We start from the raw sequence: 72,089 nt of genomic DNA, 5'->3' as shown, positions 1-72,089 counted from the left end.
CAATTTTATGCCTGGAGAGGTTACCCCTGAGCAGTTAAGCGAGTACTTCTTACTATTACGAGGACTTTATTGTCTTTAATCCATCCCTATTATCTCACCCAATTGCTTTCTCTTCGTCATCATGCTGCTCCAAATGGTCATTTACATCTGGCACGGTCGCACATAAAATGATACATACGTACACATACTTGCATCTCAATTATGTTTTATTCACCGAGTATTTTCTTTCAGAAAGAAAAGCACATTTGTGAAGATACAAATTTGTAAGAAATCGAATTGGTCACAAAATAGTATTCAAACCTTTACGTAGAACTTCTAATTTCTTCCGCAACCTTCTTAAAATTCTGAATAGTCTTATTCCAAGATTCAAAGTAGTAATCAATTTCATACGGGAGGCCATGTTTCTCCGCCAACGCTTTCACCCTGTCTTGCACCATGTGTAATCGAAATTCTGGCATCGTTGGAAACAAGTGATGTTCGATGTGAAGATTTAAATATCCTGTCCACCAATCCACGATCAAACTAGGATGAATATTGGCCGTATGCGTTAACGCGTACTCCACCCAATGCGTCGGTTCTCCCGTGACTGGACGATGTGAATGTGCCAGAGCAAAATTTCCAATAATGTAGGTCGATCTCATCCAAAATATGAAGATCAAACTGGGCAGGTCGGGTATCATGATGTAATTAAGGCCCCAATGTATTGCTGTTACAGCAAAGCCGAAATAGTCCCTTTGCTTAATCATGAACATGGGACAACTGTTTATCACCCATATCAGGTTGCACATTGCACAGTGAAAAGTCAAGTAGAGCCAACTCTGATTACATAAAAAATATATGGAATTAAATCCCAAATTAAGAAATAACATATATTTTTGTAATACCTGGTTCAAAACAAAGAAAGAGTTTGCTTGCTTGGGGTCCTTTGCGATTTTAGAATTATAGAGAAGAAATGGCAACGTTTCCAAGTCTTGGTCGTGCTCGAGACGCTGCGGCATTGCGTGATGCTTCGTATGCGTTCGAGTCCACCACCAGCCAGATAAACCCCAAAAACTTCCTGAAATTCATTTCGAAAGGTCAAAACTGACCAAAAAATGAAATTGTGTACACTAATTTATTTACGTACCCCACAGCAAATTACGAATCGTCCTGTCCACATTGGGCTTTCCAGTCAGGGATTGGTGTCCACCTTCATGCATCGTATATCCGGCTCGACCGGAGCCAAGGGCGTTGAAAATACAGCCAAGAATCTTCAGAAAAATGTTTGATGAGAAGATCAATTGGTAGGATAAATACCAGAATAAAATCGGCTCAAAAATTCCCCATGCGATTCTCCAATAACATGGCTTGAATAATCCTTCCTTTTCAGCATCGAGAAATAGTTGGGCAAAATCTTTGGTGAGGGCACGATTCTTTGTTTGTATTGCTACCTCGTGGTCCGTCATGCTTACATTTTCTGCGTATTTACATATCAGAATTTAAATAATGCTATGAAATAGTCAAGTATGAAATTATTACTAATTTCATTGGCAGGTCTTCTCTTAAATGACTTCAGCATCAGCGCAATCTTTTTCATGGAGCGATTGTGAAACTGTTGAATTGCATGGGTGGCGTCTTCCCCTTTTTCGGTGTAGTAGAGAATCACACTCCCACCGGGATGCTTTCGGATAAAGTCGGTCACATCGTAGTAATAATTTTGGTAAAGGATTTCCAACTTTTTTGGTTGGCGTGAAATTGACAAGTTATTAGACTCACATATTTCGTTACCAGCCATAAAAACTTGATTAGGAGACATTGTCGATTCAAATGCTGTCACTGTTGGTCTAGATGTAAAATAACCTGTTCCCGTGCCTTTAAATACTAACAGACTTCGTCGTACCGCATTGTAAACAAATCACACGGTCATATTATCTCGGATTTTTTGGATTTCTAGGATTTCATTCGACGTACGAGATGATTAGCACCATAGCTCCGAGGATGGGTTGCATATTTAATAACATTCGATCTGATCTGTTATCTTATTATGTAAACATAATTAGGTTTGTTTACCTCAAAAGTATCGTTCGATTTATAATCGGATGTTGTTCTTAGAATTGTGATATGCGTACACTAGTCATTAGTATCAGTTATTTTTTCAATTGAGTCAAAAATTATCATATCAACGTAGTTACAATGTCGTGTGTAATTATGTAACTTGTTCACGCATGTATATACGTATGTATGTTGGATGGCATGATAAATGGCATGTGTAGAAGTATTATGTATTAGTAGGATAAATAAATCTAATCTGTGTAAGTACTTGTCGAACAATCGGTCATAATAAATAATTGAAATCATTTATTGATTGACAAGATCATCATCAATGTGTTACAGTATTTATACGATATTAATACATACATATGTGCACAGCTAATTTAGCTTAAAATCATAAGAGCTTGACCCAAGGGTTTTCAATCACTTAGAAAGCAATTAGGAAAAAAACTAAAATTTTGATCGGTGAAACAATAGTTTATATCTTAACTTCTGCATATTATTTTATCCTGTTTTGGAGATGCTAATATGTATCAGTGACATGAGAGCATTTAGTAACCTGCTGTAATTCCTGAAGCATGGTTGAAGTGGGTTGAATATTTATGTTGGTGGAGAAAGTGAGAACAATTGTGAGACAAGAAGTAAGTCATATACCGGCACTACAATGCCTGTGAATTGTACGTATCTACATACTTAAATACATACATGAAACATATGTACATATACGCATGTGTACATGTGCATTTGTGTAGTAATGATGTAAGCAATACCGATCAGAGATATGATCTCAAAAACGTTCACACTCCACTGACTTCCAAATTCTTTAAAAGCTTATGCGACTTCAAGGCAAATTAAAAAAGTAGGAAAACTATTAGAGTTATTTTAGAAACGATATTGGAGACGAGAGGAATTGTTCAAACCGGCAAAAGCACACTTGTTCTTATTGATGTAAATGACTTTATGCAAATTACGGAAATCAGGATACTTTACGATGATTGATTTTGATCAAATCGGATGTGACCCTTTCACCAGTGTGGTTTTTAAGAATTGTCACAGTGTTTCAAAAAGGATTAGATGGATTTTTAAACCGAACCGGGTGTATGCAATAGATCGGCGATTTAGATTCTTTTATTTAGACGGCTGGTCACACCAGAGAGTCGACGACAGGGTGACAAACGTTATGGAGATTGCGTATTTACTCTAACGAGTGGTGTTAAGACTGTTCGGCCGGTTAATATGTACATGCATGTTGCATTGTCTGTCATTGGCGTGAATTTTTATCCGGTGGAGTGATTTTTTGATGGATTAATGTTTGTCTTTCCCACAGGCGACTTGCTGTTCAACAGAGAAGACAGCATTTTCGTATTTGAATGCGGAGTAAGTATTAAATATTTGCATTTGACGACGAATCAAAAATCCACTGTCACCGAAATTTTTACCTTTCAAATATTTACCAGGGGGTATGAGCAGATTTATCTTCGTTTTCTACGTATATTTATATACATATTGGTAAAAATTAGTTTCCTAGATATTTCAATGAACTTGTTTAGTCCATTAGTAATCATTTACAAATTACGTCAAAAACTCGGATATTATCTTTATTTTTTTTTTTACAAAATTAGGTATTTAATTGAAGTCCAATTGATAATTTGAAAGGCTGAATCACGTCCAGTAAATTAAGCTGACTTACTTTCATGCCCACTTTAATAAATTGTTACCGGGTTACTGCATAAGTAAAATTATTGCTTTTATGTTAAGAAAAACAGTTTAATTTCTAAAGTCGTCTCTTTTATTTCAATTATAAAGGGAAAGTTTGTCGTAGCATATTTATGACGATTTTTTATCGTCATATAAAAAAGAAGTGGAATGTGTTCTTTATACTTAAAAGCGAACTCGGAAGAGCTTTAGATTATTTATGCTATTAAAACCTACCGATAAAAGAAACAGTACTCATCTCAATAAATCAATAAATACGTTCTTGCCTAAATTTACAACAGAGCAACAGTTAAAGAGCAGACTTTTCCATGACCTTAAACCACTGAATCGATGCCTTGTTTTGTTCAGTGTCTGTTTTCATTAGATAAGATTGAGACTTTTTGAGACCCGGAGAGAAGAACAAGGTCAATATTGTGGACATGTGGAAATACGACGTAGTTGTACGTAAAATGTGAGATGAATATGTGTACATACATGCATATACTTATGGGTAAGTCATATACCTATATGTAATGTGACTTCTGTCGAGTTAGTTACACTCGATTGTGTCGAACAAAGTAAGTAAATAAGTTGTAAAATACGGAGACGCTGCACATCAAGAATCCCTCCAACCATGTCTCGCCACGTTTTAAAACCCAAACGCAATCGCTTTCAACATTGTTTTCCAAAAATATGTATAACACAATCAACGTACATAGTACATAAATGCGTTTATCTGTTGCACTCAATATTAACTTGTGTACATATGTATGTACATATGCGTTTACACATATGTGTGCACATGTTAATATAAATAAGTACATATGTAGGTACTACATACGTCATTACCTTTGCATCAAGTTCGAAACTCTACCTCAAAATAGATACCTACGTATAAACATTTATGCAGGTAAGGATGCACCGTTAAATATATATGCAAATCGAGCATAATTATTTTTGTACATAACGTTTATGAATTTTTTTACGAAGTCTAAAATAGAATTACAGAAAATGAAAATTTATTTTACTATCGTTGTCTCATTTTATATGAGTTTACAGATTAGTATATAACACGAAACAAGACGGTTGCGCCCAGTTTTCCCTGCTACTTGACCAGTTTGAATGCTGTTATTCACAACCCCTATTCCTTCCTCCTGATGAAACAAACAGAACATTGGTTCTTGGAATGACTTGAATTTAGTAAAAATAAAACATCTAGCAATTTTTTATTTGATGTGAATCTATAATTTTGTCATTTTTGCGCAATAAACTGATGAGAAACATGAGAATGTTTGTTTAATGAAAGTTAAAAATATTGACGATGATGAAATGCAGCACTGACCATTTCCGAAATATTTCACCATTCCACATGCGCACCCGTTACGTAATGTTCCCACTTGATGAGAGTGGCCGAAACCTGTTCGATTAAGGAACAAAGAAGCGTAAAGCCCTCCGATATTCCAGTAGTCGAAAAAGGGTTTTGGCATTGTTTCGCACCCCAGAAACCCATTAACGAAAATCCAACCAAAGTCCAGCCAGGTATGACACACTCGTATTTATTTAGTCGTAGTGTTACACACACAAACCTCGCTCCCCAGCAGCAGCAGCAAATGATTACTTATGTAACAGGTCGGGTTGTCAAAGTCGTCGTCGTCGCATTTGTCCACCCAACTTGTGCCCTGTTCAAACAAACGGCATGATATCTCCGCATCTCAAATTAGAATCACAATCGGTCAGCTTTTTTAACTTTCGGTTTAATACATTTCTGATATTTTTATTAAATTCCTTGACAAAAGGTTTGGATGAAGTCATAAAAGTGAGATTTTTTAACAGATCTCGAGAGGATTAAAAAGTTTCCCACGTTTAAGTGCATTTAGCGCTTTTAGAAGAAAGGAGAAGCCCTTTTTAGAAGAAATGATATAAAAATTGGCAATTGAGACTGACTTTTATTGAATCGTAAATTTCAAAATGTACTTGTGACGGTAATTAATTGTGGTGATTTAGAGTCAATATAAGACATTAAATACCAGTATGTCTCAAATGTTGGCCGTTTCTCACAATACGATGAGAAATTTTAGTTACCAAATAGAGAGAAGTAATCTTAATCAGACAGCATAATATCCACGATCGAATAACAAGTACAAATTTCAAGTTAGCAGACAACTATGATAAAAATGCTAAGCCAATGCCACTCCATAGCTTTTCAATTCATAGGAAATGCGTCAGTTTTATGTAACTCAGACCTTTCTCAATAGTATTTTGTGTTAGCTCACCTCAAGTTAAATATACATCCTGTATAAATAATCAGAGGTATTTAAATACCTACCTCAATATATTTTGCATTTAGGTACACATATTGCAATGGTTCATAACAAGTTACAACACTTATCCAGTGTGTTATACAGAATAAATGTATGGATGCTATTTATAGTGCTAAAACGTAAAGTTTATAAAAGTTTCAAATTTCCACTCTGACGTTTTATGAAGACATACAGGTATCGGGTTGTAGTTTTTTATAAGATAATTAAAAATGCTTCCAGACAAGATGGCTGATTTCAATAACAAAATGCGACATGGGAATTTTCACCTACGGATTTATAAATAGACAATTGATATTCCAGACTTATTCATTTTGCATAGTATGAAACTGGACGTCATTGATCCCCTTCATGAAAACACTAAATAGTGGGCAAAGTCACAGGTACATACGTAATTCGCAAAGCAAAGACATGGGCATAAATGCATATGCACATGTATGTACATACGTCTGCTGTTATCATGTATGTGGCATCAATCATCATACAAAATTCCAATCGACTTAGTTTACACAGAGTTTGACCAAAATTATCATTAAACATGAGTAAAAATAGCGTCATGCAACTACTTATCATTACTCAACACCTACAAATCTCCAAAAACAATTAAAGCAAACACAGTGACAAATGCCTTATGCAAATAAACTCTCTGCCTGGCTCCATGCAGTCTACTCGCCATTCCGCACACAATTTTGGCCACGAATCAAAAACATCGCATATTTATTTTTTATGCCCTTCTCATTTGTTGCTCTTGTTTAAACATTATTTGCCAAAGGTGTAGCTTCCGCAGTATTCATTCCACTTTAACGGGTCATTAAATTTGTTATCGCAAAAAGTATGATGCAATCCAAACGCGAATCGGATTGCTTTTAAATTATGCAAAAAAGAGTGACCTAATTAAAACTGTTGGAGTGATGACAGATTGGAAAACGTTGACTTTTTTGTGCGATTCAGTTTAATATCTAAACTTGACTCAAATGCTGTTATCTCACACACTCGTCTTTGCAATCACTCTATTTATGGCTTGTTTTTGTTTATACTTATCAATTGATGAGTTAAAGCTTGACCTAAATTCAATAAAAAAACTAAAAGTATGCAATCTTTCAAATGCGATATGAGTCACGTATTTGCAAATCTGGACATAAAATTAATTTCATGTATTAATTTCATTTATTCATTATAAATATTTATTTAAATATATACAATTCTTGAAAGACATGTTGGATATCAATAATCACTAATCAAAGTGTTATCAAAATTATTATAATGTACAAATTTTTACAGATTTGATTGTATCAAGTATTGCTAGCTTTATAAATATATGTTTAAATAGATGTTCTGCAAGTTTTTGATCGAGGCAAGAGAAAATTTTGAGAAATGTAATTATTTCAAAATTACACTGGTGAAAGGGAAATTTGAGATCTCGTTTCAAATCACGTTGAGCTTTGATGAACGTTTTTGTTTAATAAAAACATTTTGTTTTTGAAATATGCATAAATATAATAACTGACTTTGCAAATTGAACTAACATAAACAAGCGAATGGCACAAATAAAACTAAAACTAGTATTGACATCACATGCAACAAAAACCACTAGGAAAAGGTCGATCGTATAAACTGAATAAATATTTAAATTTGAAATATTAACAAATGAAAATGATGCATTAAGGGCAATTTCGCTTCACGAAGGCCAAACTGAGTCCCAAGAGGGTCAAGGGAATGGTGATTTTTAATGCAAATTCCAGTTTTATGTTGATTTGTGGGGTCGAGAGGAGGGGTGGCTGTCGGCTTCCTCCTCCGGCGGCATGACGGGTGCGACGAGGACGGGTCGAATCCTTTAAAGAGACATTAAAGTTGGGTGGTTAGTTAGTAAGTGACTTTTGTTGCGAAAAGGGTTCAAATATATTTTTTTTAGATTTGGTCGTAAAATTGCATCGTAAAACGTTTGCCAAAAAGAAAAGGTTTGCGGATTGGTAATAAAATTTGGGTCATTTTCATAATGGAAAGTAAACTTACTTGTGATCTGTCATTCTCGAATTGGTCCGCAATCTCCCTCAGATCTTGTCCGATGCGTCTGTAGGCAACGTCGATGCCCATTTTGACATCGAGTGAAAGTCCGGAGGGATCAGAGTCAATGTCGGCCGGGGGGAGGAGCGACGGCAATTGTGGGAGTGGTGGTGACCGCGGATGGCGTTGTCGCCCTTGTCGTCGTGGGGCTTGGGCGGGGGCGTTAAGAAGCTCATGATTTTCAGGTTGGGCGACGACCCGTTGGACTCGTTGTGCAGCTTGAACGTGGCAGCAGACGAGGTCGGGAAGTGGTTGGGATTGCTGTGAGGTGGAGGTTGTCTTGTTACCTGTGGAAAATAATGACGCGTTAGTTTTTGTTGAGATGCAACGTATTTTTAAGTCAATAACTCTAAGAAAACGTCGAGACAAAGTAAAGACAATGAGAAACTTAATCGTTGCATGTCATCACATGCATGTACACTGTTCTTTTTCCTAAGAAACCAACGTGAGTATCTACCTACCCGGACAAACCAATTCTATAGAAATTTACTTCTAAGCTTACTCAATCAAGGTGGGGTAAAAGTAATCTCACTTTCCCCAACTACCCTCATCCTAAATACTCCGTATAGAAAACAAGACCTCTTAGAAATCTCAACTTACCTCCATTTCTCCTTCTCCTGGTAGCTCTCGTCCTACTGCTCCCACTTGTCCCGCAGTAAACTCCGACCAGCTCTTTGGCCAACTGTCCCAAAAAACTTGTCGTCCCACTTTCACAACTTTCTCCATCTTGGACTTCCCCATCTTCCCCCAAAACTTGGTCCTCTTCTTCCTCCTCGTTATAAAATGGGATCGCCATTAGTGCCAAAAGTCGCGATATTTTGCTATTCAACTTAAAATGGAGTTGTATCTCTTTGCCTGGGTTATGCATTGGTACAAGTCAACTATATTTATATATCAATGCGCCACGTTGTTGCGTCACCTTTATCTCTCTGACTGAAATATCGCTATCCTCACAATCTCAACTCCAGGCACGAACTGAACAAGTGGCCGTGGTCGGAGTGGGTTTTATCGGGAGAGACGAGTCGCCTTTGTTGGTTGCGTATGTATCTACATACGTACGTATTGACAATCTACTGTAAAAGTACAGACCGAGAGGGAAGGGGACACAAAACACCCAACCAACCAAACCAACTCGGTGGCACAACATGCACACAAATAAACTGGATAGCCACTCCAACAACCAAACCTAACCAAACCAGGAATAAGGAAGCTCAGAGTTGCACATCATTTTAAAACACGGCATACGTTTTCATTTGAACTCACTTCTACTTGTGCAGCTTCTGGCCGTACAAAATGCCCCCTAACACGAAATGAGATGTCATGCAGTTAGGTCTTCTTCTTCTCTCTGGCTGGACTTGATTTTGTGCATTAAGCAAAAGTGTTACAAGTGAGAAGAGGTGCGATGATCCTCCCTCCACGGTTCAGTTGTTGTTCGTCGGATGCATAATAATGCTCGATGCGTAGACAAAACAGGTAATCGTGGAGGTGACTCATAATAAATGCAACCGTATTTTTGACCCTTCCACTCTTCAACTTTCCCTCAATTTCCATATCACAATCAATCAACCGGATCAAAGATATTATCGCCACCGCTAAAACACCAACGCCAGGCTGGTCCAACCTGACGCTTTAACCAAACCACTGACAAATGTCACTCCTTCCCCCACAAGGCAGCCCCGTGCCATATGGCGTCAGTGAATTTTCGCGGATTTCAAAAATATGGAACGTGCCACGCGTGGGGTGAAACATTAAAAGCCGGCTATTCATCCAGATGCGCAATTTTAATGAGTTGATAGCTTGACCCCCTCAGTCGCCGATTTGAATAGTAATGAAATCGATGCATCCATTTGATCGGGGAGGTGTCATCGTTTTATAGCGTGTCTTCCCAAGTGTGTCTCGTAATGGGAGAAGTGTGTAAATTAAGAGTGTCGCTATTACGTGACGATTTAGAACTGTGTGTCAATAAGTACTTTAAGGAAATTATGAATTTTCTCCGCCACTTATTTTCCTCCTAGATTAATATTCACATCTCAAATTTACTTTAATCCATTAACCAAATAAACTTAAAATCTCGAATGCAAACAGATTCTGTATTATATTCATAATCTCGCTCGTCGTCTTAACGGACACACATCTCCATCCCCTCCACCACTTGCCCCCTTCTTCTCCTTTCTACATCCACCATAAAAATCCACCACCACCACGTGGTTAAAAAAACCTGTAACTTTCTTCCCCCGATATCGATCTCTCTTCCCTGTCTCATTCTCTAAACAAATGTAAATTTCCATCAACTTCAGCACATCCAGCCGAGCGGATGAATATGAATATGATTTTCATCCTTCCGTAATAGATTTTACCTTTGTCCGACTAACAACAATGTCCTCACTGCTAAATACTTACAACTCCATCAAGAAGCAATATTCCCACCAACGGTTGCCCACTTTTATGCAAATCTCGCTAAATCCACCTCATTAAACACAACCTAATAAATAACAAATTAATAAACCCTTTTCCCCACAAACCATCCCAATTTTACATAACAAACAAGTAAATAATCGCCCAAAATTTAAATCGCAATTTAAACCATGCTGAGAACCCGATTGGGAAAAGGGGTCAGTATTATTACTGACATCACATTTGCATTTATGTATCTCTACAAATAAAAAATACGGAATAATAAAAACTCCTCATCATCTCAGCTACTGGTCTTACTTACTTACCGATTATTAAGCTGGGCAACAACCTCATCTCATCTCAACTCTCGCCATGTCATCCCCGTCTCAATTTATAATCTCTCTCTCTCTCCACACACAAAACCCATTAAACCCAGGCGCAGCTAGGCAGGAGGACAAAAAAACTCAGCCAAGGCCAACCAACAAGACAACTTAAACCAGATTTCATCTCGTAAAAAGCTACTAAAAAACTGTGTAAACTTTTACTCTAACCGTCCACCCCTGAACGAATGGAGTGGTCCGTGTGGTTGGTGGCTGTAATTGCTTTTATGCACAGGCGATGCGAGGGTGGATGTGGACGACAGGTTTTTGTGGTGCTGCCGAGATTATGATGATCGTTCCTTGAACTTGTCCAGGCCCAGCAACAGACCTGATGATGGTTACGGTGCATGCAGCGTACTGTTTTATTTATCGTGCCCCTCTTTTTTGTCTGTAATGTGTAATATGATGTCGGACAAAGTTATAATGAGCACGCACTCCCCAAAAATTATACAAGCAGCAGAAGACTCACAGAAGTTGAGACGATGACGACCATCAAGCAGTCAGTAGACCTCATTTACATTCGACACGTGAAGAACAATCCCACAAAAAAATTGTGCCTTTTGTGAGCTGACCTTTAACTTGTGGGAGGATAAAGAATAAGTCAAGCGAGAAGAAGAGAACACTGAGCATGAAGTGATCCCTTGATTTATATGCACATTTTCTTTTTTTTCATGACACGTTTCCTTATACGAGTTCTAATTATAACGTGAGTAAGACAAGGAAACCTTTTTAATCCTTTGGGTAAACGAGACTCGGTAAAATGGGGCTAATTTTGTGTGGATATAGATATGCAGTTTTTGGCTATAAATAGATAGTGCGTCGCATATGTAAGACTAATATTTTCCTTATTTTTTACAACAGGTTCCTCTATCTTAAACATACAAATTTTCAGATGGAAGGCAATAAACCCCGTTTTTCTGCAAAGATGCACAAATCTTAATTTGCATAATGTCCATCATCTCTATTTCTGCATCACCACATCCAGTGGGGGTTATATCCGACATTTCCTGGCAGATGTGTCGGTGGGGGTATTGGAGTGGAATTGTTATAAAGTAGCGACAATCGTCACTTGGTGGGGTTGACTTTGACAGATGGGTATGACTTTTTCCGTAATGCGGTGATTTTTTGTTGCGATTTCTCTAATAAATTGATTCCATTGATTTCCTCGGATTAATTTGATTTGATTTGATTGATTTCTTCTGGGAAGAGAATAGAATGGTTTTTTCCTCTCCAAATCAAGACAAGGCGCAGCAGGTGCTCGAAAAAAGTGGTGGCTTCTACTGCTCGCAAGTGTTTTATTTCTTTTATGGTGTGGTGTATGTGTACGCACCTCTCTTAAAAGAGGAGAAGAATAAGAGACGACGATTTCGAGGGAAGGGTTGTATTTGAGAAATTGGAGACTTTTTTTCTCTGTTTATTCTTTCAGTTCAGGCAACGTTTCACGAAAGATGAATACGTTGCCTGGATTTTTTTCCTACTTTTTTATGTTTTTTATGAACTTGAAGAGTGCACTGTTTTAAAGATTTGGTAGTGTTGCTACCCGAGGATGAATAAGAGCATTGTCATGTCGACGGTTCTTTACTTACTTGTTGGGCTGCACCTGTGTAATAAAAATGATCTGGACCTGTTGAAGCTGTCCGATGATAAACCACTTTTCTTTCTCGGCTGCGACGACGCTCATGTCCCTTTTTATTTATGTCATGTTTCGTAATGACGGCAATGACAATGGATTACGCAATTTTATATGTATGTATGTGCATGTGACCAGTAAAAGCTTGTTCATTTTTAATGGGTGCAATTTTTGAATTCGCGCAATTATTTCTGCACATTTTTGTTACTGTGACGAATTTGTAGTTTGCAAAATTTAAAATTTGCACTATGTACATATGTAAGCGTTGTGTATACGCATCATGTTCCAGGATTAGGAACACAATGCGATCCGACGAGTCACCCTTTTGACGTTTAGAAAGCATTATTATTCAGCACCCTTCCTTCAAATAAAAGTTAAAACGTCAAATTAATCCACCTCAACAAACCCATCTGTTGCGTAAACTGGCAGGAAATGTAGAACGAATTCTAATCTATCCCAAAATAGAATGTGATATACTTTATGATTAAATTCTGCTAAATAACTGGTAAATGCACTCAAAATATTTAAAACTATATGTAGCAAATATATGTGTCATAAAACAGGTTAAAAGCGAGTAAGTAAACTGCATAGTTAAAAATTGGGATAAATGCAATACATATTCGTACTTAATATACCATCTGGCACGAGAGGACAGAAGATTTAATCGCATAATCAGATGCAGTTGATATACATAGAAATATATTTCATTTCACCGTGGCATGCAATTTGATTACTTCATGACTTTCCCTTTTTGGCTGTAATACGTAATACCTCTAAAAAAACTACTCGAAATCGTAAAAAGTCCCTAAATTCAATTTACGCAACACTTAAATACTTTGTACACAAAATTCACTCCTTCAAAAATCTGCACTATGCTAATAAATCTTTTGCAAATATTCCCACCGCTAAATCTCACTGTATTTACAAAAGCATTTACAAACCAAAATATTACTACCACCAGAATTACGCAATCATTACCACCACTAACTAACCCCCATTCATGAACAGACCGGTTTCTCGGTCTAAAAATGACAAACATAACAAATAAAGGTGAATGAGAAACTTTGTCCAGTTGTGTCCAACAATTTTTATTGATTAACTTCGCTTACAAAATATCATATTTCCTAACAAACTGCATTTCGCAACCGTTAAACTTTGTATGTATCAAATTTCACAACATTGCCAATTTAATCATTTGCCAACAAACTAATTCGCAATGCTAATAAAATTCTGTCATAAAATGAAATAGTTGTGAAATCAAGGATCGCAATCGCATCTCCCTGGGAACGGATGAGTCGTTAACAAAACACAACTGTTAAACGACCTCCTATTAATTTTGCTATTCAGTACCCACGAAAAAGTAGACAAGGACAAAGTGAGATTTCGAAGCTCTGAAACAAAATCAATTTCCTTTTCCTGCGCAATTCGACCCTCTCGGATTTTGTCTGATTTTTTTATTCGTAAAAAACCGTGTCGTCGATTTATTTTGGATAATGGAATTGACAGCTGTAATGAGGGGTGACTTTTTGGTGGTCGTTTTGTTCCATGAAAAATTGTCTTATTGTCGAGATTGAAAAATTGTACTAAATAAATTATTAAAACGGAATTCATCTCCTTGGCAACCAAACTGCCCATCAAAGCAAAATATCGCTTCACACCGTCAAACAATATCTCCATTAGCGACGCACCAGTATTTTCGAAAACTTTTACAACTCGATTCTTGTTGTTGCCATGATGACAAGGAAGACAAGGGTTTCTCCTCTCTTTGCTAAACAATGAACGGTTTTGGGACGGCTCAATTTTTCAGGGATCCCGACACACAGAAGAAAATCTTGCCATCACAATATTGACACTTTTATGGTTACCCTGGAAAATAATAAGTTTTTGAAAATAAGCAAGTCTCCAGGTTCTTATTTTCTGTAAAGATTTCTTGTAAATTCATGATTATTTCGCGTGTGTGGTTTATGAGGGGGTTGTAAAATCTGAGATATTTCTCCTGACTAGAGAAATCAGTTGTTCTCAGAAATAATCATGGTTGACCGGAAAGATTCTGAAAGAATTTGTTTCAAAATCCAAAAACTGTTTGAAAATTCAATCCACTGAAAGTTCAAGATTGAAAAATCTGAAATCCAGTCAAGACGATGATTCGCTAACAAATTGCATCATTAGAAATTTACCATTTCTCTCTTCACTGGGTTTGAATAATGGTAAAAATATTCCCAGAAATTTTACAACTGTTTCACTAATAGAATTCATTTCATTTCACGAGCCGGGAGCAATAAGCGAGTCAATTCATTCGAATGAAGTCATGCAGACAACGAAGCTAACCCCATATTACATTATTATGCAAATCTTGACGATGTGATAAGATACTTGACGAACGAGATGTACTCATCTAGATCAGTTCAGCAAACAAACAAGAAGGGGAGAAAGAAAGAAAGTGGTCGGATCGGAGGAGATGAATACATTTTCATATTAATAAAAGTAGCAAAATGAGACTGACAGATAACAACCTGGATGGATCTGAATCTGGATTTGGAGAAGGGCAGAGGCAGACCTCAAGTGGATGATGATGAGTGACGGATGCAATTCAGACCTCATCCAAGCAAATGGTATTAAACTGATGCCCTCAAAATGGTACGTACGTATACAAGCAGCGAGTGGGGTATAATGATCATCTCGAATGTGCCTTATTGTGTAATTACATTCATCGCTGGTTTATAATGAGATGAGCATGAAGGCAGAAATCTGAATTGTTCAAGTGGCTAGCTTTGGGGGTCTCGTCTTATCTCCTCTCATATTAAATATGGCAAGCGTATGTATGTATTTATGTATGTTCCTCCTCCTTAAGGCAGTTGCATTTAGTAATTGGTAAGATTTGAGTTTCAGAAATCATGCAGATTTGTCCTGATCCTATTATTCTTTTTATTGAGAAAAGCCCTGATTCTGTGGAAAGATCATTGACTTTATGTTATAGAACATCGTATTCTTCAGTAGACAATAATTTCAGTGAGTGCATCGAATTACATTTTCGAAACAAAGTTAAGAAAGTGAAAGGTTAATTGAATTACGAAATCTACTTACTTAAAAGGGTTGCAATAGCGTATAAAATATCGACCTTTTTTGTACCTACCTCCCTATTGCGTGGGTTACTTTCAGTATATTTTATACTTTCAACCATACTTCATGCTTCTTACATGCAAAATCTTTTATTGAAAATTAATTTACTTTCGTTCAAAGTCAAGTTCCTATTAAATATTATGTACAGACCGGAAACTAAATAGATTACAATTTAAAATCAAATTTCCAAAATTCTTATCATGCTCCAAAATCTATTTACACATCATAAAGATGTCCAATCAAATTAGGCAGGTACATACATACATTTTACACAAACTTACGTATCCCTTCCCCAAATTCAATTTGATCTCTTTGACTTTTTAATGCAACTATTACACAACTAACTGCGCAATAAATAAATTCATGCCTCAATTCAAACAAAATCAAGATATCCCTAATAACACAATCTGGTCCAACTTTACATCCAAATGATCCCCATTAAAACCCTATGCCTACAATTGCACTTAATTATCTCCTTTCCAACCTGAAACCATCTTCTTTCTTGGAAAAGAGCCCAACATACGCAAAAGTTAATATCCTTAATCTACAAGTTTTTGCCCTCTACTTTATTACACTCAATCAGAGGTACAATCAACTCAATTGATGCACACGTTAGGAGCCAACTAAAGAAAAGTCCAATTTTTTGTCCCCTCTCTTCACGTGTTGCATACAAAGCAGGTTACTTTTTACTTCCTACACAATGGAGGCTGCTGTCTCTGGCTGAACTACAACGTGTATACTTGCCACAGTTTGAACTTTGTTCGAAATTATCATTATGTAAAACAAGCTCAGGGTAAACCACAGCACAAACTGGACAAGTTCAAGGAACCATTACTTTCATTAAATAATAATAAACACCTGTCCACATCCATCTCCTCCCTCGCACTGCGTCGTCATGACGCAACACAATTACACGGACGCCTTCACTCTCCCTCAAAAAGAGGGGTGGACGGTGAGAGTAAAAGTTTACAGAGCTTACGTACTTTTTATGGCTCAACAAATCTGGCCAAGTTTATAAACTCTGTGCATGTGCATGTGCATATGCGTATCTGCATATGTACATACGTGTTGGTCTCTGGTTTGTCTAATATGTAAATGAAATCGGACTTTACTTTTGTAACCACTACTTGCTCTCCTCGTCAGATTAGTCGAAAAGATGAGAGGTTATTGCCCACTCGAATCACATCATGCACGGCTCAGCAGTCCCTTAAGAAACGATGACATATATAAAACTTGGATGCAAATTGTAAAGAAATTGACCCCTTTTTTCCAATCCTATTCTCAGCATGGTTTTTTAAATCGTTATTTACTCCGAGATTTAAATTTTTAACAGATTAAACACTCTCTTTCTCGTTCTCGTTCTCATGTGAAACAAAATTGGACAATTGGTGCCCATTTCTTATTTAAATTAAGATTTAATTTACTGGCTTGGAAGAATATTAATTTGTTGGCTAAGTCGTGTTTAATGAGGTGCAATGTGGCTGATTTACATACATATTATGTCTCACGACGATATTGATGGGTCTTGTCTCCAGGTTGGTGAGTGAGTAAGCTCATATGTATTTATCTTGATTGTAAGCACCTAACGGCATGGTAACTAACACGTCCTTCTAACGGAGAATATGTACTTATGAAATGAAAAAGATTTATATTTCTGTTCGAGAGTGAGTGAGTCACAAACACAAAACTTTGGCCTGGTTGGGTTAAGGTTGACCTCGAAATGAAAATGAGGAACGAACGACGACGCAGCGTCAGGACAGGAGCGACTATAATAGTCCCTGAAAAAGGTTCTTTGTCATCCCTTTAAATCAGACTTGCTCAGTTACACTGACAATTTACATTTGTTTAGAGAAGAAGAAAGTGGTGGAGAGGAAATGAGCACAAAAGACCATTTTTTTCTTACTTCTCCTGCTTCGAGTAGTACACGGTGGACCTGACAACAAGTGGGCATCACTTATTTGAGCAAGCAAGCTCGATTTTTACGTTGGATTTGTTTTGTTTGAATTTCAGATTTGGACTGACGTTGACTTAAAGTGGTGGATTTACTTCTTTACACACTTTTCCCATTACGTGTCACATGGCTAAAAACACGCCATAAAACGATGACACCTCCTCCTCTCCATATTTCTATTTCTATAGTGTCATCACCCCAAATTGACTTGTATACATTTTATTATTCAAATCACTCCTTAAGCTTGACGGGGGTCACCCGCAAGTGTTCCAAACACTTCAAAGTTTCGCATCTGTTTTAATTCGTGGTGTTTTTTTCACTCTTTATTTAATGCACCCTCCCCCTCCTCCTGGCACGATTATTTATTTGGAGGAGGATGATGATATGACCAATATCCGCAAAATTTTGGGCATCACATCACCCACGCCATATGGCGGTTTTTGTAGCGTCATTATTTTTAACCCGTCTGCAAAGTATTTTGGGTTTTAGTGCTGCATGGTGATGCTGCTGGTGATGATTATAATCTGTGATGTGGTTGATTGATTGTGACATGGGAATTAGGGAAGGCTGAAGAGTTTAATTTAAGCATCATCATTCAATCCAATGATGATAAGGCGTTATCGACTCTGATGGGATGATTAGTTAGCTGCCGACTTTTCTAGTTGGGCATAAATTGCATTAGTCATCAAGTAGTCGACTTGGGTGATAAGTCATCTCTTACATTTACGCACTTATGCGAATACGTTTATCGATCTTTACCTTATAATATCACCATAAAAAGTCATAGCACATCACATCACATAAAACAATATCAAGTCCAGTGTGGACTCGTCAGCCGTAAGTAAAAGCCTTCCAATAAATAGGTACCCACTGACTCAGGTAGCATCGTCGGTCGAGCACAATCGTGTGATGAGAAAAACGTATGCCTGCTAACCCGACGAGTGTAGTGAATAACAGTGTTATTATGCTTCCTTATTCCTGCTTGGGATTGGTTTTAGTAGGTGATGGGGTGACTCCGGTTTATTTATGTGTACGTGGATTGTGTATGTTGTTATGAGTCCGATTCTCCCTTCCTGCCTGTACTGAATCCACGAAAGCCACAATCCCCTCTCGTCTCCCGATAAAACTCACTCCGACCACGGCCACTTGTTCAGTCTGTGCCTGGAGTTGACGGCGAGAAGTAGTCTGAAAACGGAGTAGAAATCGCTCAATTGTACCCCCGAACTCATCAATGCATAAAAAACAGAAAGAGATTCAAGTCTTTTTTAAGTTGAATAGTAAAATATCGCGACTTTTGGCACTAATGGCGATCCCATTTTATAACGAGGAGGAAGAAGAGGACCAAGTTTTGGGGGAAGATGGAGAAGTCCAAGATGGAGAAAGTTGTGAAAGTGGGACGACAAGTTTTTTGGGACAGTTGGCCAAAGAGCTGGTCGGAGTTTACTGCGGGACAAGTGGGAGCAGTAGGACGAGAGCTACCAGGAGAAGGAGAAATGGAGGTAAGTTGAGATTTCTAAGAGGTCTTGTTTTCTACATTATGATGAGGGTAGTTGGGGAAGGTGAGACTGCTTTCACCCAAGTAGAGTGAGTCAGCTTATTTAGAGATAAATTTTAAGAACAATATGGCCAATTAGATGACCATATTTATTACTGGAAACGCAAACAGACTAATCTGTGACTTATTAGAGTTCTCATTTTTTTACGCATTTGTTTTCCATCCCAGCCCAGACTTTCAGTTTTAGTGATGACTTCATTACTCTAAAACGTTTTCTTCACTATACATGTACCTCAATCTTTACCAACCTGTCATTATTTTCCACAGGTAACAAGACAACCTCCACCTCACAGCAATCCCAACCACTTCCCGACCTCGTCTGCTGCCACGTTCAAGCTGCACAACGAGTCCAACGGGTCGTCGCCCAACCTGAAAATCATGAGCTTCTTAACGCCCCCGCCCAAGCCCCACGACGACAAGGGCGACAACGCCATCCGCGGTCACCACCACTCCCACAACTGCCATCGCTCCTCCCCCCGGCCGACATTGACTCTGATCCCTCCGGACTTTCACTCGATGTCAAAATGGGCATCGACGTTGCCTACAGACGCATCGGACAGGGTCTGAGGGAGATTGCAGACCAATTCGAGAACGACAGATCACAAGTAAGTTTATCTTTCCATTACTAAAATGACCCAAATTTTATTACCAATCCGCAAACCTTTTCTTTTTGCAAACATTTTACGATGCAATTTTACGACCAAATCTAAAAAATATATTTGAACCCTTTTTCGCAACAAAAGTCACTTACTAACTAACCACCCAACTTTTTTGTCTCTTTAAAGGATTCGACCCGTCCTCGTCGCACCCGTCATGCCGCCGGAGGAGGAAGCCGACAGCCACCCCTCCTCTCGACCCCACAAATCAACATAAAACTGGAATTTGCATTAAAAATCACCATTCCCTTGACCCTCTTGGGACTCAGTTTGGCCTTCGTGAAGCGAAATTGCCCTTAATGCATCATTTTCATTTGTTAATATTTCAAATTTAAATATTTATTCAGTTTATACGATCGACCTTTTCCTAGTGGTTTTTGTTGCATGTGATGTCAATACTAGTTTTAGTTTTATTGTGCCATTTACATACATACACAATTATAATTTACATACATAATTTTATTTTAGCTCAATTTGCAAAGTCAGTTATTTGTGTGTATTTCAAACAAAAGTTGTTTTTTTACAACGCTCATCAAAGCTCAAAGTGATTTTGAAACGAGATCTCAAATTTTTCCTTTCGATTTTCTCCCTTCAAAATTTGGCGATCAACTGATCCATTGCGAATATCTATTTATACACTGTCTCTCATAGTATATTTAAAATAGCAATATTTATATACCTACAATCAAACTTTGTAAATTTTGTACATTTTTACTAGCTTAACAACAATATTTTCCAACCCAAATGTCTTTCAAACATTATTGTACATAAAATATAACTTATACGAAATAAAGCTAATATTGATATTGATTGAAATATTTTATCTCTTTTATGACTGGTTATTAAGTATGCAGATATGCAAATACGCTCCCTGACTCATTACGCAACCACCAGATTACGATGCACAATTCGGGTCACACCTCCGCATACGTCAAGTCGTGTAAACAAAAATAATTTCCATAAATAGAGTGATTTGTAGTGATGAATATCATGAAATGAGACGTGTGTGTGAGATAACATCATTTGAGTCAAGTTTATTAAAGTAAATCGCACAAAAACCTCAACGTTTTCCAATCTGTCGTCACTCCACCATTTACCATTTTTAAATTAGGTCACGACTTTTTTGCATAATCTGAAAGCAATCCGATTTCCATTTGGATCATATTTTTTGCGATAATAAATTTACGGCCCATAAAAGTCCCATGAATACTGCGGAAGCTACACGTTTAGCAAATAATGTTTAAACAAAAATAACAAATGAGCAGGCAATAAAAAATATGCAATGTTTTTGATTCGTGGCCAAAAGTGTGTGCAGAACGGCGAGGAGACTGCATGGAGCCAGGAGAGGATTTATTTGCATACGGCATTTGTCACTGTTTGTTTGCTTGAATTGTTTTGAGATTTGCAGGTGTTGGGTTATGCGAAGTTGCATACGGGACGTTTTTTGATTGCGATTCGGGTTTTGTGGTTCTTGGCAAGTAAGCCGATTGGAATTTGCATAATGATGATGAGTCCGTACAATATACGTGTTCTTATGGCGAATGACGTTTTATTTATCACGGGGTTTGATTTATAATGTGTAGTTGCTTATGTATGTTGCAAATTAACTGTCATAATTAAGGTGGTGTCAGATTACCTGAGTTCAAGGAAAATAAATAATCCATGTCTCGCCATTTCTTGGAAGTCTCGATCCTGTCTGGACAAACAGTTTTAATTGTCATGTTATCAAATGAAGATTGTGGTCATGCGACTGTCTGTCTTGATTAAACGTCGGAGGTGAAATTTGAAACTTTTATTGGGACGTTAGTGTTATTATTACTATTTATATAACTCTCAATGTCATACTTATTCTGCTGGACGAATGCTTAACAAATTGAAAAACTCTTCAAAACTTTGACCTACTCATTTACATAATTACTCAAAAATTGTATCTTATGCAAGATTAAGTAGAAATCTGTGCATGTACACCAGATGCTTACGTATTACTCATGTGTTGTAATCAAGAATGATAATATTTAACAAGGTCTGAGTTTTTAATTAATTTGTCTCAATTTCCCCTGGATAGTCGCCAATCAGTCTGTGCTGCATGTTAAGTACGCAGGCTGTCTTATCTAATCATAACACTATAGTCGTATCGGAGTTCAATAAGACACTTGAAATTTGTATCTGTAATTTGATAACATACATTATTCTGTCTGATTTACGTACATAAATGATTTATATCATCTATTTAATACATGTTGAGTCTACGAATATCATCACACATTAATACGAATATATGTATTAATGTGTAATATTCGCGAATCAATGCCAAGCCATTCATCTTAAATTTCTCCCTCTCCAAATATTACATTTGAGACCAAAATTACATAAAAGCCTTAAAAGTTGCAGTAAATATTTCCCGACACCACAATTAATTACCGTCACAAGTACATTTTGAAATTTACGATTCAATAAAAGTCAGTCTCAATTGCCAATTTTTATATCATTTCTTCTAAAAAGGGCTTCTCCTTTCTTCTAAAAGCGCTAAATGCACTTAAACGTGGGAAACTTTTTAATCCTCTCGAGATCTGTTAAAAAATCTCACTTTTATGACTTCATCCAAACCTTTTGTCAAGGAATTTAATAAAAATATCAGAAATGTATTAAACCGAAAGTTAAAAAAGCTGACCGATTGTGATTCTAATTTGAGATGCGGAGATATCATGCCGTTTGTTTGAACAGGGCACAAGTTGGGTGGACAAATGCGACGACGACGACTTTGACAACCCGACCTGTTACATAAGTAATCATTTGCTGCTGCTGCTGGGGAGCGAGGTTTGTGTGTGTAACACTACGACTAAATAAATACGAGTGTGTCATACCTGGCTGGACTTTGGTTGGATTTTCGTTAATGGGTTTCTGGGGTGCGAAACAATGCCAAAACCCTTTTTCGACTACTGGAATATCGGAGGGCTTTACGCTTCTTTGTTCCTTAATCGAACAGGTTTCGGCCACTCTCATCAAGTGGGAACATTACGTAACGGGTGCGCATGTGGAATGGTGAAATATTTCGGAAATGGTCAGTGCTGCATTTCATCATCGTCAATATTTTTAACTTTCATTAAACAAACATTCTCATGTTTCTCATCAGTTTATTGCGCAAAAATGACAAAATTATAGATACGTACCATTCATACTAAACCAAATTTATTTCAGGAACTAAACTTCTGTTTGCATCATCAGAACTGAATAAATTATGCAAAAAACTAAATTTGAACTGGTCACGTAGTAAGTAAAACTTCGAGGAGTTGTTTACTAATATATTTAAAATGGGTTTTTGTTCTATTATTATTCAGTAAATTCACCTAAAAATGAGACATTGATGTAAAATATTCAATTTTATTTTATTTTCCTTAACGTAAACACAGAAACGTTACGTTCAATAGTACGTTTGTGTGTAAAACTGCATCTCCAACATATGTAAATACATATGTACCAGTTAAATGTTTTCATCTATTTTTGGGTAAAGTTTCGGGTTTGAAGCAAAGGCAATGAGCATGCATACGTATGCATATTTATGCATGTATATGTATATATGTATGCACATATGTATGTATTTGCATATGCATGCTACTGTTGAGTGCAACAAAAGGCACACAAAAGTTTGGTTGTGTTATATTTTTTTGGGAAACAATGTTGAAAGCGATTGTACATACTATGTTTTTAACGTGGTGAAACATGAGTTGGAGGGATTCTTGATGTGCAGCGTCTCCTTATTTTACAACTTATTTACTTACTTTGTTCGACACAATCGAATTTAACTAACTCGACAGAAGGCACATTATAAACTTACACGAATACACTTGACGTACAACTACGTCGTATTTCCACATGTCCACAATATTGACCTTGTTCTTCTCTCCGTCTCTCAAAAAAGTCTCAATCTTATCTAATGTCAACAAAACGAGGAAAAAACAAGGCATAAATTAGGCAATGGTTGAAAATGAAATGGACGTCGGTTTTTCAAACCTTGCTTGCTTGTAAACCTCATTTCGGTGAGGAACATTTTTATTATCTATATACTAACAGTGTAAATATGTATTTTAAATTATCCAAAAGTTTGCAGGAATCAACCTTCTCATAAAACGCCGCAAAATTTAGAAACCATGTTATGAATAAAGAAGTAAACACTTTTGAGATTTTAGGTTACACACTTCGGGTAAAGAAGAGCATTTCTTCAGATTATACATCAAAATGTCATCAGTCACACATGCATCGAATCTGATCAAAGCCAGCTAATTCCAGGATTCGGTTCGGTTTAGGTTGGGAATGATGAATGATTTCCGATCGCATCATATGTCAAACGAGCTTGTATTTTTTAGTGATTGATGTACTTGTGCATATCCTGGGTTTTATTTTTTTTTTAGATAACCACAACTTTTCGTGACACGGAATCAATGATACCATGTCATTTCGATGGCATTATTCACGAGTGTAAATTTGTGAACGATTGTTGCACAATTATTACCACTCAGTTGAAGTGACTATCGAAAATGAAGATCCAATTACGCACATAGAATAATGGTTGGTTGAATGCATACATAATGAAGGTGTGTGTAGCACTGTCACGTGTTCTAGATTTACTTTATTCTCCTTGCATGTTGTCATTTCGCATTTTTTCTCACTTTCACCCCACAAAGATCAACATTTAACACGCTTCAATCACAACTATTCGTTTACATGCAATGATTGCACAAGCCTTGAGACAGACAGGGTGTTCATGTGTCCTCAAAATTGACTAGTTCTTCTATGTGTGATTAATTTGATATTGATAGGATGAAACATAGAAAGGAAGATCAAAATTCACAACTATGCAATAAAAAGTGATGCAAATTTTTGAAAACAAGGTCATCTTAATTTCAAATGCATGTTAAAAACATTAGTTAAAAAATACTTATGTACCCCCGTTCAAACGTCTTGCAATCAATCGTCCAAAAATTTATTTTCCCATCAAGACAGAAGATTAACGACAGTAAACTTGATGCCTAAACTTTGATCTTTTCTAGCGTAAAAGTGATATTATTTTTATTACTAATTTATAGCTACATATGTCTACTCTATTTAATAAAATACCAAAGCTTAGTTCTTATTGGTTTTTGGTAGTCGACATGGTCAAGTTTTATGTCATCGTGTCTGCAGGAATTTTACTATTCTCACCTATGTATGATTTCACTAAAGAAGACACATTTCTCTTTTTTTACCACGTTCACTTGCGCCTCATGGTCAAGGTATCTATGTACTCAAAGCTCCTGCTGCTCATCCTTATCTGTGCCCAATTACAGTTAGACTTTTGCACTTCTTTATGCACGTCACCCTCCTCATCTGCACAATCATTACCCAAATCTCTTCACAATCTCCGGAACCATAAAATGAAATGACAACTCGGTGACGATCACTTGACATCCGAAAACGTGTACCATCCCCCCTTTTGTAAAAGATGCATCTACATAAATACGTAGAACCTTACACGTATACCACCGACCTTAACCTTCCCTCATTTCCCTTCTACTGCCTTTCTTTTTATCTCCAAGCATAAAACCGATCCAACGTTAACGAGTAGAATTAAAGAAGTAAGACTGGACCGAGTCGCCTCGCTTTGTTGGCTTTGTTGGCTCGCCGTCTTTATTGCGCCACAGTCATTAATGTCCATCTGATTTCAGTCTGTGAATGAAATTTATACAGACTTTAACATTTCACTACCGTGCAGGCATCCATACATATTTTTTTCTTTATGCTGTGGTCGCATAAGAATTATATTATTTCATTGAGACGAATCATAAAATTCTGTATGGCGAGAAGTACTATTCACTCATTGAATTATATATAATTGTGGCTTTCCAGAATTGCTAATCGCCACTAAACGAGGACACCATGTAAGTATGTAAATACCTGCAAATACACTTTTAAAATTAATAGGACAGTATTTAAGCTACTGAAACATGTATAGAAATTTGTGACCCGTTATGCCTGATACAAAATTGTTATCTCGAAATCAAACTGACTGACATTGATATTCTATTTGAACTTTTGATTGTCTTCTTGAATTTCGACAACAAGAAAACGTTGTGTTGTAGGGAACTGTTCCAAATCTAGAGAAAGATCAGTGCATTTTGCTTTTTCCTACTGAACAAGGAGTTCTTTGTTACTGCGTACTTAACCCTGAACAGGGTCCCAAAATGGTTTACGACTCTCTTGTTAAATGTCACAATGGTGGTCAGTCAGTACACTCTCTATTTTCGTGGCGAATGAATTTATACTCCTGGTAATAAACAGGTCTGCAATAAAAATAATGCCGCTAATTGAGGCTTTGGCGACCGAATTTTAAAAACATGTCACTTCCAGAGCCCCAAAGTCTTGATGAAAGGGCAAGAAAAGGAAAGATCATCCGTCGCTCTAAATCCATGAGTAAGAGATTTCGTATTTCAGCAGAAATGGACACAAAATATTGAAAACCGCTTGCAGTGAATTCGGTGAAAATTCTAGGAATTGTTTAATTTTATTGCATCCCGAGTTGAACCTGTGGTCGATTTTTTTCTTCTACGTTAAATGACGCGTGCATAATTCACCGTTTTTTTACAAGAGTAAAAAACTGCTCAATAACCGAAATAACTCATATGTTCCCACTTTTTCGATTTTTTAGACAGAAGTCAAGTCTCCACATCTGGTCGATTTGTACTTTTGGTTTGCACACACTTGGCTCGATTGAAGTCAAGAGTATGACATTTGCGTTTTTGTGGTCACTAATTCTCGTAATTATATTGTTAATCCGTCCATTACCACTTGACACTGCTCGCTCTAGTAGAGAACAAATTTTGGGTGGAAAACCTTTCTACGTATGTACATAATTCATTAAATAAAATGCATCCCCCAGTGAAGATCGCATCTCAATACCGCTAGTTACGTAAATTATGTGATTGACAGCGCAATCTCACTCCAGCATAAAACTTACAATAAATTGCACAATATTTTTCTAATCTAGGTCCATACGTACGTGTCAACCCTTGTTGTTGCACAACTTCCTCTGTCTTGTCATTGTCAAATATATGTCACTTGATTAAATGCAGAAAACTAATTAAGCCATGTGGTTTTTCATGCTAGTTGATCTGAATATGAATCATCACTTACGTGGACCTTCATTTGAGGCAAGTTTATGTGCATACATACACCAATGAGTGAATCAAACATGTCTTACTGTGTCTCCAGTTACGTATGTAATTTCGATTTCTTTTAAGGTTCTATGTATTTAATTTTATGCCTGATTTAAGTAATTTTGTACATATGCTAATTCAGAGATTTAAATTCCACCATGAAAATTTAGTCCTTACTCTGTGTCCGTCCTCCCATTTAATTTAAAGCGATGCTTAAACTATCTCCTGTTGAAGATGAAAGGCTCATGTGGGATTATTGACGAAGTGTAATTAATGTAAAGCGACGGTACGTATGGTATTCTATTTTCGAGCACGAATTAGACATTCGTCTGGATTCTGTGGATCAATGCTTGCCCAGTATTTAGTGATTATTTGGTTGACCAGAGAAGACAGTTTTCACTTCAAAGAGTTGCTTTCAATGTCCAGTTCGATTCGAGTGAATTATCAATGTCCACAATGTTGAACCCTTCTCAGGTCAATCAGATAACACAAATATTTACAAAGCATACTGGACACAAGTCTATTTGCTCTCGGTTCTTCAAGGCTTGTATTTTAATATTTAGCCGAAATATTCCACTGGTCAAAATGAATTCTCAATTTATGTAAATAAACCCAAACCGGTATGAACACAATGTAGTGAAATGATTCTCCAAACTTTGTGTTGTCCAACTAATATTTCTATCTTTAAAAAGTAGTCAAGAAAAATTATATTATTATATGAATTTCAACACTTGGTTTTTTACATGTATTTATTCTGTAACAATTGCTTCTTGGAGTTGAATATGTTCATTACTTGTTTCTCCTCTCGGTACAATTTAAAAAAGAACATTAAAGTCAAGTATTTGCTATTTGTTTATTCTTTATCCATCAAAAACTTACATCTTCACTCGACTGGTCACCACCCAACAAAATAAAGTACTAATTTATTGACTTTCCAAAATGTAATGTGTATTTATTACCAGTAGAAAACTAACCATGTAAAATTGCTCAATGTATCAGCGGACTACTTAAAACAAGCTACCTATTTAGTAAAAAAGTACAATCATGCTGGATTCACAAACAACAATGGCATAATAATGTACAACTTTTACTGACATTTCCCTACGTCGTAATTTGATCGTTCGATTTGTTACTGCACAATCTGCTTACAATTACTTGCCATTCTTTCTCGGTCTGGTTGACGAGTATCTAATGAGCTGGACATTAGTGTTGTCTCACGTTCTATTTTATCTCCCCCACCACGAAATCTGTAAAATTTCTAAAATTCCAGGAAAAACATTTACATGACAAAAATCCAAACAAGTCACTAAAAGAATTTACTCGCTTTCCTAATCTCAATTATGCAATATACATCTATAGATTTGTCAATGTCAACTATTTAAATTTGCAATATAACTCGATCCTCCGGTTTCAATATCATTTTTGTAGTTTGTGTATATCAGAACGGTGACCAACAAAATTCATCAAAATAAGATTATTTATTACTTGAGACAAATCCATGCTTGATTTCATGTTATAATTATTTGAAGTTGAATGTTAGTTATTAAATATCCCTCATTTCATCCGCACCTTCGTATTCATCCTTCCTACCCCATTATCACGATCAATTAAACAGCCTGCAAAATAATACCTTTGACATGAAAATTCGTATCGAAACCCACTCAACGTTTCGCCTTCCTGTTGTTGTACGTGCATCCTCTTCTCGAAAATAATGCAACAATTGATGCCCTCCTCCGCATCCAGGTGTTCATACTTAATGACGCAAAACAACATGATCCACCTTAACGCTTAGCTTTGTTGCATGCATGACTAATACAAACTACCCTTTTCATCCCTAAAATCACAACTATTGATCCTCGAAAAGAGTAGTGGGTGGAATAATAAGGGTCCTTCTTCCAGCCTTTTGTTGAACCAAAATTTTATTGTAGGGGCTGCACTATCACCCCAACCAGAACCCTTGTATTTACGTTCAAACAACAAAAATAAAAAAAGGTCGTCACGAAACGAAACCTGTCTTCGCAGCTTCGTTTCGTCAGGTGAAGTTTAAATCTGTGCAGGTAAACAAGGGATGCAGACACACAAAGCAGAAGAGGAGGCTGCGTATACAAGATCGAGACAGACTTTAAGACGCCCGTGTAGACAAAGGATAAATCGTATCGTCGTCTCGTCCTTAATGTTCGGGCACCTTTTTTTTCTTTTACACCGAGTTTTCAACAAGTGTACGTTTCTTTGTTGTAATGGGAACACGAGAAAGTCAGGACTCGACTTGTTGTTTCGTCCGTGTAAAGTTTTGTTACCATGCAACCGAGAAGGTGTCTTGATTGCTTTTCAACCAATTTTTGAGTGTCGTTGTAAATAAGACGAAATACGTTTAAGCACAATTTCCTTTGTTTATGTATGTATGTGGATGCATATTATTGAAATGACCGTTACGGTAAGGATTTGTACTATAACGATATTGACATTAGAAGTATGTAATTATCGAAATTGTGCATTTATATCTTCAGATATGGTATAATTGGAGAATATAATTAATATTAAAGCTTGAACATTTACTGCACATTATCCATAAGGAAAACATCCATCAGTGATGATGAAATTAGTATCTATGGACCACTTTCGTCTGGTCGATGCACTAAAGCAACTGAGGTTTTCTCATTTGTTATGAGACGAGTGAATTCAACATCTCAAGTTTAAGGAACTGGATTGATCTCCAGCCAGAATTACAAATTAAAAACTTGCTCAATCTTAGTAAATACATGCATATGTTACATAATCTTCATATAGTACACACTATTTATATGTAACATGGACCCTTAACTCTCAATTTCAGGGGGTGGACGGTTAGAGTAAAAGTGTGTACACAGTTCCTTTTTATAGGCTTAAATCTGGTTTCGGATTATCAAGTGTGTCCCACTCCTTCCTTGACCTTGGGTTAGGTTTCCTCGAATAGAAAAAAACAGGAGGGATTTGGTTTTGTGTGTGAAGAGATTACACAATTTACAAGAGTCCAGCTGATACCGATGTTCAAGTACTTAATCATTAAACCTCTTTCCACTCCCTTGAAAAATAAGAACGGTAGCCAAACACAAAAGTAATGAAGTTTGTAACATACTCAAATTGTGATTTAAATCAGCATTTAAATTTTAGGGGCTATTTGTTACAATTGTTAATGAATTTCGTTATGTATTTATGCAGGAAGGACTTCAATTTGTGAAATGTTAATGGGTTAAATGAGTTGCACCGTGGGACTAGGTAATAGATAATTTGCATAATAAAACAGTTGTCCAGACTATAGATAGTTGCTACAAGATTCAGAATAAAAAGATTTCTACACTCGGGCGAGAAAGGTCTATGTGCATAAGTCGTAGCTGACCTCTAATTGAAAAACGACTTTGACAACGTCTACAAGAAATCCAGCCCACGAACAAGCGTCCCTTTAATGCGTTCACACTTGGTTACACTGATTTATTGATGGTAGCATGTGAGCAAGGAAACTGTTGTGTTAGGGCAGTTAGGGCAATAAAAGGTTTTTAAGATTGTGTTACTTTACTTGCTACAAGGTTGCAACAAGTGGTTGCATCTTACACATGTACATGATGCATCAAGTGAGAGTTGAAATGGGGGATTATGTATGTCTCGTTATTTTTTAGATTTGACATGTGGAACTTAAATTCGAAGATTCAATTTCATAGGCCAAGTTATTTACACAAAACACATGTAGATACATACGTATGTGTGCACACAGGCAAACTTTTTAAATTTTGTGATTTAAAATTTTCGAAATTATTTCGAATGATCGTCTTCACAAAATGGCTACTCTCAAATTAAACTAGCATGCCAGGACGTATTCGCAATATGCATAGAGTTTGTGAAACATGCAAAGCCTAAAATTGGCACTGTGCAATTTATTTAAGTGAACTGACAGGCTAGTTTAATTTGAGAGTGTGCACTATTGAGCTATGTATTGATAATGAGGGAGTTACCGTGGACAGATTCCCTATCAAACTTTCTGCATCCATTCTTTCTCTGTAAACAGACGTAAGTATTTAGGACTTCTCTCCAGGGTTTATTCACGTATTCCACTGTATTATTAAAATTGCCCAAACTTTTTATGGTGCACAAGACCAGTGTTTTGCGAACTTTTTACGACTGTAGTTTATGATAAACTGCAACCCTTTTCCAACAAAAGTCAGTGGCAATTTTTATCCTCCAGAATTCATCTTAGTCACTGACGGTGAGGAGGCTCAACCATTCGAGATTAGAATTTACATTAAAAATCAACATTGACTTGTCCCTCATGGGATGCTTTTGGCTCTTATAAGATGAAATTACCCTTAATGGATCGCTTTCCTGTTTATGTATATTTCAAACTTATTTATCTCTTCCGTTATTAAAATAACCCATAACTTTTTTCATGAAACATTTTACGACGACCTTTTATGATATCAAAATATAACCCTTTTCGCAACAAGAGTCACTGCAAATTTTTATACCGACAGAATTCAGCCCGACACCATGCAAGAAACTCTTTGAAATCACATAAAATTGCATTTTGCAATAAAAAAATAGTATCCCACTGGCACTCTTGGGACTCGGTCAGGCGAACTTATGTATAAAATATCGAATTTAAGAGATCATTTTCAAATGATTTATGTATTTAATGCGGATCAAGTTGTGCAATTTTTTTATCTGCACGTGGCTGTGTGACCATGTTTGACTTAATATGCATAAATAGCCCATTTATTTAGTTAAACTCAATTACAAATAGCTCAGATAAGGATTTTACGATTTTTTATGAATCTCACTATTCCAATTTAATTTCAGTAATTCACGTCCACATTAACGTAACAAAATTCGCACACGACGTTTAAAAGCCATTTCGTATACCACATCAATTTCGTGACTCAAACTCTACCCACAGGATTAATTATTTGCAAGCAATCGAGGTCAAACCTCATCAGCCGATGTAAAGATAAACAGTCAGCCCGAGCGTACACATATTGATTGAAAAGATGAGTGTCTTCTTGCTGTAAGATAACATCATTTGAGTCAAGTTTACAAAATTTAATACTAGCAAAAAACCTAATGCTTTTCACTCCATCGTCACTTCGACTTTGTTAAGTAATCAGGTCGCGATTTTTTTCTGGCATAAAAGCAGTGGGATTTCAATTTGCATATTTTTTGTCTTGCTCAACGGAATCCCTAACGAGTCATAAAAGTTCTTAAGCCATGAATAGTCCGGAAGCAACACAACTCGAAATGATTAAAATGTAAAGATGGGAATGCAACTATTGTCAAAGTATTTGATTCCTGGCCAAAAGTTTGCATACAAAAATTTAGGGTGAAGAAAGACCAGTCTATGAAATACACATACATTTGTATGCAAAAGTTGTTTGTTGTAGGCTATTTGCACGTCTATTTACAGTGCTTGTACTTCTTTGGTTTTGTAATGACGGAACTTTACAGTGATCAGGATCACATGTTTATGAAGTGCTAACTAATGGGAGTGAATTTTTGCAAACATTGCAAAAATTTTAGCACAATTTAGCAATCGGTACGGTTCTATGGTATGGTTCGATTATTCATTGATTCACGGACAATGATTTCGCTACATAAACAAGCATACAAAATTTAATTATGAATCACATAACCGACTATTTTATGTATTTAGCAACTAAACTTTATCCAACTTCTTCCAATAGAATTTAGGCATTACTTGTTTCCAACACTTTTTAATTCACATTTGGACATTATAAAATTTTATCACAATTTTAATTATCCTTTAAAAAAATTTCAAAATTTACGATCCCGCAATAAATGTCAATTTCAATTGCTAAATTTTATATCATTTCATCTAAAAAGAACTCTTTTGTTACTAACTTTCTAAACGCTGTGACGTGAGAAACTTGATTAAACCTCTCGAGATCGGTGAAAAAACGCTATTTTATGACTCCATTCGAACCTTTTGTTGCAGAAATTAATAAAAAGAACGAAACCGCCCGTTTTAAAAAACTGATCAATTGTACTTCAAATTTAAGAGATGAGACTTTAGATAATACACTTTTTGAATAGAGGACAAGTTGTGTGAAAAATGAAACCTGCAACTTTTTGCCTGTTAAGTAATCCAGGTTTGTACTTTACACCTGGGACGACCTCTGGATTCGTTAATGGGTTTCGATGCAGGAAGGAGAAAACCCTTTGATGACGGAAAAAGGGTACGTTTCCCTTTTGTCCACTAATCGAACAGGTTTCCACTTTTGGATCATGTGGGGATATTTCCTAGCATGACAAGTGATTCAATATTTCAATACATAACATAACACCGAGTGTCATATTTAGTAATCGAACGTATTAATTTTTACAAAGAACCCGTCTCACATTTCCCAAATACAACAATCACCCCCTACAAGATTCTTCAGTAAAAATTCCATAATGGGCAATTCAACAAAACCTAAAACTACATCAAAGCAAACTCTCTCATAAAAAATAAACCAGACAAAGTTGGAAACCGTATCGATTCCCATTTTATTATCATTTCGCGCAAAAAATGCATAAGAACATCGATACAAAACAACAAGCTCGCAATTTCCGGCAGTTTATAAAATATCGGGTGCAAAAAACCTTGCAAAAATGTAAAAGGGTGTAAAACTCTGACTTTAAATCTACATACATACTTATTTTTGGGTAAAGTTTGAACTCTTTTTTTGTCAAGTTTTATTTAGCAGAGAGACGATGAACTTTGTCGAGTCGATGGTAAGTTATGGGTTGCATGTGTGTTTTGTATTTTAGAGAATAATGTTGAAAGTGATTGTGTTCTAAATGTGGACTGTGCAAGGAAATAAATACCGAGAATCAGTGGCTGGAGGCATAATTGATGTGCATTGTCTCTTGGTTTAACAACTTGGTCGACTCACATTACACACACTTGTCTGTCTCACTTTGCCATGTCTGCACTTACTTTCTTGAGCTTCTCGAGACAAAAAATCCGAGAAGGCAGCAAAACATGATATTCTGTCGTATTTTCTAAGGTCAGCTTGTGTATTTATACTCTGGATAAGCCGCCTGATGAAATACGATGTCCTATTAAACTCGACTTTTTATTCCGTTTCTTTTGAATATGCAAATAAATTTCTTTTTAAAATCTGCAAAATTCACCATGTCGTAAAAAATGAGACATAACTTTGATAAAAGTTTATCATTAATGTATCATTAAAGTCTTTTTTATAAAATATATATGTATTTACGCTCCAGTGAACCTTTGCTTGCCAAAAAGAAGCACAAAAGAAGTTTACAACCTGTCCAGGATAGGAACGAGTAAAAAATGAGATGCATATTTATAAAAAGAAAGCAGTTTATGAGCTTGTGAATTCTGCTCTCTTCCACATTGAGGTAAATATTGCACATGAAAATGCAGTATTAAATTCTACATATAAACCTGCTAAATAAGTAAATCGTAAATCTCTACAGAACTTTTTGGGTAGAATATTCTCCTATTATCCAGCGCTGATTGGAACTTTAGTTTTCATCAAGTAAGAGACAAATTTCTTAATTCCAAGTGATTTAGAGTGACGTTGGTAGTAAATCTTGTCTTTCTCCCTGAGATTAACAATTTGCAAGAAAAGTACTTAATCTTACTCGACATCTTGATAAAAGGGAGGTGGGGTCTCTCAAGACGCTCTGCCGGATTTTCTGCCTTACACCAGATATTTAGCATTACCTCCAACAATTCCTATGCAACAATACATTCCTATTGTTTAATGAAATAAAAAACCGAAACTATTTCCATTCAAAACTTTGCCTACTACGATAGTTCTTTATAAATTTGTGAATCATAAACCGAAACAATGAGCCAATTCATTCACGCAGGCCTTGGTAACAACGTAAAACCGTTTTAATTCTGTAAACTAATAAAATTTTACATAATTTTATAACTATTTCTAAGGAGAATTAGCTTACAAATTTTTGTAGCCTTATTCTGGTCAAGGGCGCCTTTTTATGTTGTACAAATTTTACAAATCTTACAGATTTTGCAAGTTACCAATGACTGCATGACTGCTTTATTAGTTTAAGGTTATAAGACCAGCGAAAATCCAACGCTACGTAAATATGTGAAGACTTATCATGTGAATCTAATTGAACTTATCCGTAAGCATTCTCAATGTGGGAAACGCAAACAGCGATCAATCACAAATCACTTCAGTAGAAACAATCCACCCCACAAAATTTACCGCATATTCAACCAAACAATACTTATAAACACCACACACACACAATATCCGCCCGATTGATTAAACTTTTGTCACCCCATTGACACCATGTCAGCCACCATTTAAATATGTAAAGAATGACAAAACCCTGTTCAATTTCACTTTTAAATCCCTTTTAAATTAAAGTCAAACATGCACTGATAAAAAAAGTACCCGCTATTGAAAGAATACAATCAGAATCAGAATACATACAATCAGAAAATCAGTCATCGTAAAATGTCATGATTTCCATAATTTGCATAAAACCATTTCGACCAGGGAAAGATTGCTTTCACTTTCCGCCGTGAACATTTCCATCTCCACGGTTGTAAACTAACCCAACTTTAATGTGATTGCGATCCATTCTTCGTTCCCTCAATTTTATATGCCTTGAAGTTGAACAGCTTTTAAAAAATTTAGAATTAAACGGACTGTGAACATTTTATGGGATGAGACTTCCGAGCGCAGTTTCGTCCCTGTTATGTTACGTACGCTAAATATGAGACTCATACTCGGCGTAATAATAACAATAAAAAAAGGGTTGTGACGCAAAGTGCGAGAAAGTGAATGGTGTACTCGTGTAGCTTCAGGGTGAAGTTTTGTAACACGACCGAAAAAAATCTTCAAGTGCAATATTGCTGGCTTTTCAACACTGCTGAACAATATGGTAATGGCATTAATCATCTTTCTTTCCTCTTCAGCGCTTATTGGTGAATTTTAGTTAATTATATCGCACCAACCCTTCCATTTCTCGAGCAGATTTAATTAGCTGTATTTTTATTACGAGTGAATCTTCTCCTTAATTTAGATTTTTACATCCTATAAAAAAATTCATTTCCTTATTAAACTCGATTAAACCCCTTTCTTTCTTAATTACAGATTTTATGTAAAAAATCATAAACTCCTCAGCGTATGTACATAAACACCAATATGCAAATGTCAGAAACCAGACGGGAACAGAAAAATAATTAAAAAGAGAACAGAACCTTGTGCAACAAAATATTTATGGTGAAGAGGGAGCCATCATTTTACGACGGAAAAAGCTCTCTTTTTTAAACGACAAGCTCATTACTTTACACAAAAAGTTAAACATGTCGAAAAGATGCTGCACTTGGGTCAAATGGGAGCAGGTTGACTTTGTTTTCCGAATTTAGGAGTCTCCTCGTTTACGAGAGAGAAGAAGCCATGTGCTCGTGAAAGCAATCTCACAAACTGACACGAAACGTCTTTGCTGCCTGGATTATGTGTTACGGGCGATTGAAATGCTGTCTTCAAGCTTCACAGTACTCTTTTTAAGTCGTAAAAGTCTCTTGTTTCTCCACTTTGACGAGATTGACTATTTCCACTCTCTCTCCACCGTGTAAACCGATAAAAATGAAATATATTCAAATTTTTTAGACCGTTTCTTCTCCCATAATAAGCCCACTTGAAGGATGCAAACGTACACTCAACAATAATGATACGATGCATAATGAGATGCTCAAAATAGTGAATATTTTGGAGAACCCTTGTTCCTGGGTAAATCGTACAAGTCACGTGTCCCCTGCACGCAAACAATACGCAACGACGTTGGCCTCCGTCCTCTCGATCGGACAATAATTGAATGCATGCTCATTGTTTGTTGGGTGGGAAGCTTTTGCGATTTTATTCAACGAGGATGAGGTGGAGTGATCGTTAGTTGGTCCTTGAACGCAAAGTTCTTCCCTTTGTTAGTGCCCACAATTTCCCATTGTTTATTCTGCATGGGAGGAGGAGGTGTAACGGTGGTTGTGCATTATATTTGGCACTTGAATTGGGTTGGTGATCAATATTATTAACATCTCTGGAGGGCAATGATTGTATGTACATACGTCCGAATGAGACTCGTTGTAACGGAACAATTTGCAGGGATGTCCAAGAGTAACTTGATCTGGGGTTTCTTGTATTTGTAGCCCTAATGATGGTTAATGGTGGCTTACCATGCGTGGATACATACTTGATCGGTCACACTGGTCAGTTTGTGGTCACTCTGTGAAAGTTTGTTCAAGTAACATTCATTTTCACACCGGAAGTGGCGACGGGAAAGGAATCAGCGCGTATTTATTGAGTCTCTTGTCATTTACTAGACAGTAAAAATTACGTTTCCAGAGAGCACTGTATTGTGGTTTATTAAAATGACAACATTTTTCCAATTATAACATTGACAACCATTTTTACCATACACATTTAATACCTTTGCTTCATATGTGAAATTAGATCGCAACCCCATTTCTTTGTGTCAAGCTTTTGTTACTTAATTCTGTCTGATCTTCTGCATTCAAATCAGATAATATGGAAGCACGAGCATTCGGTGATGATGTCGCTGTATTCGGAAGTGATAACAAAAAGCATAAGCTTCTCATTATTAAGCTTTAATGAAGTCACCCTCGCCTCGCATCACCTGATAAGGGAACTTTAATGGATTTTTTTTACATATAATCCCATCTTATTTAAAAAAAATCGACACTATAATAAATATATATTGTGATACAAAAGTCGATATACTTTATTCAAGAGTAAATTTTACTAAATTAAATACCATTCGACACCTGCTAAAAAAATGTGACAAAAATATAGTCGACTTGTTATCCTCCCAAAATCTTTTTACAATTTCATCGCGACCGGAAAAAAACCTAATCCGTCATGAACTTACCCTTCCTGATCCGATATTGAAAGCGAGCTTAATTCCAGGATTTTGGTCGGGTGGTTTGTTGGGGTGTGATGATTGATGCTACTTTTCCTCTCAAATGTCGAAAGGGAATCACTTCTTTTTTTAGTAATCTATCTCAAAAAAGAGCGAAATGCGTATAAAATAAGTACGAGCTTTTTAAACAACCACAAGTTTTCGTGACATTTCCAACAATGGATCAAATTATTCTGGGAGTGTGAATTTGTGAATGATTGTCGCACACTTGCGACCGCTGGCATACTTTGTACTTATCGAAACTATCTGAGCAGAAGTGGGGAGTATGCTTTTACATTGATTGTGTGATATATAATGTGGCGGATGTGTTGCAATGCAGATGGAAAGTTGTAACAAACTCGTATCATGTTGGTTAATTTGTACCAGTGAGGTCAGATTCAAGAATAACTACGAAATGGTGTTTAGCATGAAAAAGATTTATACATATTTACACGTATGAATGACAAATATGCTAAATAACATATATTTATTGACGAGTATAACCCTTTTCACCGATTATCTCTGCTAGAGAATCATTAGAAAATCATCGCTATTACTAAATTCACGGGTTCCATGCATGCATCACAAAACTTCTACGAGAGAGCTTTCCTCCACCTTCGTCGCCTAATTAAGCAGGAAATCCCACTTTGTCTTCATCAAACTTTGTATCTTGGAAGAAAAAACTACGAAGCTATTGCTTAATCAACTGTGAAGACGTGTGAAAGAGGGTTCCTTGGGAATCTAAAGAAAGAAGGAGAGCTAAACATTTTGTGACGGTGATGAATTAACCGGAACTTATTCAACAGACTGAATACGGAGGCTGGTAATGTCAAGGAATAATAGGAGTAAGAGACGAATTTCCTATTTGAGGTTGAAATTAATGTAAATTAAGTGATAGGTTTCACGTCGGCGTGCATGCGACTAATTACTCTTTATCGTAAAGGAAAAATACCACTGGCAATGAAAGAAATACAAATTTCTAAGAATAAAAATGCTAATGTAGTCCTTTCAGCAAGGAAATTCAGTCGTTAATTCAATTTTTAAAGTAGCAAGTAGCAGTCATACATAATTTTCCTCCGTATTTAGATGAAGTGAAAGTTTTACTTGGAATATTTGTTGACATTACAAATAGTTTTATACAACTTAATTGAATAATAACATCATAATTCTTCAATAAAACCTGAAGATAGAATTTTTACCAAATCTTATGTACATATTTATTTCCTGCGAAAAAACCGGGTGCTAATGAATATAGTATCAGAAAACCAATAAGAGCAAAATAACTTTCTCCACCGTCTGAACCTTCACTTCGATATCAGCGCACGTTAAGATAACCTAACCATTCTGGTAGACAACTTCCCGTCAAACACGGGAGGAGATAGCTCCTCGATTCGATCATGTACTTTTGGGGTGTTTTTATAGCAAATTTATTGCAATCATTTGGATATCTTGATAGAATAGTTATTACTTTGGGGTGCTTCCAAACATGTATGCAGCGATGGTCAAGTGGACTCTCAGAACGTATGATATTGTCCCCTCGCAATAGTTACAGCGGTTGGGTTTCCTTGTACTTACCGTCCCCCCAACTCTGCTAGGTCTGCACCCACTTCATCTGCCAAACGAAATCGCATCCCCACTTATTTATTTATGCAATTCACCCTCCTCGTCACCCACACAATCATCACAATCTCGTCACAATCTCTGGCGTCATAAAACCAAATGACATCTCCATCCTGACCCGCGACTTGTCCACTTGACATCCGTCCTGTCTCCGTACGTACATACTCGTGTCCCACGTAATCTTAACCATTCTCTCATTTGCTTTCCTCTCTCTTTATATGCGAGCATAAAGCTGGGTTTGTTTTAATGAGTGGAATCAAGAACAGTACGCTGGACCGTTTGGCTTAATGTGGTTTCTCCTTTGTCCTCGCGGCATTAATGTCCACCGGATTTCTACCCAAGCTAAATTTATGCACACATAAACATTTCATTGCTCGAAATAAACACATCTCGGGAGACTTGTGTTAATAGAATATCTTTGTGAAAATAGACAAAATATTTCGGTATGAAACGTAGTCAATGACTCAGTTAAATTTTGATTATAAATCAATTGTGCAAAAATTATCTACGATTAAATTACTTAAGTTAGCTCGTTGAAATAAATAGTGGACTTTTTTTGTATATTTCCCTAGAAATTTTCGTATATTCATCTCGTATAAAAAAAATATTTAACTTAAAAACTACAATCCTTATTTTCTAATGCTCCGACACCACAATGTCCACCGGACTATCGGGTCCTTTCTCCTCATCTTCTGCCTTATTCACGATAAACCTCCTACTCGGAGATTGTACACTAGGAATACTAAGGAGTTTGTTTCCCAATGAAAAATTCACCATTGAAATATTTTCTCTCCTCGTGTTGTCGGGATAAATAAGGGATGGCGATTCAGAATTCGTGATCAAATCGTACTCTGCCAAATTCCCCAAGTCCAACACTTGCCCGACGATTTTAACCTCTTGAGATTTCCCTTCTTGACTTGAACCACCACATATTTCTTGAAGCAAGACTTGCAGTTGACCGTCCGTTTGGGCCGAGTAGAATTGTATCTCGTCCATGATCAGTAAACTCGTCACGATCCTTTCAACGGATGGTTTCAGTCGGAACAGGATCAACGCTTGTCCTTTCCCATTGAAGACTTTAAACAGCTCCACGATTCCTTGGGCGGCCGTGTAGTCGGCGAAATGCATGTGGAAACAGTCAATGACGACGGGCAGGTTACCGTTGGCCCAACGGTCGCCAGATTTCATGACAACGGTTCTTGTGTACTCGGCGGACGGGAAGGTCAGTGAGCGGTCGAGGTCAACGATGATGAAACGACTTCCGGTCGAAGAAAGCTAAGAGATTGAAATGTTTTGATTAGTTAATTCATTAAATGGATTAATTAAACTGATTTTTCCTTACTTTACATCGATTTACTCTGATTTTTGGAGACGCTGCCCAATACAATAGAAATATGACACTGATCAGAAATCCGAGTAACAGGCCGTACTGCAGCCCTGCAAATAGGCTGACGAGAAACGTGATTCCCCACGGAATTAAGTCCATTCCTGTCAAATAAATAAAGTGTGTAAAATTATTTCTCACAAAATTTTAAAATTTCACTTACTTTTACATCTCCAAAGTCTCCTTGGTATTGCTAAGTCCAGCGTAAAAATGGCTGATATGATGTTCATTGCCGCGATCGCTGCCTTGGGCATGTAATAGAACCAAGGAGTGCAATACTGTAAGGAAACCAGGACCAAGACTCCGGTAATAATTCCCCCCAACGGAGTCTCCACCCCGCTCGCCTGATTGACCCCGGTGCGCGGAAATGCTCCAGTTATTGGCATCGAGCCGAAAAAGCTGGCCGCAATGTTCGATAACCTATAAAATTATTTCTCTTAGCTATCAATTACACATTCGAATTTCGTACCAGTTACACAAATGCGTGTCTAAGTTGATAACACTCATAACAAAATTTACCCGTTCGCTATTAGCTCTTGGGAGAAATCTATAGATTTTGCACCAGAAAACTGCTTCGCGTTAAGGGAGTGTTCCATGAGGGCGAGAAACGGGAAAACCAACAGGACAGTGGCGTCGTCCTTAATTATGTCCATGATGTGGAATGACTTGTTGATAGGAATGAGTGAGTATGGCTGTGTATAGTTCTTCGAGAAGGAAAATGGTGGCGGAGCTGGGAATGGAATTCCGGGACGAATCTGGCCTAATAAATTTAAATTCAGGATTTAAGGACATACTCAAGTCAAAATTGTTTAATAAGTAGGTTAAAAAGTATCGCAATGTTTAGCTAAAATTAAAATGTGCAAACACTTAATAATTTTTTAATGGATATCTACCTAGAATGCCAACGATTGAATCACTCCCAATCATTGCAAATACTCCTGTGCACAAAAACGTCACGATGATGCCTTTCGAGACCGAGATCAGCCAGATAATTTTACTCCATGGCTTGCCACGTTTAACAAGGCAGCTAAAAATCAGCTCCAATTTCTGCAATTTTTTTTAAATTACTATTTTTTATCAATTTAAATTAAGGACTTCTGCACATACCCTCAAAATTAGCAGAACTATCAAACACAATCCAGCCACGATAACATCCCACATCCCGACATCTTTGATATGGTTGATCGCTCCCGTCACAATATCGATGAACCCCACCCCCTGAAACTGTATCCCCAGTAATCCCTTCAACTGTGTGTAGCAGATCGTCACGGCAGCTGCTGAAGTGAAGCCGCTTGCCACAGGAATTGAAATAAAATTGTGGATAAAGCCGAGTTGCATGAGACCCAGGGATAGCGTCACCACGCCGGTGATAAAAGTGAGCAGAACGACATATTCGGGAGGCTTGTCGTGCCCATAGGTCCACGTCATTATCGACATCACGGCCGTCGGACCGATCGTTATGTAGGAAGTGGAGCCAAAGAACACGTACACAAAACACCCCATAAATCCGGAGTATAGACCGTACTAAAATTTATCATGAAACAAGTAGCTTGAGATATGTATGCAAACCTTATTCGCAAAATTTCGCAAAATCATATATGAATTTTACCAACAAATTGAGGTCTAAATTTTTTACCTGAGGTGGAAGTCCTGCCATCAGCGATAACGCGAGAGCCTGTGGAATCACAGTCAACCCGACTAATAATCCAGCCAAGAAATCATGTATAAACTTCCTCCCAGTATATTTTGGCAGCCATTTCGTTATCGGGAAAAATCGGACACATCTCTTCCCACAAAATTCCCTTAACGGAACATGAGTATTGAACTTGTCTGAACCAATGTAGTTATCATTTTGATTATTTGCATTTAAATCTGCCTTGACAAAATCAGGCTCAGTTTGGAACGTTGCCGAAGTGATGACCGGAGTTCCTGATTCTATTTGAGATAACTTATCCGGCGCTGAGGAAGACCGATGAAAAAGAGTCGCCAAATTTGTAAATGACGGCGATCTCGGCCTCGAGGGTGAATACACGGTCAAATATTCTTTCTCCATGATTTTTAAGAGACGGAAATTAATTACCGCTTAGTCACACGGATTATGCTTTACTGGCACATACATAAACAGTACAACCTGTTAAATACAGGATGTAAAATGATAAGCTATTAGCTGATAAGGTTCTAATTGCCTTATTTTAGTTTCAATAACCTTTACTTAATGGGAGGATTTAATTGTTTTATGATATTTGTATTTGCAGATTAATCCGGATTACTTATTTAATTGGGTCTCTCCACTGGTCGCATCACCTTGATCAAGTGGCGACTATGTGCTTTGGACTCTGGTGACGCAAAACGGGTAAGAATAAACTGATAAATCAAACCACTCAGTTAAAAATAGTTAATGCAGGAGGAAGTCAAGTATGTATCGGGTCACACAATAGATAATCTGTGCAAGTAGCAGTTTCATCATGATTGTTTCACGAATTGGGATGATATCACGTTGGCAGTAAAAGTGCAACATTAAGTGATGGATGGATAATGCTTAATTTAATTTCGAGATAACAAACAAACCCTACCTGGCGTAAATTAATCTCTCATTCAACTTTGTTCTCGAGATCGTCATCGCCTCATCATCGCCCCGATTTTTCCACGGCACGAATTGATGCGTCCTCGTTCGGAGCTTATGCGTTATGACGTTAAATATGTATTAGTTTGATGGTGATGTTAGTCATCAAAAATCCAGGATATTTTGTACAAACAAATAACTGGAAACCATTGTCTCATCGGACAAAATAACAAATTTAACACGATCCGAATCATTGTATGTATGCAATCGTATACCGTTAGTATATTTAGTTGTTGTTGTTGATGGAAATGTGGAATTATATTGTGTGCATGAGTACAACGCGTGAAAAGTTAACATATTTATTTACAGTGTAGTGAGATCATTTAATTTTATAACATTTCCTGAATTGTGAAATTATTGTGGTCGAAAGGTGCAAATTAATGCGAAATATTGTCTAACGGTTTCATCATGGATTTATTTTTAAATAATTTATTCTCATTATATTTTAAGTACATTGATAACCAATCGATCACAAAATCACAAAATGCAATTAATGACATGTGAGCATCACTTGTAATTGAGTTTGATCTCTCATAATCAGCAATTCATGTCCGTAATTCCTTTGTTAGTTAATATTTATTTACACATGTACATCGTACAATTTTTCCATAGTCATTTGGATACGTGCTCCAGGTGTGCTTGAATAGGTTATCGACTATAGTCACGAATTTAATTACCTGTTTAATTATGTACATACATATTTGACTATTATACGCAAAAACAGATAGATATTTCAATATGTGTGCACCAAACTGCATCTGACCAGACATAACAATGCAAAATGCAAAGCTATGATGCGAAATACTTCAGATCAGTATTTAATTAAGTACGTGATGCTTAATTGGAATTCGAAGTCTGGATTGATTGACAGCGAATAGTGGGTGTCGTAAATTGTATTTATGTGTATGTGCCTCGTACCTCGTACTATGAAAAATTATGCGATTATATTTATTATTATTATAGAAAGACAGCAGGAAATTAGGCTTTTCGCGAAATATGTACATACATAACATCAACCATGTACATACTGCACAGAGTTAGCCGTAGCTATTTCGAAACATATGTTATTTGCCTAAATATGCACAAACTACGCACAACAAATGAAAAGTCGCAATATTTCCTTGATTGCTAATTCTCCTTAATTACCGTCACTTTGATGTTGTATTTCTAACTGTTCTGTTCCAAATGTCCGCATGTCCACTCCTTCCGGGAATGAAAATAAATGCATTAAGTAAACCACAAAAGAAATCAACCGTAAAAGTGAAATGCAACACGCAACTTATTATTCTTCGAAGAAACGGAACGATATTTACTTGTAATTAGTAAAATTGGTCAATTTCCGACATTCGCTATCCATCAATTCCTGCCCACGCCCAAGAAAAAGGGCTCTCACTCCGCATAATTGAGTCAGTTTATCTCTCGACTTCACATATTCGCGATATCATAAGCATGCTGACCTAAGATGAACTCCCCCAAAAAATTTAATGTTTTCGAACATTTTCTTAATTCCACTATCCACCCAGTCGAACAATCTTTACGACAGGATTCAAAGTGGCATTTTCGCCACGCTTATCATCACGAAGTCAGAGATCCACCGCCCGAAAATCAGTCGTACTCTTGTCTCTGCCACGAGATCAAATGGATCTTGAGACTTTCCCAACTGGTCGGATTTAATCCTTTGACCATCAAATGTCACAGTGACACCAATGCCAGTCGTGATAACATTTTATCACCAAAACTGGATCTCACCAGCCCAACAAAGTGCAAATTATCACGGATAAAGTGTTCTTATCCATTCATTAATGCATTTCTTGCCGTATTTGGCTTGTTGATTATAATATCTCTCGTCTCTAAGACGCTGCAGCCCGTGGTGGCCTCCATGTTCAGTGGGACGGATGCGTATGCATTCAAGATTCATGTCAATTTCAGGTTAGCCTGACTGCCAAAATTAGGAAAATTTATAAATTGACATTAAATTCATAAAATTTGCAGAGTAACGCAATCAATTTTGGTCCTAATTTGCGGCTTAATCTTCAACCGACATCTCAGCTCCGGATGGGAATCTATTCAACAAATTGCTTCATTTCTAAACCACAAATTTCCATCATCCGTCTCCCGAACTTCTAAGATGTTGACGTTGGGTTCCTTTCTAATGGGGAGTATTAATGTATGGTACACGATTTGGTTGGGGGTTCGGCTTTGTTATGTTGATGGTGTCGACAGGAATCGAACAGAGGGAAGAATTTTGGGAAAATTGCAAGATACTTGTTTCGACATTGGTATAGGAAATTATGTCATGTTCGTCTGGGTCCTGTCCGGGTGAGTGCGATGCTTCAAAATTTCAAAATTTCAAAGCACATGAAATACCGTCTTCATATGTCTTAGGTCTGAGTTTACCCATTTGACGATGGCATCTTTTCTATTCGTGATCGCTCTTGTGGTTAAATGCCTGCATGCAAAATTGGCAACTTTGCTAGAGCAGATTCTGGATGAGAGCATCACTCAGGGTGAGAACGATCAGGATGGATTTGCATACAAGGACCTGAAGTACAGAGGGATGACTAAAGGTATAAGTAACGAATACTTCTGAATGTTGAATACAATTTACGAGTAGATAAGCATAAATTGTTGGAAATAGTTTTTTTCATGTATATTTATGTACATCCAACCAATGAAACAGTTACTACTGTTCAGCTAGTATTAATAGTCTCAATTCCTTAAAAAATTTTCTGAGAGGTTATTTTTTTAATAATATCAATTATTATTAATATCAATTATTGCCAGGAAACCTCTCAGATTTTTTTCAGACTATTAATATCGGCTGAAGTAGTATCGTATTTTGGGGAATTTTGTGTGCAACAAAATTGACTTATTTATATGTAAAATGCATCAACAAAATCAATTTATTTTTTTCCAATTTTGCAGCAATTTAGCCAAAATATACATATATAATGCATATGCATCTTTACCTTAAATTATGCATGCATATATTTATGCAATTTCAGAACTCGACTTTGAAATGATACGACTCGTTTATGAAAAATTAAATGAAACGGTGATCCATATCAGAAAATTCTTTGGTGTCCCTTGTCTCGTAATTTGTTGTGACGGGATTTTGACATGTGTTTTCGGATTTTACTGGAGGATTATCTATTATGAGAACTTACCTGATGAAGATGGCCATTCAGCCGATATTTATAATTTGATCTTGTTCTCAATGCATTTTCTATACTCGGTTATGTCATTGCTTCTAATCCTAATAAGTGGGCATATTATGGCAACAACGGTATGTACTGCTACAAGTTCATAAATATGTACAAATTTATATGGACATTTCTTGGTTATGTAAATCACCACTGGGTTTGTATTTACAGGCACTGGACGTACCAAAAGTTATCAGAAAGGCAAAATTGAGTCACCTCAACTCATCGGCGAGATTTCAGGTAATAAATCTGTGTGGTTGAATTGTATTGCAAATTTTTCTCCATGAAAATTATAACACAAATTTAACTGATTTTTCGTATTCTAAAATAGGTCAGCCTTTTGCTGCAAGTGAGTGCCGGATTTCCCACAAAATTTACCGTCTACTCCATCACAAATTTGGAAATGCCTTTTCTGGCTGCTGCAACGACCAATGTTATCACCTATCTTTTAGTTCTCATGCAATTTCGGATGGAGCAAACAAGTCAAGGCTTGGCTCATCACTGATCTGGTATTTATGAGTTGTTTATTTTTGCATAATTTATTTTGATAACATCGATGTACAATAATATGTACAATTCATAATACATTTTGATTTTTTAATTATTGAAATTGAAATGGAATAAAATAAATATTTTGTGCCGCAACGATAAATAATTGTATCAACTTATCTGCATGCGAACCAATAACTATCTACACTGTCAATTGTAGTAATTGTCAATCCATCACTGTCAATCCAAGTACATTCATACACTATGAGTTCAATAAACATAGATATCTGCGCGTTGCTTCATCGACTTGTTTTTGGAAAATTTGTACATAAAGTGTTCAACGATTAATGAGTTCTTTCCTATTTCCGCATTACATACATTGATTTATACTCCATGCATAATATCTGATAGTGGTCGCATAATGCTCGTAACAGAAATTCCTTATGACGAGACAAGGCAAGAACACTCCAATCAACCAAAAAATCGATTGGAACAAAAATGCAATCTACACAATTTATCCGACATATCAGAAGATTACCAACTTAACACTTCCATTCAACGACACCGCCACCTAAGCTACTAATCTGCAATCTGCATAAACTTGTCACCAAGTAAGTACTTATTTGAATAGAGAATAAAAAATCCTTTCACTTACGCCACTTTTATCTCTACCTTTAAACCTTTTTAATACAAAGTCAAACAGATTTTGATCGAAACCACTGGTAAAAGGATTATATCCGATTGTGATCTTTTTCACCAAAATCAGTCATTTAAAATATCATAATTTTCCTAATTTGCATAAAGGCACTTATACTCTCAGTGACACAACGATGGTGCGTTCACTTCCCATTAGTGAAATATTAACCCCTTCTTCGTACGCAACCATGAGGAACACGATTTAAATCCGTCCTCCTCCCCATTTGATTAATATAGTCTGAGCTTCAACAGCTTTTAATTTTTCTTTTCTTTATTTTAGGGAGGATACGTAGTTTTTCAGAAATGTGTACATCTTCACTATTTTAGCTTCTCGCTCATTAGTTACACCTATAAAAGGATGTATAGTTACGCCGAAGAAGGTTGACAGAATTTGGCAGTTAAATCTGTCAATACCTAGAAACACATGAGGTCAATGGAGGGTTAGTTTTGTAAATAATGGTTTCAAGGTTCTTGTTTCCTCAGACTGTCCGAAATGTTCAGAATTTCTGAAGTACTCCATTTCCGTAATTTTTGATTTAAGCACAAGGATTGATGACAAAATTTCTATTCTACTAGCTGCAAATTTTCGAAAAATTTGTCCTCGTGTTACTGTCTTTTCCTATTCATTTCATGACTACTCTTAAAATTCATAAAACAATGAGCATATTCACGAAACAAGTAAAACATTGATGAATAACTCATTATTATTTATTAAATTCACGTCCCACAAACAAACTCATACATATAAATACAAACGAATATTATTGTGGGATGCTTTATTGAATTTAGGCAATTTTTCCAGTCGTGTGTTCCTTCTCTTATCTACTAACTCGCACAATATACGTACAAACGCTCTCCCCCCATGTCACACAATAAATAAGTGAGTATGTGCCTACATTGTTGAAAATTCGGGGTGTGCCATTTCTCGATGATGTGGTCGAGTGATCATTAGTTGGTTCTTGAGTGAAAGTCGTTCTATTTTTGTATGTCCTTGAACAAAACAATTTTTGTTCCTTGTTTTCCATACATGGGAAGAGACTGGGAGGTGTAACGCGGGTAATTGTTTTGCATTTACTCTTGAATAGGATGGGATTGGGCGGGGTTGACGATTCAGTTTTGTATGTAAACAGCGTTCGCACACTAATGGTTGTCGTCGTGATGTGTGTTAACGTCCACTTTACAACGCGTGTTTCCCATGACAGCACAATTTGCAATGTTGTTCCATGTAACCCGATCTCATTCAGACTTTCCTCGTTTCCTGTCCTAATGATAATGAATGGCCGTGTCTAATGAGGACTGTTTGGTGGTCTGGTCCAATTGCTGGTCAGACACTGGTCACTAAAAGCTTGTTCAAATTGCAAATAATTTTCACACAGGAAAACATATACCGGTGCGCAGTGTGAAGCAAAGGGTGAGACAGGCACGTGTCGCAGGGGCCTAATTTTACCCCGTTTTGGATCGAAATGGCTCAATTTAGGTGGTTTAATTGTGCACTGCTATTAGTAATAATTAGCCAAGTTACTGTTGGTCGAGAGATAAGTGAAGTGTGAAACTTGTAATGTTCAACCTCTAAAAGGGTGAAGTTTATGAAAGGTGAATAATGTTAGCGGCATTGGTAGACGAGAATTCTGAAGAGGGTCACAACAACCACCCTTTGCAATAGTCAAATTTAACTGTATATGAAAAATCTCATCTTTCCAAAAAAATCAACTTTTTTGCTCTTCCTAATCTGTTCGAATTTACTCGTAATAAATTTTTACAAGAACAAAATTAACTTGTTATGCCCAAGAAAAAAATATTGCGTTAAACCAAATGAATGTACAGTAGAACATTTCAAACGGTGTTTATGGCTAATCTGTAACCATAAACATAAATAAATCCAACATTTCCACGCCTCATCTAACTGAACATGGTCAGCTAACCTTGTTTGTGACTTCACGTCACTTTGCACTCTGACGGTGGTCAGCAGGGATGGGCAATCCCAACAATTTCGATGGATTACGGATTACAGATTAATTAATTTAAAAATTATCAGGAGATTACTGGATTGGGATTACTTTGTTCCTGAAATAATGTGGATTACTTGTTGGATTACTGGGATAAATTAATGTCGTGGATTACGGATTACGGATTACAGTAATCAGATTACGGATTATTATCTGGATTACAAAAATCTATATTTATGTATTAAAAGGGTGAAGAGAAGCGAAATCCCTTTATGGAAAAGTGTTGTCCGCCGGTCTGTCTCCACGATAACTTTAGAACGGTTTTCAACAAGCGGTTTTCGCCAACGGGTTTCTAATTTTTGAGGTACGGATGAGTTCGAAGATGAGAATTGTAGGTCATAAGGTCACGGCGCCACGGGTAAAACGTGTCGAATTTTTTGTTTTGGCCGTTTTAAACGTAGTTTCTGGCGAAAATTACAAAAATCTAAATAGTTTTGACGTCATATGACCGAGTGACCGTGTCGACGACGCCAAGGTCGAAAATGTCGAATTTTTGTCTTGATACTTTTAGACGTCGTTTTAGGCGGGATTTCAAAACTAAAATCTAGATATAGTTTTGGCATTCCATGACCGCGTGACCGTCTCGCTCCACCCCTTTGCTACATTTCGTTCGCAACGGTTTATTCTGAATAGCGTCACACTTATATTTCATGATGATGATAAGTTCAAAAAAGAAGAGCTTTGAATGATTCATCTGACAGTCGGTTTCTTGGGGCAGACAAAACTGTGTTGTAGTAAATAAACCCCTCTTAATTGTTCCAAAATTCTCTAAAATTTGCAACTCTGCTGAAAAATCCAGAAGGTAGTTTAAGCACTCAAGTTCAGCAAGTGACTCAGACTCTGGAGAAGTTGCGAGATGGAGCTGTCATGCCGTTTACAGGAGCAAAGTAATCCAGCAAAGTAATCCGTAATCTGATTACATTTTCCAATCTCGTAAATTGGGGATTACGGATTACATGTAATTTCCAGACCTAGTTAGGATTACGGACTACGGATTACTTTAAAATGTGAATTTTTCGTGGATTACTGGATTACGGATTACATTCAATGTAATCTGATTACTTAATCTGATTAAAGTAATCCTGGGATTGCCCATCCCTGGTGGTCAGGACGTAATTATTTACGCAGCTGAGGAGCAATTCCTGAGCAATAAACAGTCCATTGTAGTGTGACGTCGCTTCTCAAGATTGGAACACAATTCACTTGGTTTATCGTCTGAAAGAAAGGATGATCAGATGCAATAAACACAAACAATGGAATGGACGTGCAAAGAAAAATCCAAATGATCACGTCTACAGACATTTTTGTTGCTTCAAGTCTGCTCGAAATCACTAATGATTTGCGTCCTCATTGGTTCTCAAATTTCACCGCAATGGTCTTTTTGTCGCCAATTTTTTGACGCCACCCAAGAAGCATTAAATACACCAACCTTCAGCATACCAAAATGTTACATACATAATGCAAAAAGTGAGCCGAAGAAATATTGGGCTGAAACTGAAGTAAATCATATCACAATTTCCCTTAGAATGCCTTTGGCCACAGGCAACTTTTAAAATTTATTATTTTTGCCCTCCTCTGCCTTCCAAAGAATCAAAACCAAGTGAACCATCATCCAATCTATCATTTGCATAAAAAGTGATCCTGAATACCTTTTTCTATTACTCTATTTCAGGTTTTTACCATTCAGACCTTCGCTCGCCCAAAAAAATCTTGTTCACCAACTCCTCCTGGTCAACAATACAGTATTTTTTGTAAAAAAAACCATATGTATTACAAAGAGATGCAATCTACCAAACATCACATTAGCATGAAAGCCTCCGCCTCCTTCTGAAGTTAGTTTCATCACAATTTTTTTTGTATTATCAGGGTTACTCCTGAAAAACACATACAATCGAATAATGAAATACAGAGAGAGGACAGCTTCACATTTATTTTCTGCGTATAGAAAAGTCCATTCGACTTTTGACAAACAAAGGGGAAAAATAATATATTTATTTCCAGCCTACAGGCTAGATTTCAATTTGGCTCACCTCTTTTCATCTTCAAGATGAACAACAAATTGAAACCGAATCCGAAATGTTATTTGATGTCCATTCTGTTTGATGTATGTAGGTAAAAATAGGTAAAATTGAATGTTTTTGTGGCAAAACATGCAATTCATATATGAATCTTGAGGTTGGACGACTTCTCGAAATGTCCAAACAATATTAAACAAATGGCAATATTACGAGCTGCCCTGCCCTTTCTGAAAATATAAAACTGTGGATGTTGTGTATTGTGCAAATTGGAACAATAGGATGGTTGACTATGGAATCTAATTAAAAATAGGTATATCAATATTTATTAACTTACAAACATGAACTAGTAAATTTCTTGCATTTGAAGCTAGTTTCCCATGAACGTTTTCCACTCGATTCGATGAAATGAGAAGCTAAAACTAAAGAAAGATTTAGCTCTGTCCGTCTTTTAAATCCCTTAAGTAGTTCATGCCTGAACAGACAATTTCTGTATCAAATCGTCCTCAACATTGGTCCAAAATACGTAAGTATAATATTAAAGGCTGATGAAACTTATTGATGTGGTCATCTCCTAAATTTCCATTTGAAAGATTTCAGACAGCTCATCTATGAATTTAAACAGTTTCTCAACCACAAGAATTGAGACCACAACTTTCTCACTAAACTCTAATCCTGTATTGGTTCCTTCCTAAATACTTTATGCATTGACCAAAAAACAATAAGTTTTGGAGGAAATGGAAGAATTGGATTTTCTCTGAAGCAATCAAGGACTGTATTTATTTGCAAACGTATGTAATAGCGTCCAGTGTTATTTGTTTCAGCAAATATCTGCCTTCTTTTCTATATACCAGTCTTGGATTATTTGTTACGCTCAAGAGGACAATTTGGACTCACTGATGAATGTCCACTAAGCTTTGTTCAATTTAGTTACGAATACTGCAAATGTCTAGACAAAGTCATTTCATTTATTCACTAAATCAGCATTTCTCTTTAAACCATTCTATGTACGTCTCCAACATTTGGACAACATCATAGTTTTTCATCAAGTCAACACATTTCAAGCATGAATGATTACAACCGAGTGAAAATGAATGACAAAAGCTCCAGGAAAACTGGAGGCAAGTTGAGACAGTCTGATGTTTAACTTCAAGCACCAACATAAATTGTGTACATCTGCTTCTGACATACAGATATTTAGCATTTGGGGTGATGTGACACTTCCAATTGTTTATGACAAGGTCGCCCCCCATTAATTACTTGCCTGCTTGACTACGCACGGTTCATATTTGCATTATCATAGCTAATCACGCCATATGCGAAATGATCGGCCTAATTACCAAATTTGACTGGGGCGCAATATTCCACCCCTGAAACTGATGTGTATAAAAATTGGAGGCCCAGGTGTGCATTTAATTACAAAAGTGAAGGGGTTGGGGGAGTACCTATCTCCCTTGGATCGATTCAAGCGTGGCTGGTGTAGTGGGTGGAATAATTAGGGTCCCTTCCAGCCCTTTGTTTGCGCGTGCATGGTAAAAAGTGCAAGAAGAACCACAACTTTTATTGTTGGTTCATTATTGAGGACGAGACCCTTATTTTACGCTGAACAAACGTGAAAAGCTTAACATGAAACTCATCCTACTTTCCTCAGGTAAACTTTATAAATCTCTCCAGACAACGAAAAGTCTGTAATAAGTTCGTCTGTAATAAAACTTTCATCTCATCCTCAAGCTTCAATGCACCCGTGTTATGTTTTCCGCTTCTTATCACGATAGCGACCTTACCTTTGACTTGTTACCGGATAGTACTATTTATGTTTGAAGACTATCAAGGAACGTGACGCAAACGGAAATGGAACAGGTGTGATATTGCTTTCCGTGGTTTTGACATGTATTAATGTATGCTCTTCTGTACATACATACATGCATTGTATATTTACAATACACAAATAAATACACTGATTTCATTGATTTTGTCATTAGTCATATTTGTATTTGCAAAATTTTGACTGGTCATTGTATTCATTGAAGGTAATCTAGAATGGAAATGTGGAATTCGTTACATTTGGTTTCGAATTGTCACATTAGATTTGATTTGTTTGAGGTAATTATAGGGTAAACAGTAGGAGAACACACATGTTAGTGGATGGATTGAACACACGATTGAAGCTTATTACCTTCATGAAAATTAGAGCACCAGCCAACACCGCCACACAAAAGTCGGCCGATTGTGTGGTACTCGAAATGCCATAAAATTTCAATTGCTGGAAAAATTGATGCCTTCCTTATCTACTTTCAACCATCACGTTTGTTATTTGCAATAAGTTTCAGAACTATTTACTAGGGTTGCCGCGGGTAACGGGTCGGGTACCCGTTACCCGCATACCCGCACGATTCTTGCGGGTACCCGTTATCTGCGGGTAGCGAGAACTACCCGCACGGGTAACGGGTAGTTCAGTTTTTATTTAATTTGCGACATAAATCAGTTCACAAAGAAAGTTAGCAGTAAGTTACCAACAAAAGTGTCAATTTAGTCTTTATTCATTTCAAAATTTGTCATTTGCCAGTAATTAACGTTTATAGCGAGCGTCTTTTCGGAAGCCACAGAAACCTACGGCAGCCTCAAATACCTTACACGTCCCGAAAATTCGGAGAACTTATTGTTACTCAAGTATAATTTGCCTGATCTAAAATATCAGTAATAAATATGTTAACTTGTATTTGTGTGTATTTATGTATGTAAGACTGACAAGATTTTAATTTGAAGATGGAAAACCAGAATCAGATGGAAAGCAAAAATTTTATTTGTAGACAATTCTTTTAAATCAAAATTTCAAAAAATCATACTAAAAATTAACCTTTTTTCAAGCACACCAAGCTACACCACGATTGTCTAGGGAGTGTATCAAAAAGTCAAGCCAAACATTAGGAATCGCGTGATACTTTCCGTGGAATGACTTTGAAGAAATGACTTCGAAAGAAATGACTTTGATGGATTGATTTCTACTTTGAAGAAAAATATTGGTGGGAAAGTTCAATTTTTAAGTTAATGTTCTGCATCTTATTCCTCCACTGGACGAAAACTATGATGGACTTTCAACTCTGCCCCCAATAGTTTTCGTTAATCGGACTATTCAACCGAAAGATAAGTGATAATTCCTAATTTTTGGCCTGATTGTTTTTTACATAATTAGCTAAGAAATTGCGGTGTAGCTTGAAAAAGGTTCCATTGTATGCCAAAAAGCCTGGTTTCAGAAGTATCTTATGATATCTAGAAAATTATGGCATTCGAAACTTGCATATCATTATCTCAAACTACTGAACAACCCAAATGAGCAAATAATTAATTAAATCAAATTTATTCTGAAAGTCGGTTAGTTTTTAACTTAACTCTCATAACGGGTAACGGGTTACGGGTACCCGCACGGGTACGGGTAGTTGTGCTGCGGGTAGCGGGTCGGGTAACGGGTAGCATTTTCGCTACCCGCGGCAACCCTACTATTTACAGTGCTACAGGTATCAGAGGAGTTGAAATTATGTGCATATGTACATGCTGATGTATGTATGTATTCATAATTTAAAATGTATTGCCCAATAGCAATCATATATTTTTTCCCTGATCAAATAAGCACTTTTTCCTGGATCAATCCAAAATGGAGAGTATGTAAAACCTGATCGACTGGAATTTCACCACGAGTGACATCTATCCCTTTTTGCATACCATCATCTAATGAAACTTTCATCCACTGGTTTATTGCTCTATAAAATACATCTTGCTTCTCAGCATATCTCTTGCACACATTTTCGTCTAGAATGGTCGAGAGAGGAACCACTTTATCTAATTCGAGGTAAGCAACCTTAAGCGTTACATGGCAGAAAAACATCCCAGTTTTTTTAATACTGCTGTTTTCACCCTCCGCACATCACACCGCGGGAGTGAAACCGACATCGACAAGCCATAAATTGTAATGACGATTTATATTCGTCGTCCTTTCTACTTTCTCCATGTCCACTTTCATGTCATTCCAAGGTGCACGTGCCCCACTCAAATATTTCCTTTGACTTATTCTTCATTTCATTTATAGCACAAGCCTGGTGTGTATTATTCGCTTAAGGAGAAATACCGAAAAAATCGTAAAATGCCACCCTCGGCGTCTGTAAAAAAGTAAGTAGGGATTCTTTTCTTTGCAACAGAAATAAAAAAAGCATGTACGTACATCATTTTTCAGGTCGGAGGTGCGTATGTGAAAGTAAAGATAGCGACGCGTATGTACGAAAACGATATATGTATAAACTAAAAATTGTGTTCCCCAGGGTCATTTTTCGTTGTCTCTAAGCCGCACGGGTTGTCGTCCGGCTTATTGTTTTGGTCTCCTAGCTAAATTTTGAGAAAATGCTTTGCTTTCGGGACAACTAACTTTTGTTAAATATTTAGATATTTATGCACAATTAATTGACACATGAGTATATATTGAATTATAAAATGCAATTAGCTTTCCAACTTCTTCGAATACAAATTTGAATGCATTTTTTTTCAACTGATCGGAGATTGTATAGAGTGAAGGTCAATATTAGTTGAAGTACTGGTTATTGACTACACTACAGTAGAAATAAGTACGTATGTATATCTTCTCATGTACAATTCACCTTAAACATACATACACATAATATGTGTGCACATATAAATTTTATCACCCACGCTTCAGCATATCACTGATCCTAAGAATATATACACTTATTCTGCATTTCTATGTCACAATGCATACTAAATATATATGTACAACACGTACAATAAATAGTGATCTATAGTCTTATAACTTTAAATTCAAAGGGAAACACGCACTTGCATACACACAATTGACACAAACCACACTGGTGAACAGATCACATCCGATTTTGATTTTTTTTTTCAAAACAACCTTTGTGATATGTCATCATTTCCATAATTCTCATAAAATTCATCCCCATTCTTATCCTTAGTGATGAGAGTGCTTTCACTTTCCGCCGTAAACATTTTCCTCGCCACGGTTGTAAACTAACCCAACTTTAATGTGATTGCAATCCATTCTTCGCTCAATTTTATATTGCTTGAAGTTGAACAGCTTTTTAAAAATTTAGAATTAAACGGACTGTAAACATTTTATAGGATGATGCATCCGTAAGTACTTCAGATCCGGGAATGGGGAAAGTAACTATTGAATCGCGAGTGTAACTCGATCCGGTGTGCGGGTTGCGTAATAACAATAAAAAAAGGGTTGCATTTTAAAGTGGGAGAAAAATCAATTGTGTTCTCTGGAGCACCTCCAGGGCAGATTTTTTCTAACACCACTTGAAAATACTCTTATTTTTTTTACTCGAGTGGAAGATTATTCGCATTTACACCCCTTTCATAAATTGATAATGATTTTAATCTGAACTTTATGACTTCTAACTGGTGATTTTATGGGCCACTTTTAACTAATTTTATCACGCCTTCTACCCCTTTCATTTATTTTTTTATTGCAATTTTTAGGAAAAGTGTTACGTAAATCATGTTTTTAATGAAATTATGTATTTTTTCCTTCTGAAATTAAGTCGGGTCGAGATTGAAAAGCTGTTTGACGCTTAAACATGACAATAATGAGTTTTAATTAATTTCGTGAAACGCAGGGAACAATGGAATAATTAACATTGTGTGAAGTACGTTCTAGTCTACCTCAAGCTTTCTAACATAAGAAGCCTCTTACATCAAGTTTATTTAAAACAGGCAAATATTAGTGTATTCATGTACTTACATATGTAGTATTCAATTGATTTTTGTTACAATTTGAACATTTAATAAATTATTTCTACTTTAACCAATAGATAAATGCACATATTTAGCGTTGTTCAAATAATGCATATTAGTAATACACAGATTTGAGGAAGATACTTCATCAGATCGTTTCAATCTCTATGTAAATGACAGTTCGGAAATGAGAATAGGACATAAGCTTCTTTTTTATTAAAACTTTCCATTACAAAGTTAATGAAACTTCTTTGAAAACTACCTGCTTCTCTAATCCTATACCCGTTTTTAAGTTTCCCTTCTTTCAAATATAATATACTTCTTAATTTCTTGGCTAAATTTTCCTAACTTAAATTCCACACAAGCTTTGTGTTGTACTCGAAATAATAATATTTAAACCTACAGCGTCACCAGATTTACTACAAGCCGATGTTTTACAAGGTTCTTATATCTAAAATACGCCATCCGTCATGATCACTCTTATCCTCATCGGGTATTGAATGCTCGCTTAATTCCACGATTTTGGTTAGGATTCGGAAATGATGACTGATGAGCTCTCCTCTCACGTGTCAAAGTGATCATTTTGTTTTTTAGTAATCGATATAAAATACATGTATGTACATGAATTGGGCCCATTTTTTAAACACCGACTACTTTTGGTCTGGTGACACTATTATTTCGATGAGATTATTCCGTGTGTGTGAATTTGTGAATGATTGCGGCACACTCGTGACCACGTTTGACATGTCCATTGAGACGGAGATAAAAGACTCCAATTACAGAAAAACAGGGAGTTCAATGCATAAAATGTTGTGTAATCAGGGTGGCGACATGTATGTTTGTACGTTTGTATATTCGTGTGGGGCAACGTCGCGTGTATTGGATTCACTTGATCCCTTATTATTATTATGCATTTTTTCTCGCCTTCCATTCACATCTAAGAACCGCATTTGCCCAGCATTTTAATCACAGCGCTTCTGTAGGAGTTTGGGTGAAGGACGCGTGTATGTGAAAGAGGAGATCCGATTACACAAGGAATACGGCACACAGAGAGGCAAGATCTGGTAAACATGTCCACGTGGCGGAGATGACAACTCTTTCTCTTTGATTGTTATGGCTGGGAAGGAACCTGCAGATGAAAACAAGACAATAATCTCGTACATTTGAGCCTTCCATTGCGTTCCATTAAAATCAGTACTCGTCTGCAAACATATTTTGTATGTACGTACTTATGTATGTAGGTATCTATGTATGTACATATGTGTGTACATATGTACCCTGTCATAGCCCTTTTTCAGTATCATTATTATATATACATGATTCTTGGAAATTCAGGCACGGACATTTCAATCTCGGAGGTATATGTAAATTTGGGTATGAGGAGATATGGATATAGATTATCGATATATTTGGGTACGCATAATTTTGTAATAGAAATGTATTAATTTTTAGCTTCCTTCTTGTGCATGAGATAATTGATCAAAACAAGCATGGTATAAGAGGTAACGACGTCAATGATGCATATGTGCATTTAATTTTCATGAAATTCCAAAAAAGCCGGCAGTAAAACAGCAGTCCTTGGTCTTACCTTATATTTCCAAGTCTACTAAAAACAAAATCAAATAAGCTATCAAGTCTGTCATTTACATAAAAGCTTTTCCACGACCTTTTTTGTGTTTGATACTATTCTTTTCACCAACCTGCGAGGTCCAGATTTAAAAAAAGCCACTGGCTTTTCATTTTTTATACAACAGGGGAACCCACTCACATGAATATACAACATAATCCACTACATCAACTACTGGTCACTTTTTTGAGATGGGCTTAGAAACTTGAACTCACAAAAAGATCACGAAACAGATTCCACTTTCCACTTTTATTGTTGCTTGGTTATTCTGACTTTGTATTTTTCAAGTACAATTTTTTCCTCCTGCACATCCACCAACTAAATATAAAGCAAACAAAAGTGCACAAAAACCACTCGATACATGTAGTTTATGAGGGCAGCGAGTAACATTTGAATTTTTTACGTGCATGTAAAAAAGTGAAGGGTGACTCCACTTTTGTGCGGAACAAGTGGAAAAGGATGACAACTTTCCCATTATCATCCTTCAGGCTAAATTGCTTTGAATTCAACTGAACCCCTTTCCTCGTGTGCAACAAAAGTAACAAAGTGAAACGGATTTTCGGACGGAAATGATCATCTCGTTGAAACGTGTAGACGTGAAATGACATCTTTCCGTTATTAGCATCATCACAAGGATGACCGATCTCCAGAAATGTTCAAAGGGTATTGAAAAAAGTGTCCGAAATCACAAAGGAGCAGATTGTGTCCAGCCCAGATTGAGGATAATACTTCCGAAAGTAGGGAAAGTAAAATATGGAGAACAAAGGTTGAAGTGATTGACCATCTAATATGCGAGGGAGCTGACCAAAAGATGAGATATTGACATTGACATCAAGTGGATTGAATTTTTCTGCCATGCGACTTAAGCTAGGTAAAATATTCCTTTTATTGTATGTAATGAGAGACCGACAGAGCTCGATGGATAAGTGGACTGGGGATTACAAATATTATTGTCGTTCTTTGATCCAAAGGTATCAATTTGAGATGGTTTTTGCTAATATTTAAGCTGTCAGGTCGGAATAGGAGTATGCAAACCAAAAATTAAGTTCGTATGCTGGGTTAACCTCTTCAATACACAAATTGCCGTATTAATTCCAGCCAATTCAAACACAAACGTGCATGACACCAATATTTCTGCCTTATTTTGTATATAATAATGAGTATTTTGTGATTGAACTTTAAAATCGTCGATTTTAAAGAGATCGTAAATCGTAACACATAAATCTTGAATCATGAAATTTATTAAATCGAAAACAGTTGTGAAATTTAACAATGATTTGCCGTATTTTAGCCGTATTTTGTTTGGAATACAATAGTTTGCAGTGTTAGAATCATATCACAAAAAGCAATAAGCATCGTTTTAAAATTTACACGTCCCCAATGTCAACGTAAAATATGTTGACCATAAACATTCGAGAGCGATAAATGTCCACTTTAAAATCGTTTAAATTCGTAATTGCTGTTTTGAATTGTAACGATGAAATATTACCATTTTATCGAATTTCATCGCTTTCATAAAATTTCCAGATGCAACTTTCCCTCGACCACCACCACGCGTTGTTCTGTGTGGCAAAAGAAATCAACAATAGAAACCATGCTTGTAATGGGTTACGCATCCTTGTGGCTGTCAATATGTGGATTATTTATTACCGATTTTTCATCCCGGAACACAATGCACCTTCAAACTTTTTATCAAAATGAACGCGGGGCATAACTCTTTTCCTTTTAAAAACACATCAAAAACTAGTTAAAAATTCTTTTCAAAAATCAAAAAGTTATAAGTTTCGCAATAAAAATCTAGTTGAGCGTGGTGTCCGTTTCCTGATTGAATAAAAATAGAAAATTTTAAGGTCCGGTCCAGGAAATTCTCAAATATTAAAGCGCAACGGTTCACTCGCACTTGATCGGTGTTTTATTGAACTAGACAAAAATAAATACATACAACAACGCAATTCTTCCAGGCTTCCACCAGCACGATTTTAAAATAAAATTTATAAGTTCAGACATGTTCCATAATATTTCTGCAGTGGTCAAGTGTGTATCAGTTTAATGTGTCAGAAACTATTTCCCTGGTTATTATTTAGGATATGAAATGGAAAATCCGATTATTTGACCAGAACCAGTGATGATTGGCTTCCGGGTTGTTTAGGAACATCGCAGTAAAATAATTGCACGAATACTTCAGGTAACGAAACGTAGCTCCAGGGATGTGAAAGATGTTCAACAAAAGTTTTTCACCACTCCAGACATTTTCCAGCTAATATTTTTATCTCTATCTTTTTCTGTTTCGCTAATTAAAATGCATCTCAGAAGTTTAGATGGATTAGGAAAAAAACTTTCTCGTCTGCTGATGAACTATCTGTAAGCTCAACCCAGCGTTAATATCATTATTTCATTACTGCGGAAATAATTAAAGTTTCATCTTGTGCTATTTTTTCTCCAGTAACACTCACTAAGGAGAAATGATGCGCAGAGTAATTTTTTCTGCTCCAAGATTCGTCAGAATTTCTGAGACAAATGAAGTATCAATTATGAACTCTGTTCCCAAAGAAGATTTCGAGACGAATTGCCACTCCAGAAATTGAACATCCAGATGTACATAAACTAGGCTGAAATTTTATTTTCTCCAATCACGTCAATGCCTCATCACACAAATATTAATGATGCAGCTGCACCGTCGTTAACCTGAATATGTCACTTTGTTTGATATTATGTCATATTTTCTTGGTATGCGCTATCATGTTGAATTGTTAAGTACCTTTATTCAGCTACAAAAGCACTAATCGATATTGACCAGTGGCATAAGTCGAATAATTATTTGGCAGGTTTCTAAATTTAATTTTTGCGTGTATTGAGTTGATTAAAAATGGCGGAATAATTTTTTTTATTACTTATTGTTTGCCTGTCTAATATTACCACTTGTAGACGCTCTCTAATTTTATACAAATAAAGCATGGCTTAATTCCATACCTATCTACATATGCAAATCTCTGCAATACAAAAATAATCACATCAACAGCTACTTCAGTATATATAAGCAAGCATATGTATAAATGTATAAATTATATGTTGCAGTTACCAGGACCCCTCTCCTATAAAATTAAGCTATGTCTTTACTTTAAGTTAATTCTCTATTTAATGCAACAGCAATCAGTATAACTTTGAGTACCTTAAAGTTTAGACCCACTCCGGTATTGATTTGCTCACACAAATTATTGATCTCAATGAGTCACAAAATTTAGTAATGTCATATTTTTTCAATTAAACAGGACTTATGCTATACTGATAATGTCAGTATTTAAATAATCATCATTTCCGTGTGGTTCCCAGATATCTCAAGATGATTTTAATGTTTTTTTAATGCCCGGCACCCCTTCACCAATCAATATCGTTTCACGATATATATAAAAATTCACAATTGTTTAAATTAGGAAATCAATTGGGAAGTCTGCCTACAACTGTTGCAACCCAGAATAAGATAAGACATGTTATCAGTCTCACATTATTACCTAACAATCAATTTCCTTTGTGTTCTGTTACCAAAATGAAATTATTATTATCGCATTATTTCAACACAACCAACCACTCCACAACAAATGCATAGAGATTCAATTCAGAGCGATTGTTTATTTTCATTTCATAAAGCGCAACTTGACATTCTCACGAGGGACAATTCCCTTCCATAATTTAACGCTTATTTTGAAACGTATTCCTTCAACAGTGCCACACATTAATTTCAAATCTGAATAATCAGCATGTAAATGCACCCGTGTTTATTTTAAGCCCATCACCACATAAGATAAACAACCTCCACTGGACGGATAGGGAATCTGCTAACTCGTCCTGATTTAGGACTCGACATGGTCAACTGTGCATGAACAGAGTGTCGTAAATCAAGACGGAATTGTTGAATGTGCTCGACTCCATTGTTTTACCATGTTTCAGAAAATGAAATGCGGAACAAAGGCATAGGGAGAGAGTGGGATTGAAGTGGTTCATTCCGGTAATTTGCATAAGAATAATAATGGCATAATGGCACGAAATGAAGCGTAATGCAGAAGTAAATAGGAATAATACTTCATCTCTCTCACTTTCTCGGTTACTCAAGGTTTACGCAGGAGATGAGATTATTCACTGGATTATATCGGTGAACAGCTATTAATTGCCATATGCAAATTCTGAGTTGGTTAGTCACCAATAGAGCTAAATATGTTGATGAGGAATCGTGACGTAAAAAAAGATGTAGATAAAATATGCATGTTCTTGAAAAATAGTTGAAATTCTAACCAAGCTACTTAAATGTGGATAGGCAAAAGCTGACTGAATCAACATTATCACCAGATTGCCAAATTTCCTGTTTTCACATCATGAAATTTTTGTTTAATGGCTGACAACGGGGTATGTACATGTTAAAATCTATAAAAAAAACCTCGGGTTTTTACTTGTATGCAAATCAGTGAATAATCAACCTCAGAATACTCCGCACATACGCCGGATATGATGACATTTCAAATTTTTTAAGTTTTATCAGCTATTTGGCTACCCTTCCCCTCCAACGCCACACCGGTAATGGAAATGTACTCGCATTTATTTTCCATGTCTCTTTTTTACGATAATGGTTTAGTTGTAAATCTCGTCGGGTAAATTAATTTAATCCGAGTGAACAAACTAATTTAGGTGTTCGAGAAAGTCTTGTGGGTTTCTATTACTTGGGTCCATGAATGAGAGGAGAAAGTGAGATTTCGTAGTAATTTATTATCCATTGTTAGCTTTCGAATTGCTTCAAGACACTTATTCGTAGAGTTCTTCGTCTCCTCGTGATTGTATGAGCTCGAGCTGGACAAAGAGTTAATCTCGGTATTGGTCAGTGTCCAACAATCTCTGCTTTTCCATCTCAAATTGTCTCGATTTAATTAAGTTGTGCTTGGCAAGCAATAGTTTCAGACACTTCCTCTCAATCACGGGGAGAATGAATCTTAAACCCTTCAGTCTTAACGATAAGAGCGAGCGTGTAATGACGAGGCAATGGTGAAAGCGAAGAGCGAGGATTATATGAAACTCTTTCACTTTGTTTTATCTTTTATCTGTGGATAAATTAATCCGACCAGTTTAGACAAATTGATGGTAACAAGAATGCAATTTTATTTCAGCCAGTAGAGAAAGTTAGCATTGTTACTGTTGTACAAATATGTGCATATGTAAGCCTATGATGCTATCACTGTGCAATTTGGTGGTCAGACTTCTCAACGGTTGTAGGGCACTACATACCCCACACATCGTTCCCCCACATTCCATTTCCCCCGTCGCATTCCCCCACAATTAATATCTTTACATGTCATACCAGGCACACCTCATTCCCTCACTTATCACACCCAGCACATCTCATTCTCCTCAGTTCATGCCTCCAGTTCATGTAAATAGGTAAATGGGAAATGAAATGGATAAATACATAGGTGTTCTATTTTTCTTAGATGAGGCCATAGTTACTATATGGAAAAAAAATCATCTAAGTAAGCATTCACTACAGGTTTGAAAAGCTTAATTTTTTCAGATCTCCGTCAATTTCCAACCGATTTTAATGAAATTTTGGCTAGAGTTAATTATGGCTACATCGAGTAGAGCCCTGATTTGGCCGCCTGAAGCATCCAACGGTTTATGAGATATTCAATAGAAACCCAACCAATAGTGTGTTTTTTGGAGATTTGAAAAAATTTAAGGCATGTATGAAAAAAGTACATGGATAAAAAGTTGATACATATTTTCTATAAAAATACAAAATTAAAATAGACAAAATCGGTTTAAAAGTAAGAAAGTTTTGATGGTGGTGAAATGTAACCACTCCCACCACCGCCCAAAGTTAAGTTGCTAAGGTCGACCCAGCGACTTCTCAATTCAGAACCCATTTAGTATCTAGGTGATGCTTGGGTCTCTTAAAGAGTAGGTCATTAGTAATATGGTTGGTGGTCACATAAATTACTCTTCAATACGAATAAAAACTAATAAATAAAAGAAACCCAAAAAAGGAAAGCTTAGATGAGACTAAGAAGTGCGATAAAAAGTATTTAATAAATTTCTTCTCCAGTGAAGGACATAGAATTTTAATATTTCCAGCATCAGCGCCCCCAGGGTTTCTTTTATACTTCTCAACATTACTAAAAGCTTTATTTAATAACATAGTATAATAAGTCAAATGTGGTCCTCATTTATCAACAATTTTTTAAAAATATGAGCAACGTTACTCCCAAATTTGTAAATTTAAAAATTAAAAATTCCCAAATTTAAAAATTGTAATGCCAGTTGTACAATTTTTTCTTGATTTCAAAGCTCGCCATAAAAAGTATTACATCATAGTGGTATTTCCTTCTTAACCGTCAACAATACAAAATTTTTAAAATATGAGCAACCCTATATATTCCGAAATTTGTTTTAAAATTTTAATGCCAATTGTAAAATTTTTTCTTGATTTCAAAGCTCACCATAAAAAGTATTATATTTAGCATTATTGTAGTGAGAATGGACATATGTATGAATTGGGTAGCATATGAGCTGTGAGGGTATTTGTCAACATGAACTGGAGGTAGAGGTGAAATGGATATCCAAAATATCCAATCCATTTGGGATCCAATCCATTGGATTGGATAATCGGAGATCTGAATTGGAATGGATGGATTTTCGGTTGTGAATTGTCACTGTGTGACTTTCTGGATAGAAATCATAACCAGGACGTTATATCAATCTTAATATTTTAAAATCTATGTACTTATCAATTTATATTTTTAACTTAAAGCAGGCGAGTGTATTACTGGTTTGGTCGGTAACATATTGGCATTTGATAGGAGGGCCACATTCACTAATGTTAGCATTTAGTTTTTGCCTGCCGATTGGCGATTGTATAAACAGTTCTGTTATATCAAAAATATACCGAAATATAACAATAGGTATGCATATCATGGTAGCATTTTTTTAAATATAGTTTTGTTGATTTTGTAAATATTATATCAATGTTTTTGTAAACAGGATTATATTGGTTTAATTTAAAACTAGTGCTGAATAATATAGGTTTTTTGTGTTTGGTTTGAATTGGATTGGATTTTTAATTGTTTAAAAGTTATGGATTGGATTGGATATTTTTTCCAAAAAATTTCGAATGGATTGGATGGATTGGATAAATCCAAATGGATTATGGATTGGATGGATTTTTCGTTTGGGAATCCATTTCACCTCTAACTGGAGGCATGAACTGAGGAGAATGAGATGTGCTGGGTATGATAAGTGAGGGAATGATGCGTGGGGGAATGAGGTGTGCCTGGTATGACATGTGAAGATATTAATTGTGGGGGAATGCGACGTGGGAAATGTAATGTGGGGGAACGATTTGTGGGGTATGCAGTGCCCGGACACCCTTCTCAACAACTAGCCTAACTAGCGAGAATAGTACAACTTCGGACATTCAGTTCGAAAAGGTTTCTAATTGTATTCAGAATAGAAACTCCTTATCTTAAATCTTTAAATTATCAATTTCAATTCAATATCAATTCTCATAATTCATAACTTTCATAATTTGACGTAAGATTGATTACAAATATATTTAAAAATAAATTTTCTAATTTCTTTGGAATTTATAACATACACAATCGAGACTTTAGAATCGATACATATTTTTATTGATTGATTCCTCATTGAGCTTTCATAATCATCACTTTCACGTTCCAATAACAATAAGAAAATATTTATAACCATCATAATAATCAATAAACATATGGAGGCTATACCATAAGGGTATGCCCCCCAATTAGTTTTATTCCATGGCACCATTTGGGCCTGTTACACCCTCTCAAAAGAGGTAAAACTCACAAAGATCCACATCTTCAACGGCTCGCCAAAAATCCAATTTAGTATTTTGAGGATATCAATAGCTTTATAGTAACTCGTCAGTCAAGGTCACATGCAAATGTTGAGACATTTCAAGATTTCTGGAACAGATACTGTCCAACCAAAGTAATTAAGCTTAATGTGATTCATTCCCCCACGCCCATGCTGCCCACATTCAGCTTCCATACATATGGAACTGGACACGAGCCAACTAAAGGCCATAAATCCTACTACACGCTTTCTTACTTCATGCATGCGTGGACTTGATGTGTGCTCACATTTCGCGAAATGCCCTACTTATTAATAGAACGAAATCGATACACATGGCTTCGTAACCTTGCAAATCTTATTATTTAGCATATTCCATTTGCCTCACAACTTTCGCACTCCAACAACGGCTTCTAACGTTTTAGTGATTCATTACGCCTAAATAATTATTTAAAAAATAGTTTCTGTTGACACACGTAGTGAATAATGGCTTGTTCACGACCCCTCCTAATTATCAGCATAATCCTTGTACTAGGGTTTCTAATTTGTGGTATTTTCTTGGGATACATGTTCATTCGAGACGTGTCGCGAGATTCGTTTGACGGTTAGTTGTGCAAATTCATTTGTATAAATTAATTTCTCTAATTTTACACTTTTAGACACCTTTCTGCCTAAAAATTGTTGGGAGATCAGAGATCAAGCCGTAACCGAGGAGAGTTTCGTTCAAATTGAGGATAATTATACTATATTTCCAACTCGGGATGCTGCACATCCAGTTTATGTAAGATAAATATTCAGTAATTCATTTTCTATGCAATTAAATTCAAAATTATGTGATGTTCATATCAAGATATATGTACGTACTTATTATCAGTATTTGAATACACCTGGAATCCATATTTTAGACTACTTATTAAATATTCATTGATTAAACAAAATACCATTACAGCATTTACATGCATGCGTATTGTGGTAAATTAGGTTTCATGCGAAATGGAGCAGGAAGGTGGTGGTTGGACAGTAATTCAGCGGAGAGGGTTTAGAAATCCAGTCTCATTTTCTGATAAAACATGGACCGACTATAAGAAGGGGTTTGGCACTGCGGGGACCAATTATTGGCTGGGTATGTCTCTTATCTCCACTATCCATCGATATATTTATTACAATTTTAACTAACACCAATTCCAAAATTCAACAGGTCTCGATAACATTCACGCCTTGACCAGAAACAGAGACCAGGAATTATGGGTGTCTTCCATCCAGACCGTTCACAGTTCTGTCAATGGAAAATACTCGGGCAGTTTCGAGGCGGATAATGGCATGATCTTTAAACGGTTCTGGATTGAGGATGAAGCTAACTTATACCGGGTGCATTTCCTCGATGGGGTCCCGATGGGGAGAGGAGGTCAGCTTTTGCACATATTATTTACGATTTCGTATGTACTAAAAGTATGTCTAAAATCCAGGCGAAGATTACCGATATTTTTACAAAATAAATGGACAACCCTTCAGCACTAAGGACGTTGACAATACTGACAATCCCGACGCCGCGGTAAAAATTTGGATAAATTACTGCAAAATTTCAAATCCCTCATTTATATTAATTTTGTAGTGCCATAAAGAACGATATCCGTTCGTTGAACGGAGGCACATTGGAGGTTGGTGGTTTCAAAATTCAACATGTGAAGCGGTGAGTTCATCAATTTTAAATACAATTTAAATTTCAGGGTATTTATTTACTCTTTATTTAGGGAACAAACTTAAATTGGGAACCCCGTACGCCATCCAGTTTGCAAATATTCTTCCCCGGAAGTGGGAATCGGAGGCCTGACAAGATTTTAATGCGAATTAGAACGGCGACGGAATAAGAATTATTTCCACATTCGAATTTCGCTTAGGAATCAATTTCGCTTAATTTTCCTTAGTTAAATCGTACTGCCTTCAAAAGCCAAAGAATTTAAGGTCCGCAATAACTAAATAATTCACAAGCACTTACGAGTACATGTACAAATCTAATATTATATAATCAAATTATGCATATTTTATTATGCAGACTTGTAAACGCGCTACGAGATACCTGATAAAAGAGCATGCATCTACAGATAAATGAAAATAAAATAATATTAACAAAGGTTGAGACCAATAACTCTAGAACTGCGTGCGACATAATGCAATTTGCACCAGGAATTTTGACGTATAGTAAGGAAAGAAATTGCCAATATCCTCTCTAAAATCAATTTCTTTGAACTTTACTCCGTAATATTTAGCACACCTAATGCAATTCCTTTTGAACCATACGAACGCCGTCGATGGTTCGAAATATTATTTCCAAAATCATTTTACCTTGAAGAAGTTCTGTTCACCTTATGTTATAAGTTAGTTCAAAATTAAATTATATACAAGTCCATGATTTCGAATCTTGCTAAATTTAGCTAAATAAATCCGATTTTCGAGCTAACTTTCCCCACCTTTCAGCCCCGGTAAAGGCGCATCCGGTAAAATACATCTACGTGACACGTGTGTCTAAAGGATAAAGAAACCCAATGCGAACTTGTTCTTGGTATTTTCGAGCACTAACTACAATAAAATCCACAAGTATTAAAGAACATAAAAACTGATCGCTTTCTCCATTTTTAATACATCTGCTTTCACCCTCCTCCACATCTCTAGTGCGGAGTGAAAGCGACATCGACAAGCCATAAATCTTAATGGAGAGGGAGTCACCGTCCTTTCTTTCTTCACATTCATCTTTCTCGCTGTCCACCTTCGTTTAATTCCAACCTACAGCTGACAACTTCCACCCCACCAAAATATTTTCATTTATAGCAATGGAGCCAGCCTGGATATAATTCGTTTAAAGAGAAATACCAAAAAAATCGTAAAATGTTACCCAAACCTTCTACATATGTACATAAAAGTATATTCCACTTCTTTCTAAAAAAATCATAAAATTGGGTATTTCACAGGTTGGTATTTTTTATGTGAGACAAAGATGCTGTCGACACGTTGGGGTTATTCATCTCTCCAATGGTATAAATACCTTGGAAGGTTTATAATATAATATTTTCTTGTATTTCTGAATTAATTCGCTTTCCAACCCGTTGCCAAAAAAAGCCCAGAAACATGTGTCCGACAGGAGTCTAGACTGACCTTTGTTATTAATTGTCCATAAATATCCATATGTGCAGTGTTTCTTGACCATATTATATGTTTGCATGTGCGTACATACATACTAGATATTTCATGGAATGGATATGAACTTTTGCTAAATTCTGGGCATCCGAGTAACCAAACTAATAAAGAAATAACGCCACATGTGAACCATGATTGCATTTTGACTTTCATGTTAAGGTTACATTACTTCATCGTGAAATTGTTCCTAGACCAATAATCAAGACCCAACTTTTCTGAATACGTCCGCTGGGTCATAATCATTACACCATTTCTTGACCCCATCGGGCCACAGCTGGACACAAAAGACCAAATCATCACGAGCTCCCTTATGCATTTCTCCAAAGTGTCGAAATGCCCAGACGAAATAAACTTGTCAATTTCCTTTGTCACTTTGAATCAGTGCCTTCTTTCTCCCTAATTCCGTCCACGACACAAAGAAACCGTCGTAAAATTACGCTTCCCTGTAAACACGGTCCCACCGGGGTTGATAAAAAAGAAGGCGGTTTGTACTGTCACAAATCTACGAGAGAAATGAGACTTGGAGAAAGTTGAGAGTGAAAATAAAGGGAAAAAAGTGCCAGACTCTAATGCTACCACGACACTCAGGAAATGAACCAATTTAAGACGTCGGGAAATATAAAGTCCGTCCTGCTCGGGTAACAATAAACAAGCGGGTAAAAAAAGAAACCCCGAATTTTAGGAAACAACCAAACTACCTTTCATTTCCTTTCGCACTAAATCCTCAACAATTTTATGACATTTCTTTCCTTGATTCGAAACGTCACCCAGAGTCATTTGGACACATTGCGTCACTTAAGGCAGGCTTGGCGTTTACGAACCAAAATAAAATCCCTAATCATGCCTCCTTATACATAATACATGAGGGAGAAAGACGACGAGAACAAACATTTTACTGTTTTCCAAATCCGATTGAAATCTCGAAATGAAAGTAACAAAATGAACCAAATGAAATTGCTTGGTTTGGTTTGTACATACGACACTGACATGTTCGACAGTTGGCTGAAGAGAGAGGGTGATTTTTCGACGGAGATATTGTGCGATGGCTGGATGATTATTAAAAGTGGGAAAAGTTTACGACTCGTACCGATGATACAAGCACGCGACTCGTGTCGTGACATAATATTGCAAATGCAAATATTCCAATACCAATTTTATTCGAGTTTGACTTGATATACGCGCATGCAACAATTGTTTCAGGAAAAAGTGATTGATTGAATAAATCCAATCATTTTTTTGAAAATGTAAAGTCATTAAAAATACACAAGTCATTGGGTGTATTTGTATTGTGCCAATTTCAACATGTACTCACGCACTGCCTCTGCAATTCCCAAATAGTGTTACATTAAATTATATCGTACTAATTTAATTCTTCGAGGGCATGTGTGTAATGTTCAAGCGAAAGTCCTATTAAAATTACTCACGATACTATAAAAATTTAATAAACAACACAAAATTCTTACTCATTGAATACTCGGTTTCCTCGCATTTTTGGGTATATTGTATTCTTACAAACATAATAAAATAAGTAATAAGCAGCAACATAATAAGTCGCATGACCACTCGTAGCCATACATATCGTCAAAGAGAAAGCGGGTCGAAAACGGATCGCCTCCCCGGTCGAATGATGGTGGCAGAATGGACACCAACTATGGCGCCGATGGAGGAACGACA

At 36.4% G+C, this 72,089-nt stretch overlaps 6 protein-coding genes and 1 long non-coding RNA gene across 8 annotated transcripts; 4 read left to right on the top strand and 3 right to left on the bottom strand.

Moving 5' to 3' along the window:
• Window positions 1-188: 188 nt before the first annotated feature.
• LOC110862432 (acyl-lipid (8-3)-desaturase) lies at window positions 189-1,448 on the bottom strand. Its single transcript, XM_035845549.1, has 3 exons — window positions 1,127-1,448; window positions 885-1,057; window positions 189-818 (listed from the first exon to the last, which is right to left on the bottom strand). The coding sequence occupies exons 1-3, from the start codon at window positions 1,443-1,445 to the stop codon at window positions 303-305; spliced, it is 1,008 nt and encodes a 335-aa protein (XP_035701442.1). The 5' UTR covers window positions 1,446-1,448; the 3' UTR covers window positions 189-302.
• Window positions 1,449-7,238: 5,790 nt separating this feature from the next.
• On the bottom strand, window positions 7,239-9,132 carry LOC110862459. The gene is made up of 3 exons (XM_022111656.2): window positions 8,709-9,132; window positions 8,058-8,395; window positions 7,239-7,876 (listed from the first exon to the last, which is right to left on the bottom strand). Exons 1-3 carry the CDS (start codon window positions 8,974-8,976, stop codon window positions 7,706-7,708), a joined length of 777 nt encoding a protein of 258 aa, XP_021967348.1. The 5' UTR covers window positions 8,977-9,132; the 3' UTR covers window positions 7,239-7,705.
• Window positions 9,133-18,724: 9,592 nt separating this feature from the next.
• LOC110862458 lies at window positions 18,725-20,605 on the top strand. The gene is made up of 3 exons (XM_022111655.2): window positions 18,725-19,082; window positions 19,406-19,743; window positions 19,924-20,605. Exons 1-3 carry the CDS (start codon window positions 18,815-18,817, stop codon window positions 20,092-20,094), a joined length of 777 nt encoding a protein of 258 aa, XP_021967347.2. The 5' UTR covers window positions 18,725-18,814; the 3' UTR covers window positions 20,095-20,605.
• A 19,512-nt stretch (window positions 20,606-40,117) lies between these two features.
• Window positions 40,118-43,392, bottom strand: LOC110862431 (sodium-independent sulfate anion transporter). Its single transcript, XM_022111627.2, has 7 exons — window positions 42,575-43,392; window positions 42,046-42,462; window positions 41,832-41,985; window positions 41,458-41,698; window positions 41,102-41,358; window positions 40,897-41,042; window positions 40,118-40,829 (listed from the first exon to the last, which is right to left on the bottom strand). Exons 1-7 carry the CDS (start codon window positions 42,989-42,991, stop codon window positions 40,191-40,193), a joined length of 2,271 nt encoding a protein of 756 aa, XP_021967319.1. The 5' UTR covers window positions 42,992-43,392; the 3' UTR covers window positions 40,118-40,190.
• A 2,189-nt stretch (window positions 43,393-45,581) lies between these two features.
• LOC118433546 lies at window positions 45,582-47,321 on the top strand. Its single transcript, XM_035845548.1, has 5 exons — window positions 45,582-45,880; window positions 45,947-46,128; window positions 46,567-46,847; window positions 46,936-47,004; window positions 47,096-47,321. The coding sequence occupies exons 1-5, from the start codon at window positions 45,690-45,692 to the stop codon at window positions 47,267-47,269; spliced, it is 897 nt and encodes a 298-aa protein (XP_035701441.1). The 5' UTR covers window positions 45,582-45,689; the 3' UTR covers window positions 47,270-47,321.
• A 398-nt stretch (window positions 47,322-47,719) lies between these two features.
• LOC118433555 lies at window positions 47,720-54,295 on the top strand. The gene is made up of 3 exons (XR_004833437.1): window positions 47,720-47,864; window positions 51,628-52,496; window positions 52,564-54,295. It is a non-coding gene; the product is annotated as an uncharacterized LOC118433555 (long non-coding RNA).
• Window positions 54,296-60,090: 5,795 nt separating this feature from the next.
• LOC110862449 (techylectin-5A) lies at window positions 60,091-69,837 on the top strand. 2 transcript variants are annotated; one of them, XM_035845551.1, is made up of 7 exons: window positions 60,091-60,234; window positions 67,883-68,004; window positions 68,205-68,346; window positions 68,422-68,628; window positions 68,690-68,775; window positions 68,836-68,913; window positions 68,975-69,837. In XM_035845551.1, exons 1-7 carry the CDS (start codon window positions 60,219-60,221, stop codon window positions 69,089-69,091), a joined length of 768 nt encoding a protein of 255 aa, XP_035701444.1. In that variant the 5' UTR covers window positions 60,091-60,218; the 3' UTR covers window positions 69,092-69,837. The 2 variants fall into 2 exon arrangements, with proteins under 2 accessions (XP_035701444.1, XP_021967338.1); XM_022111646.2 differs by lacking the exon at window positions 60,091-60,234 and adding an exon at window positions 67,568-67,827.
• The last annotated feature ends 2,252 nt before the right edge of the window (window positions 69,838-72,089 follow it).

Source organism: Folsomia candida, unplaced genomic scaffold (genome assembly GCF_002217175.1).
Source record: "Folsomia candida strain VU population unplaced genomic scaffold, ASM221717v1 Fcan01_Sc057, whole genome shotgun sequence".
Taxonomy (NCBI): domain Eukaryota; kingdom Metazoa; phylum Arthropoda; class Collembola; order Entomobryomorpha; family Isotomidae; genus Folsomia; species Folsomia candida.
This window is presented reverse-complemented; position numbering and strand designations above follow the sequence as displayed.

Excerpts from the sequence above, each read along its gene's own strand:
- LOC110862459 (XM_022111656.2), bottom strand. The coding sequence starts at position 8,976 with ATGCATAACCCAGGCAAAGAGATACAACTCCATTTTAAGTTGAATAGC. Across the intron at positions 8,396-8,708 it reads CAGGAGAAGGAGAAATGGAG|GTAACAAGACAACCTCCACC; the intron begins GTAAGTTGAGAT and ends TATTTTCCACAG. Across the intron at positions 7,877-8,057 it reads TCGAGAATGACAGATCACAA|GATTCGACCCGTCCTCGTCG; the intron begins GTAAGTTTACTT and ends GTCTCTTTAAAG.
- LOC110862458 (XM_022111655.2), top strand. The coding sequence starts at position 18,815 with ATGCATAAAAAACAGAAAGAGATTCAAGTCTTTTTTAAGTTGAATAGT. Across the intron at positions 19,083-19,405 it reads CAGGAGAAGGAGAAATGGAG|GTAACAAGACAACCTCCACC; the intron begins GTAAGTTGAGAT and ends TATTTTCCACAG. Across the intron at positions 19,744-19,923 it reads TCGAGAACGACAGATCACAA|GATTCGACCCGTCCTCGTCG; the intron begins GTAAGTTTATCT and ends GTCTCTTTAAAG.
- LOC110862431 (XM_022111627.2), bottom strand. The coding sequence starts at position 42,991 with ATGGAGAAAGAATATTTGACCGTGTATTCACCCTCGAGGCCGAGATCG. Across the intron at positions 42,463-42,574 it reads TGGCAGGACTTCCACCTCAG|TACGGTCTATACTCCGGATT; the intron begins GTAAAAAATTTA and ends GATAAATTTTAG. Across the intron at positions 41,043-41,101 it reads GAGACTTTGGAGATGTAAAA|GAATGGACTTAATTCCGTGG; the intron begins GTAAGTGAAATT and ends TTTATTTGACAG.
- LOC118433546 (XM_035845548.1), top strand. The coding sequence starts at position 45,690 with ATGTTGACGTTGGGTTCCTTTCTAATGGGGAGTATTAATGTATGGTAC. Across the intron at positions 45,881-45,946 it reads TTCGTCTGGGTCCTGTCCGG|GTCTGAGTTTACCCATTTGA; the intron begins GTGAGTGCGATG and ends CATATGTCTTAG. Across the intron at positions 46,129-46,566 it reads GTACAGAGGGATGACTAAAG|AACTCGACTTTGAAATGATA; the intron begins GTATAAGTAACG and ends ATGCAATTTCAG.
- LOC110862432 (XM_035845549.1), bottom strand. The coding sequence starts at position 1,445 with ATGACGGACCACGAGGTAGCAATACAAACAAAGAATCGTGCCCTCACC. Across the intron at positions 1,058-1,126 it reads GATTCGTAATTTGCTGTGGG|GAAGTTTTTGGGGTTTATCT; the intron begins GTACGTAAATAA and ends AATGAATTTCAG. Across the intron at positions 819-884 it reads CTTTCTTTGTTTTGAACCAG|AGTTGGCTCTACTTGACTTT; the intron begins GTATTACAAAAA and ends TTATGTAATCAG.
- LOC110862449 (XM_022111646.2), top strand. The coding sequence starts at position 67,710 with ATGGCTTGTTCACGACCCCTCCTAATTATCAGCATAATCCTTGTACTA. Across the intron at positions 68,629-68,689 it reads GGTCCCGATGGGGAGAGGAG|GCGAAGATTACCGATATTTT; the intron begins GTCAGCTTTTGC and ends TCTAAAATCCAG. Across the intron at positions 68,914-68,974 it reads AAAATTCAACATGTGAAGCG|GGAACAAACTTAAATTGGGA; the intron begins GTGAGTTCATCA and ends CTCTTTATTTAG.